Here is a 71427-nt window from a genome sequence, read left to right as displayed (position 1 = left end):
GAACATTCATCTTATCCTCCTCTCTTTCTTTGCCTCATCTTCTTCCTCTCTTCTCTGCTGTGACCGGCCAACATTCAGGACTGCATGTTAAGCAAAGTTTCTTTAACAATTGATACCAGCGAGCGTAAAGCACAGACAAATGGCCCGGGATGTGCACCATCCATCACACCCACAGAAGACTCATTGTTTGCAGATTTTAACCTAGAGGAGTTCCTCCCGTTCTTCTCCTGTGAGACCCACAAATCATGAGCTGACAAGGAGAGCCGAGCCGAGCCGAGCCGAGCTGGTCCAGGACAGTGAGGTTTAAAGAGGAGAGATTCCTCGGTTCTGTCAGATCTCTGCTTGAAACAGGAAGTTTGTTTGGTAATCTGCCTTTTGAATTACCTTAGCAGCTTGCTAATAGCAGTTTGTTTAATTAAGAAAGTTTCCCTTAATCACCCAATTATTTTTTTAATTTCTCTTTATGTAGTACTTTGCACCTGTAGTAAAGTGAAGGCACTTTACCACAACCAAACTGGAAGAGTAAAATGTTCCTTATGTGATCACGGTGCAATATTTACCTGAAAGGAAATGAAGAAACAATAAAAACTTAAGACAGCAAGAGCTTCAAATGCAGCGTGAGTTCAATGTTGGCGGAGCAGCAGCGGTGGCTGCAATTATGATGTAACCAGGTTGGAAATTTCCAGGGGATGGTGAGTCTTCAGGACAGACCGAGAACAGAGAGATCCTGAACGTGGGCCAAAATCTGAAAGGTTTCTCCTCAGAGATCAGAGATGGATGAAGCTGCTGCTGCAGGACGAGGTGAGTTCGGTATGTCTGTTTCACTTTTCTCCATCCAATGACTTCGTTCCCAATTATCTCTATTTTTACGACAAAGGAAGCCTGTTTGATTAAAGACAAAGAAAGTTGTGAGGATAAAGTCATAATTTCTAGGAAAGCTGCTTTAAAACAAGCCCAGCTGGATTCAAACATCATAGAGTCAACAGAGACTGTTGAGCTGTTCACTGTGATCTTGTCTCTGCACACCAAAACCTTCATTGTTTTCGTGAAATGTTACTTCATTCTTGAAATTTTTGACCTTATTTCTTTTTACTAGTACTTTACTTTATCGAGTTCATGCTTCAAGGAACACCAAAATGCATGTCAGTATGTTAAATAGTCTCTGCAATGAACGACTGAAACCCTCTTTCAGATGGCAGGATTGGAGAGCTGCATCCCATCGTTTTTGTGATTTTCCAAAACCCACAATCCAACAACCACACCCACTACACGCTGTGATTGGGCAGGTGTGCGGAGGTGTGAGAGGAGGTTTCATCGCTCTCTTCTTTTCATTCTTCACACAAATACTTTTAGTGGTGAGGCTTCGTTGTCCCCATTTGTACGATTCATCGCATCTCTGTGGCGGTGAGGTTTCGCGTAGGTAAAATGGAAAAAAAAAAAAGAATCATCTGAAAATTGTGTCTCAGGTCTCGAGGGAGAGCGCCTTGAGGAAAGCAGGTGTGAAATCTGTAGCATGATTTCAGCAGACAGAAACAGTGAAACAGGCAGAAACACAAATGAAAACGAGGGTGCATTATGACTTTACCGGAGCCAGAACCTGTTGTTCTACACAATGTTTTATACAGATACATATAATTAATCCATAGAAATAATTTAATCAAAACTGGTTTAACGGTTTAATAAAAATCTCACTTTTCTTTTTGTTGGGCTGACAACATTATTATTATTCAATTAATATTCCTCACATCTTGCAGGAGCCAGACATGCCGACCCAACCTGGCAACAGCTTTAATTTAGCAGCACTTTAAGCAGATGAACTGCAGCTAGTTTGTGGTTTTAGTATACATCCCACTATATATAAAAATGCAGTGATGCAAAATGTATCACCTCTGATGATACTTTGCAACTAGCATCATAAATATCCGTCTCTAAGTGCGTTTAATGACTAATTAGCTTGAAGCAGACTTTATATAAACAAACATCTGAATTAAGTCGCTCAGTGAAAAGCACATTATTTGACTAATAATACAAACCTATGTGTCTCTTGAGTCGCTTGGTCTCGCATATACAGATGAACCAAACATCTATTTGTCCCGTCGGTAACCCCACATAACCTGGAGTCCTCTCCCTCCATCACCTGATGTCAGAACAGAGCTGCTGTAATACTACTAAAGACTTTCTTAAAGAGTGGAGCGGTGGCAGCGGTCTGGTTAATATTCCCAGAGGGACGTCCTTTAAAGATGTGATAAATGATAGAGAACACTGCGTCTGACACCTGCGATTAGCTAACATTCATCAGCAGGAACTAACCACTCCCCTAGAAAGTGCTTCCAGGAAACATAACCCCTCGTTATAATAAATGTACCCATCTCTGATAATAATTCACAAAAAAAAAAGAAAGACAAACGAGAGTATAAATGAGTGGCTGGAAGCAGTGCTGTGAGTCTGCTAACAGGAACAAATGATGAAGTAAAGATTTGTCCTGATGGGGGAGAAATATTAATCTTTTTACAGTCAGACAGCGTGAAATAAAAAATAAAAAAAAGAAGAAAACAAAACAACTTTATAAGAAGAAGAAGGTCAAGTGTTTCTACGGGAAGCTTGCTGGCAGCCATTTTGGTGCCAGTGCTGCACTACAGTGCATAATATGTTCTTCTAAAGACACATGATACATGAAGGTTCCCATTTTCCTAAAACACTGGACATTTTTTTTGTGATTTTAAGGACCGACTGCACCAACCAGTTGCAGACAAAACCACGCTGGTGGAGTCTGGGTGAGCTTCAGTAATGACAAATCACACGAGTTTCACATATCATATTTAAAGCAGCAGACGGATGTAATGAACCTGAGGAGAGAGGGAAAACACAAATACATAACACCCTTAATATTAATGCACATCATCCAAATAATTCCCTGTCAGTGGCAAAAGAGATCCGCCGTTAATGTGAGTTATTCTGTGTGTCAGTTGTCATGAAAAGCTAATCTGTGCAGGGAAGTAACAATGATAGCAACTAGTAAAATGTGTTTTTATCATCACTCTCTGTCTTTTTTTTATTATTTAACTAAAGTCTGTGACTTCAATTATAGAATTAAGCCGCGCCTGCAAGTGTTTTGAAATACGATTGCAGGAGGGAATGCAGAAAAAGTTGCTGTATTAATCCTCTCAAAGAAATCATTTAATTCTGCAGAGATAGTGGAGTTTGGACTTTTGGTTCTAATGAAAATCTCCCGACAGTTTTGATGGACTCATCCTGAGGACTCTCAATCAGAAAGTAAAAGTAGTTGTTTTGATGGATTTATCAGTCACCCGTCTGCAGTAGATGTGCATTTGTTTTGCCAACTCTAAGTGTCAAAGACGTCCTTCAAATCAAAAGGCAGGATGTGTTGTTTGTTCATGCCCTCTAGAACAACATTCAGAAGCATTTTCTGATCTGTCAGCAGGACGACATCATTTGTCTGTACCTTCCAAAACTAATGTGACAGCTCTGTGGTTGGGGTTGGGTTTAGGCACAAATGAACTTGGTTAGGTATGGTTTAAGTTAAATGATTACTTTGTTAAGGTTAGGGTTAAGGTTTGTCATCACACACACACAGACATACAAACAAAGACACTAAAGAAACCAGTGTTGAGCATTGATCTGAAGTGAAGCAGTGTTCAGCTTTAAAATGGCATGTTTTGTTGAGTCTTGCAGGTTGCAAACAGAAAAAATGGATAATAGATAAAATTGCGTAGAGACTGTGTTTGCACGTTTTGCACCGACTGAGAATTAGTCACTGCCATCACTTCACTGACACTCTCACACAAACCCTGCTGTGCTGCTCTGTCAGATATCAGGCAGATTAAATGGATGTTCAGTGTTACTTAAAAGGCAATGATAAGACTAATGGAGGCTGTTTTTACTCTGTCAGGGTTTTTCTCCTCACAGCAGGCAGAATCCAGACCACTTACATCTAAGACCATGATCAGGCTTACAGGGTGTTAAAAGACCCCGTGTTATATTCTGATGATATGTGTTTTGTGTGTGTGAGAGAGATAGAGGGGGAAAGAGAGAGAAGAAAGTGCAACTGAGGCAGTTTTCCTAGGACGAGATGATCATCCAGATGGGAACTAAAGCCAGAGGACATTACACTGCTGGGGAGCATAAGCAGGTGCATTTATCTATATGTGTGAGGACCAATACGTGATGTTTTTGACTATTTTCACAACAGAAAAGTCTCTACCCTTACAGACACTCTCACGTAAATGTCAGCCAGAAGCTGTGATGATTTTTGAGCATCATTTCACAGGTTACAAGCATGTGTCTATACTTGTGTTTTTGTTTTTTTTGGCAAAACATTTAGGTTGTGACAACATATTTCTATATGTTATTTGCAAAAACAAATTGGTGGTGTACATAATGTTAGTTCCCTAGACGTTGTTTGCAAGGACATATTTGGTTGTAATGATAAGTTGATCATGACACCTTGATGCTTGTCAGGACATGTCGTTGTGCAAGGACATTGTCTTGCGGACATGTTGTGAGGACAAACTACTTGCAAGGACATGTTGTCTGCAAGGATAAACTCCTTGTGAGAACATACTGGTTGTGAGGACATGTTGCTTTTGAGACATTTTAGTGGTGAGGACATTGTTTGTGAGCTGCACATATTTCTGCTCACATTGTGAGATCATGTTGCTTTTGAAGACATTCTTTACACATGTTGTAAAGACATTCTTGCTGAGAGGACACATTACCAGGATGGTGTCTGTGAGGACAGGGTCATGCTGACCACGAGGACTTGATGTTTGTGAGGACATTTAGACATTTACTGTAGATTTTTATGACAGGCAATTTTTTTTATACTATAGACAGTTTGACTGCAGGGACATGTTTATGAGGACACGATCCTTGTCAGGACTGGTGGTTGTCTGGACGTGTTGCTTGTTTTGATTGTGAAGATGAAGAAAGAAAGGAAATGTTCTTTGGCAAAACATGTTTGTAAGATGTTTTGGCTATGGGGAGGAATTGCAGCATTTTGGTTGGAAGGAAACCAGGGGTGCAAGGACACGATGGATAAAAATGGCATGATGTTTTCTAAATCATTAGGTTATTAGGTTTTACAGAAACTTGTAGTATGTGCCAGCTGAAGTGCATGTTATCATTAAAGCAAACAGGGGACATTCCAAATAAAAATGAATGTTTTTCCATGTCGAAACTTGCTCTAAATTTCTAGTCAGTATTATGATTTGCAATAAAAAATATATATTTTCTTACGTTTGGACTCCACTGTACATGTTGGTCATAATTACACATTGGATTAAAAGCAGTTTTTATGACCAAACAAAACAAAAGAAGTGCTAGTACAAACTGTAAAGTCATCATATTGAAGTGAATCCTTTTAGAAGTAACACTGATCTATTCTTACCATTTTATTGATGTCGAAAATACAGTAATAAGACAGCAAAAATAAAAGAATTTCTTGCTCAGCCCACAATGTTATTTTCAAAGACTGACGACTTCCATAGATTTTCCCACCAAGTGAAGACGACAGTGTTCATCTCCTCCTCTCTTCCAGGGTATGTGCTTCAAAAGGTCTTTGTGAATTTTAATGTCACAGAGTGCCCCGCTTAACGAGTAGCTGTAATTAGTGTTTGTTAAGACGAATGCAGGCACGTCCTCATTAGCATAGCAGCATTTAATGAGTAGCACCATCACACAGCTCTAATCACCAGGATAAACAAACGAGAGGAGGAAAAATTGTTACAGTCTGATAAATATATAAATATTTCAGAATATAAACCCAAACCAACACCGGCCAAATACCGGAGACATACTCCTCATCCACTGCTTGCTTATTTCTTGTTTCTGCCCTCCTTTTGTTCTATTTTCCTGCCTTCTAGTGATTCACTTCACTTTTCCTTTTCCATGCTTTTTCTGTCTTTCTTTTTTTTTCTTAAGGAAATAGAGTACTTTGGCCACTGTTTCAGGAAAAAGAGATTTTGAGAACGAAATTCAAATATCTTGAGGGAAAAATCTGAAATGTATTAAATAAAGTTAGAATATTGTGAGAAGAAAATAGTTAACGGACCTTGTAGTCACTTTATTAATATTATGCTATGTCTCCAAAGTACTTAAATCTAGTTTAATGATCTCAATATCATATATCATGAAATAAAGAGATCCCTCTGAGAGGAGAGTAACCTGACCTGAACCACATCTCGGAAAGGTCCCTGTTAGTTGTATAAAGCTTCAGGCTCAGGATTATTTTATATAAGAAAATGTTCCCTTTTTTTTCTCTCTGACACTGCGTCAGTCTGTGTTGATCATAAATGGATGAAATAAAGCAAAACCTTGAAAATCCCCAGCGGTTCTGGAAGGCCATTACACTGTGGAAACACTGTGGACTCCTGTACAACTTGCATTAAAGTGTGTCTCATGTCCAGATTGAGATTTGATCAAGCAGGTATATAACTGTGCCTATAAATAAGAAATAAGAACAATACAGCTGCAGTCTTGGGTCACAGTAGCAGGCAGGTTCAATCGGGAAAGGTCTGAAATGTGCAAGTACGGCCCAGGTTAAAGTGTTATTTTAGGTAGACTTCAGTTCCTGCTGTTTGTAGTTTGTTGCGTAAAATAAAATGTTGTCATTGACCTCATCACATCTTAAGACTGAAATGAAAAACCTCGAAGCAAATGACCCTGTATCTCATTTGCTTTATTGTCACTTCCCTTTTTCATGTTTGCTTTACATTCCTCTCCTGCAAGTTTTCATTTTGCTTTCCAATTATAATTTTACAATGCTTTTTAATTGTGCAAACAAATGAACTACACATACAGTTTGATATATATATATATATGTGTGTGTGTGTGTGTGTGTGTGTGTTATAATGCGGTAAAATAGATTTTTAAAGTTCAAAACCTTCATGTCAAGATTCACTTCATGCTTCGTCATCTCACTCATTGTCCTCATAAATAACTTAGCAGATTTAATGGAAACAGTGTGACTTGAAAACATTCATACTGTTACACATTAGCATACTAATTAAAATACCATCATATCCCACAGCATACAGATCCTCACACTTCTCCCACTCACTATCACAGCTCCCTCTGGTCTTTCTTTGACCTCTGACCCCTCTGCGCTGTGATGATGACACTGATTTCATTAATCCTCGGTGCACTCAGATGTAATTAACGAGCTGGGGAAGCGTGCTGGAGGTGAATATCAATCCGTTGAAGTCGTGATGATGTGGGCGGAGGCTCCTCCGTCCTCCCACATGTTCAGATGTGTCCATCAAACAGAGCAGCACCATGGACGTGCAGGATGTTAATATTAACACACCACCGCAGACTCTGTGATGACCTGTCAACAGAATCTGTGCTTATTTCATGATGTGAACTTTAATAATTCATGAGTCTCCACTGTTCCACTTAGGACGACAGAAGAGGTGAAAGTGATTTTATATAGGTTGTTTTAATATATAGGGTTTTATTTAAAAAAATAAAATAAGAAAGAAAGACAGAAACTCAGGCTTTCCTGAAATGAAAGAGTTAAATGTGTAGAAAGGGGGAATAATGATGTGAACTGAGGGAGAAAAAAAGGTTTAGCCGTCAGCTAAATCTGTAACTACAAGGCACAGCAGATCTGTCAGCTTTTTGATTTCTCTTACATGTTGGAGATGTCTTCATCGAGCTAAAGAAAGAGAGATATGTAAAGATGTAAAGAGTTTGGAGTTGTGTGTCTTTTCTTTTTTTAGTATATATATAAGTGTAAGGACGTTAAGGAAGGTTACATTGTGTTTGTATCTGCTCTAACGTAAACTGCAAATGTGAGCACATTTGGCTTCTACTCGAATCATGAGTAAACATCATTACATCATTATTTAAGTTTACAAGCTATATTTTTTGTTCTGGACTGAAACATTTGCTGCATCGCTACATGAGAGTACAGTGAATATTTGTGTGAAGGCTCAATTTATAAACTGTTTGTTAGATAAGAAGAGACTTGAGCATGAAAGATAAAGCAGGTTGTTGTTCAGAGTTTGTGCAGCACTTTGCTGTGTTACTGCTTTATGCCACATGGACTAGGAAATGCCATCAAAATACATAAAATATAAAATGTACATTTCTCCCATTTGGTTTTAGTTTTTTTCTTCTTAATTTCAGCTGGGCTTTAGAGATAATCGACGTGTGAAGCATGAAAAAGAGGATTCTGCAGCTTCTGCAGAGAGACATCGAGGTGAAGTCAGACTTTAGCCTTCAGTTTACAGTCTGTACAGTACTGTCTCACCTTTGAATCATCTCCATGGTGACCTTCGCCAACATGAAAGTGATATCTTGACCCAATGTGAATGCAGCCCGTCTCCATTTGGCCTCCGAGGAAAACGACTGCAGCTTCATCTGACTTCATACAGCTCTCCATGTTGAAAAGATGAATCCTCTGCTTTATCTTTCACTCTTTATTTCCTCTAATTAGCCATTGGCATGGTATTGCTCTCTGTTTCTCTGTGGCCGAGCAGCAGTACATCCTTTTCTTCTGGCACCTTTTGGGAAATTAATTCATTTTTTGCTAAAGTGTCTTAATAATTACAGTGACATCGAGGTTAATTGCCTAATCTCTATTGCCATGGAGGCATCCCGTTGAAATCCCCACACAATCTGTTACAGAAACAGCAGCCAGAAGATCCTCTGTTACCAGAGGGGACGCTCTGACCTAAATAAAGTTTTTTTTTTTTCTTCTTTTAACATCCAGCAGGTAGCGGACGGGGAGCTCAGGTACGCTGTTCACTGTCATTAATTTTCCACTTTGATTTAACGCTTGAAACTTGTTCTGGAGCAGAGGGAGGGAGGCTGTCTGAGGTTTTCTAAAATATGGAGGTCCAGTGTAACAATGTCAGCCAAGGACTCGTGTTAGTACTTTTGAAATAAAAGTGCCACAATTTGTTTCAATCTTAAAGTTCTGAAATTATAACTAAAAGTCACTTTCTGTTAACAAGAGATCTTTCATTTAATTATCAGACTTGTCCTTCACACTTTAAGCACTTTAACAGGCAACTTTATTTTTGTGCAGACACCCGAAAGCAACTACCCCCAAAAGTAGATAGATAGATAGATAGATAGATAGATAGATAGATAGATAGAGTACTTTATTGACGCCCGGAGGGAAATTCTTTTGTTGCTGCAGCATTAGAAGTAACACAGTAACACAGAACACTATATACAGGCCTGTGGTAAAAAATAACAATGAAAAAACCCCAGTATAAATAGAATCAAATAAACTCTGAGGAGAACATATGGTTCTACCTCTAAAAATATATACATAAGAAGAATACACATATGGACTCTTTCTGCTTTTTTGAGTCATTTTAATACCGTTGGGCAAAGGTGTAGGTTTGATTTTACAAGAATTAAGTTCCAAAACAAAGTAATATCATTGTATATTTATGTTTTATACATGTTTAATTTCATGTATATAGATATATAGAGACTTATAAATGGAGAGATATAAAGAGATGTAAAGAAAGATATATTACAATATAAACATATCAAGAGACCCGACAAACGTTTTTTTGGCAGTACCTTTTTTTTTAGCCCTGAGTAGTGTCTACAGGTATTTTAGGCTGCATCCAGCCCCAAAAATCTTCACCAAGAATGTAGGGCAACTTGTATGTAGCCTGAGAGGCAAAGCCCAGGGTTAAAAACTCAATGTTAAATGTCTTACAGGAGCTGAAGCCCCCATATACTGTTAATATAATATTTGATGATATTTTACTATTTACATTAACTTGTGTGCTCATGACACATACATAAGGAGTGCATTTGGCACTAAAACGGTAATAAAACTGCTTTACACTGATACTCTGAAGTCAAGTCATTATCTGAACCTCTGACTCATCACAACCCAAACTGCTGTATCAATTATTTGCAATGAAACACAGATTCGATTGTATCAGAGTTGTATTTAGTTGAGTATTGAGTTGTTTTTCAGCGTTAACAGTGAAGAGGCATTCACAGGACTTACTGATCTACTGATGGATTGTGCTTTCGATGATGTGGGTGACCGGTCTGTGCTTCGTTCTCCTGCTATGCTCTGTTTATGCAGAATTAATTGAATTTAGGGAAGATACTTTGTGTTTGTTTACGATGACCTGCTTTATATTCTTGCTTTATTTGCTTGTCCTCAATTTCCCAAAAATATCTGTTGGCCCAGGAAGAAGAATCACACCTCCTTAATATCCTATTATTGTAAATTAAATGTACATGGTTTTCCCATTTTTCTACACTTTCCCAAAATGTCCTCATCTCCAAAAATATCTTGACTTTGTCAAAATTGTCGGTTCTTTCTTAAACTTTCCTTTCTGTCCACTTTAAATGTGAGCATGTGACAGAATCTGTAATGGAAACGTGCTCTCAAGGTCCTCATTAGATATTCAGATGACAGGTCAATATGTCACACACACGACGTACACACACCCTCCTTACACCCAGGGGGGGCGGGACAAGCCTGTCGCTACAGCGCAAAAGCTCCACTGCTGATGGATGTCGACCTGCATCCAGAGCTGATGGATGTTGGTGTCACAGCGAACAGCAGACCAGGAGTGGAGAGGGGGACGGGGTCATGGTGGACATTGGTTGGTACTCTGTCCATGTACACTGACAAGAGATCCACCCCTCCCTCCCCCCGGGGGCAGTCCAGAGATAATGTCCCCAACCGGAGTGAAAGGTCAGTAATCTGTGATTAATAAGGAGCAGCAAAGGGACAACACCGAGGAGAATAGATACAAAACATACAAACACACACACACTGTACTTGTTGTCTTCATTTATTCCCTTGCCGCAAAACTCTCACAAAATCTCCAAACTTTACACAATGTCTAAACTTCCCCAAAATCTCTTTAATTGGAAAATCTCCTCACTTTTAAAAGTGTTAAAATGCCTCTACTTTCTACAAATGTCACTATTTCTCAAAAATGTTCACATTTTCTACATGTGCACACTTTCCAAAATTGTACAAAAATATCGTAATTTTTCAAAGCCTTCCCTGAGGTTGTGCCGTACCATGCTGTTCATAATATTGTTATAAATCTTCCTAAAGACATGAACACACGTGGCTGAAAGTAAAAGTGATTTTGTCTTTGTAGAGTTTAGACTTCATTGGTAACCTGCAAAAGCTACATCACATGCTCTAATGACTGCATACCCCTCCATCTAGAAACTAAAAATACCACAGTTTTCATTGTATGAAAAAAATTAGAGATTCTTCAGTTTATGATAAAATTATGTAGCTGATGCAACATAATTTGTTGCTGTTGCTTGTTAAGACTGTATGATACATAACGCAGCACTGCTGTTTACGGCTTTCTCTTTATTTCATGCTCAGTGTTGACTTTCATGTGAACACAGTCGCAGAAGCTGGCATGAATCTTCTCAGTCATGTTTTTATTTTCAGAAACAGAACTTATTCATTCTCCCTCCAGCAGTAGCCTTGAGTCATTGACTGCTCTCAATTAGGTTGTACTTGTACTGTAACTGAGTATTTTCAGAGTGAAATATTTATATTTTTACTTCGCTACACTTATCTGTGATTTTTTGTTGTTGTTATTTAACAAATTAAGGGTTATATTTTTGCATGCAAAATATATTATAAGTTCATTAAACATACCCATCAGTATATACAAGTACAGCTGATTGAACAGAAAACTAACTGGATTTTATGGATCTTTTTTCCAATTAACTTTTCATACAAAAATATTTCATGATTTCAGCATCAAAATGTTAGGATATGCTGCTTTCCTTTGAATTATTTTAATATATTTAGTTTATTTTTAATCATTTTCAACTTTAAAGTGCTATTTGTCAGGCAAACAGCATTGACAGCATTTTAACCGGATTAAAATAATCATTCATGAAAATAATCATAGGCTGAATTACAAAAAAAAGTTATATAAAATGATATATTATATATATATATTATATGAGTTACAGGGGACTTTTACTTAAAGGTCTAGTATGTCAGATTTAGAGGGCTCTATTTACAGAATATAGCAGAAATGGAAACACCACCATGTTTCTACAGTAACCCACACTGGCTAGAGAAAGGACGCTAGGAACGAAAGGGTAAGGACAGGGGGTTGCAATCACTAACTACATATCACTAGATGCCACAAATACACTGCCTCTTTGAGTAAGGATCTGAGTCCTTCCTCCACCACAACATGTTAATCAGCTCCTCTCTTCTCTCACCTGCATGTGGACTGCTAGACAGTGAGACGACATTGTTTAGAGGGAAAGGAAGTCAAACTGGAAGTGGAAAGTAAGTGGACATCCCCCAGTGGACATCATGTCCTTGAGGACGGGATGCACAAATGCTGAAACAAGCCGCAGGCAGAAGTTAGTTTGATAATCACCACCTGGACTCATTTTACCCAGCATGCTCTGCATCGTCATTATTTCAAAGCACAGCAGCTTCTGTTGCTTTGATCATAATAAAAGTATTGTAGCACAGTGTGTCCATATGTAGATATTAGTATTCAGAGCAGGAACTCTCACGCAGCTGTCCATCATGTGCCCGCACAAAAACAACTGGTGCTAACAGCTGGAGCGTGATGCCATCACAAGTGAACACCCGGTTACAGTCAAGTGACATTTTGTTTTCCACAGCCAATCAGCCCTTCACATGTCGACACTGCGGCATATTCTGGGTTGTCCAAGTCACATTGTCTACATCTGTGCTGACGGGCCATTTATCTCTGTTTGAAGTGGCGGCGTTCCCTTCAGTGCTCTGACGGCAGGAGGAGAAGGTGAACAAACAGCTTTTCGGTATGGAAACAGCGAACATTCGGCAAAAACGTCTACCATCCTTGGGGGCAAACAGTGCATTTAATTTAGTGTTTAATAGGTTGTCATAACATGGCAGACAGTCTGTGAGAGTGATTGAATAAACCATTATTTCCCGTCCTGCAGTGGTGGTATGTGTGGGTGCATGGTGGGGGCGGTGGGGGTCTCCTGTATAGTGGCGGACTCATGAATGCTAAGTGTGTCTTTGAATATATCAGCAGCATGTCACACCTGCAGGAAAATAAACTGTCACCAGTCTGAATGCATTAAGCTTCAATTGTGTTTCACTGCTTTTCAAACTGAAAGACAAATATGCTGTCTTTGTATTTTAAATTCTGCTCAGTCCTCCAGTCACTCAAACTTATCTATACATGTACCCAACACATCTGTACTGGGATTCTTCTAAGAATTAGATTCACAGTATATAGTCTATATAGTAATCAATTGCCTTGTATTTATTTTTTTAAGGCTTTTATATTTAAAAATGATGAACAAAATGATCACCTTGGAGAGCTCAGATTCAGGTGATATTTGCTGATTTCTCTGCTGTCATTTTTCTTTTGTTACATTTTAAATTGTCCTTACACCACATGCACAGTGTCTTTATTTCTAGGAATGCCTAAAATCCTTTTTAAAATGTTTCGTCATAATCACTCAAAACACTATTATAGAACAATTCAGCAATTCAGTGTTCTGAAAAATACAGACAATGCAAGAAACAAAGTATCTACAAGTCATTTTCCTCGTTGTCCTTGTCTTTTTAGTTGAAAGTATGTCTATGTCTTTAGTGAAACAGCATTGCAGCATTTTTTATTGATATTCATGGTGTGAAAGCATGTTTTTCTTCTCTTTCAAAACTTTACTGGAATAATTTGTATTATTTATTTTATTTAACAATTTCTGCTGCCCTTACATCAGATGACTTTTGAAATTATTTCACTGATTTCCAATCTCAGTATAAAATCAGTGAAAGTTTTGCTTACTTGCGTTCAGTATAAGGTGGTCATAAAACTCAGTCCAAGCTGTCTGAAGTCTGTCTTTTTCTCTTCTTGACGTTTTGATAAAATCAAAGTTTTATAGTATCAGAGAATTTTAGTCTCACATTCAGTCATGTGACCAACAATCAATAGGTGAGCTCTCTCTATCAGGAAGCAGGCATGTTTACTTCTATGTAACCGGTTGCCTTTTCACTCCGCGGAGGCGCAAGGACGTCAAGTCTCGATTCTCTTGTAGAAAAGGAGGAAAAATTGGTGGAGTTGTGGCGCCTCTTTGACGTGTCCTCTCATTCACACCATGACAGAGTGTTCAACAGTTTTTGTTCTTGTAAATTTCCACCAGGTGCAGTAAGGGAAAAGGAAAATCTCAAAATGAATTTAGTTGTAATCTTGTGGATAGGGACCATGCCATATCTTTATTATAAAAAAAAAAACTGACTTTTGAGACATTGTCTTCAGATTGAAAAAGTGAACTCCTGCAGTGAAATATGAATTTGCAAAAACTGTAACTTACAAAAATAATGAAAAATGAATAACACAGAATGCAAATGAAACCAAAACAGGTGAAGAAGAAAAGAAACTTTTCTTAACCTTTGACCTTTGACCTCTGAACTCAGCGATTGGTTTCCTTTAGTTGGTCATCTGTGTTCAGTAAACACTGCACTGCTTGAGAAAAAGAAATCATTTTATTGACGGCTCGAGTCTGACGCCACTCACTTACTCGCTCGTTCTCACCAATTAGCAGTGACCTCGGGGGAACTAACAAGGTCGCCAGTTATGGATTGTTCCCATATTTACTTATATAACCCGATCGTGAGCTCAGAAGATAAATTACTCCACAAACTGTTTCAGACAAGACTGCTGGATATTCATTTATAAGCTTTGATTCATATATTTATAACTGCAGTGAGTTATTAGGCAGCAGCAGAGAACGAGAGGAGGAAACATGGAGGAGAATTTAAAAGTGGAGCAATGAGGGAGGAGGACATGAAGCGACCAGGGACCTTGTGTCACAAACTTAGTCTGTTTCTTTTTCACTTGTCTGGATTCACTGAGCCGAACATCCTGATAACCGCTATCATGAAGTGGATTGTGAACTGGCCCAGTTAGCTCTGAGTGTGTTCAGGTGAAAGAGAGTGACTTCTTAAAAACAAACCCACGCACCTTTTCGCAGCACATTTCAGGACAGAGCAGCAAAAAGCACAGGTGTGACCTGTAGTCAGTTTTTATACAAACGTGGCACAAATTTCAAACAAATTCCGAGATAATCCACAAAAGGAAATGTTAATGAGAGTTTCCAAACACGACGGTCGGTGCATTATGATACTAGATATGCCAACTCCAGCTGGGTGCCATTAAACTACTGCAGAAGAAGAAGAGACAATGAGATGATGTTTACACAAAAGTTTTTTATGCACAAATTTAAAAATGTGTATAAAAACAGTTGGATAGAAACACACTTTACAACATTAATCAGTGTTTCTGTGGGTGCATGTAATGCCTGTATGGCCATTCCCTGCTTTTTCACTGATTTCTGCTGAGTCTGGGTTAACCTGGAAACACACCCTTCTACGTGCCAGCCTCTGATTGGTGCGCTGGGGGGTTTAGAATGGCGCTTTTCTTCCATGACCTAATTAATAAGTGCGGAGCAGGTGTGTGAGACATTGCTGCAAAGAGACAGAGACCGGGAGAACAATAGAAGACACCAGCCGACAGCCTGGTCGGAGTCCTGTATTAGTGGCAAGCAGTCACTTACACTGACAGGTGTTTCTTTTAGTTTGTCCAGTCCATTTATCTCAATGAGGGTAGCTAAAGAACAGAAACAGCTGTCAGTATAATGTAATACAGCTGAACAGCAACTGCAGCCTTCAAAATGATTGAATGAACACCATGAAGAGAGCATATTAGACTGCAGGTGTACCTAATAACCTAGTAGAACTGAAAGTGAAGACTATGATATCACGGTTATATATATTGTAATATCATATATATTGAGATATCATGTAGGGGCTGCAAGAACTGTGATTGGCTAATCGTCTTTTCCTCATATACTGTATAAAATCTGGCTGTCGTATCCGTGACATCACTCACAGGTTTCTGAAGCACTGGGGCCACTATGTTGCTGCTTCTTCCGCCTCCCGGCTAATCTAAATATCAGCGAAGACGTGGAGAATCGGTGGACCTGAGGTGGGCTGAATGAATGACGCCTGTGTACTCTAATAAGCCATCTGTAACGGCATTTACCTGTCAATCAAAGCAGCAGCACTGTTATATTATGCGTCATTTTAAGCGTGCATTCAGACAGGATCAGGGACTCCGGCAACTCATAGCAGGGTTGTCCGGTGGTGGCGGGGGGTGGGTGGAGCTGAGGTTGGTTGCCGTGGGCGTGTCTATATTCACTGAAATGAATTGAAGGACTTCAGTTCCAGCATCGTGGGATGCTGCTTGGTGGTCAGCCTCAAGTGGCCATTTGTGGAACTGCAGTTTTTGGCACGTTCACGTTTGCTTCGTTTTACAGCCACAGAGGTGGCGCTTAACTTAACACAATGTTAAGGAAGTTAAAGACTCTCTTCTTTAATGTGGCTCACGCAAATATAATCAGAATCAGAATATATATGTCGGAAGGTCCAATGGTGCTGCAGGCAGATGTTGGTTTGCAGAGGGAGGGATGGACAGGACAACGATGATAGTACTGTATGGACGGAGTCCAACGGCTAGCAGGTCAACATCTGGGTTACAGAGCACACAAGCTACACAGGCTTTCAAAGAAAAATTATCATTTACACACAGACTTAAAAGTATTTTGTTTTCTGTGTGCAAATATGTGCTACACTCTTTATATTAATGATACTTTGTTTGTTGTGTTGGTATGAATAGTTTTTGCTTTGTATTTGTGATTAAATATGACGGAATGAGTTTGAATGGGTCGGGGTGGGTTGAGAATAGTGCTGTGTAATGAATGTTGCTTTTACATCTGGGATTATAGAGCTGATGGTGAGGACTCTGTGGTGCCTGTTAGTCTTGCATGCATGATGATCTAAGAAAGATTTGTTTTTAACAGACAGTTGCACAAAACACCTGAGTTTCCCTTTAGCAGAAAGAGGAGCTGCTCGGCCACAGAGTCACTGTGCTCAGAAAAGGAAACATTTTTGTTTGTTTCAGTACCCAGGTGTGTGAAGGCCTCCACCTGCTCCACCACCTGCCCTTTTAATTCAAGAGGTTCAAACAGTGGGTGGGCAGTATCACCAGATGTTAGTCTTCTCCCTTGAAGAGCTCTCATCAATGGGAGAGTACACATACTGGTAATATGCTGATGAGCAGGGCCGCTGGTTCCCTCAGCATAATTGCTTTAGGGCTAATGTCAGGTGTGTGTCTGACTGGTGTAGCCTAATCAAACAAACCACTGGGTGATGGGGGGAGCCAGGACACCTAACCATGATGTTTTTTCCTATAGTAGACTGATGATGCACATTACAAATAAGGTTCATAATAAATTCAAATAAATGATCATTATGATCATCATAATTATAATTGTTAACGATGTTCCTGTCTTGCACAGGCCATCTCCTGGGGCCAGTGTGCACGTCAACTTCCAGATTAACCCCCTTCACTTTCTTCAGCAGTGGAATAACACACGCAAGCTCCGGCGTTGGCTTTTGAGACACTGTGGCCTTTATTTAATCACACACTGTAGCCTACACTGTATATTTATTCCTATCCTCCTACCGCTAACTTGCAGCTCACTCTCTCTTTTGTTCACTCACACGTTACGCACAGCTGTATTCCCAAAGGGAATTATGCTACTCTTTTAACATGATGATAATCGGGCCATTTTGGTGCCCCTTCAGCACTTGGTGCCCTACGTGCAGCTTGAAACGTGTGTTATGGTAGCGACGGCACTGCTGACGAGGAACCCACATCAGTCAGGTGGGCCACTGTCATGTCATCTGCATAGTTAATAAGTGTCAGTGTTGCAATTAAAAATACTCACTGTCTAACAGTGAGCATCCAGTATTTTTAATAGTAAACTCCAGGTGAGTGCAAGGTGCTCTAGAAGTCAACCTGGTCAACTATAGAGAAACGAGAAGCCTCTGGGTTTACTTCAGGCACACTGACATCATTGACTCGGAGTGCATTGTGCCTGAGGTTAGCCCTGAGGCTTCTCCTTTTAACAGTTCATGTTGTTTGTGGATGGAAGACAGAATGGGAGATAAGACAGAGTCTTCCAGGACCCTGCTCTTTAAATAAACCGATAAGTTTGGAACAGTGAGCCTGTATTAAATATATTTTTCAATTTTTGGTTGCCTGTGTTGTGTTCCTGATCACGCCTGTACCAGACGATGTTCATGATTACACCTGTAGTGGCTCTACGCACTGCTCTGCAGACAATACATGACAGATGCCGTGACCATTCACATCAAGCAGCACAGAGCAGACCAAGCTGCCTTGAAGTCAGACAGAGAAATAACAGAGTCTGGTCAGAATCCAGATCGTAAAAACAGGCCGTAGGGAAACTATTTAACTATGCAGCCTACTTACTAAGTTAACAAAGCCTGGCAGACAATATGTTTCATTTCTGAGGGGTATGAAGTGTGGAGAACAGACCAAACAGTGTTGTAATCGCGGCGTCACAGAGCTGTGCCTGATGGAACTGAGGAGTAAGATGAAGAACTTGTTTCCAGGCAGCAAATCAGATTTTTGTATTCTTGCAGTAATGTTACTTTTGGTTCACTGGCAGAGCAGACTGAGCCAATCAGCAGCCTGCTACACAACACAGGAGCCACACACGGCAGCTCAACTTGTTGAGTGGAGAAAAGTGCGCTACTCGTGTCAGTTTTTGCAGGATGGATGATAATTAGCTGCTCAGCTGCAGCACGTTAGACAGCATGTAAACACACCTGCAAATGCCACTGCAGTCAGTTTAGACACTGGGGCTGTCCTTAACACTAACAACACGCCATCTGCGCACGGCTTCAAAGCTACAGCAGAACTTTGTCAGTCGTTCCCCTCAGCCGCTGTCACTCAAACGCAGGCAGGAATACACTCCTGCAGTTTGTTGGGATGAAAAATGAGTATTTCCTATGGCCTTTTTTCTACCTTTAAGTAATAAATAATTGACACTACATTTAAAATGACTTAAAACATAATACTGTTAAATATTTGTACCAGCTCGCTACATGCTTTCCTGGTCTATCCGTTTCTGTCTGTGTTTGTCAGACTGATTTCATGTGACTGTAATGTCTTTGTGGCTGTGATTGTCATGTTTTAACAGCTTGCACTGATCGTCTGCTTATCATGCTTTTGTTTTGTATTATTTTCTATTATTTCTTCAGTTCCTGTGTGACTGTCCCTTTTTTGTTCAGCTACTTCATGATTTAGTTGCTTTCTTAGAATTTGACGTGTTTGTTTTATTGTTAATGTTTAAACATTACATTATTTTTGTTAAACATTTGGCCAAGGGACAACCCTTTTGGCTAACACTACCTGTGTTTCCATTAACGTATTTATTACACATTTTGAAGTACCGCATTAGAAAAGGTTGATGGAAATGTTCTTAATGGTATATTATGGAAACACATAATACCTTTTAGGAGTTGGACTCGTGCTCTGGGTGTTGCAGCTGAATGTGCGTTGACACCACAGTATTTCATTTTAAATGCTGGTGTGGCCCAGCCATCATTTATTTGGGGAGTTTGGTTGTTTGGGTGTGTTTGGTTGTTTGGATGCCGACGGCACAATTGATATGCTAAAACAAATGGAGAACAACTCAACTTTTTTTTTTTCTTCATTTGGCCTGGGGAGAACAACAACACGATCTGTCGTGAAGATCCACCATCAAACAGCAGAGTGTAATGAAAATCTTCAGTGTGTGTGGAGGAGAGTTAATGGAGCGTGATATTGGCCCTTTAAAGTTTAGTTCCCTGTAGCGCTGCAGAACGAGTGTCAGACTCTCCGTTGAACACTGACATATTGTGCAGGTGATGTGAGACTACGATTTGTCTTCACTATCAGGATGATGGACAGCTGACTCCTATAACTGTGATGTCACATCACTATAAGCTCACTGAGGAAACAATGTCGGAACCCATCGGCTATTATCTGATGACGTTTTAGCCTTTTGGGGTAACAGCTAATGTTTCTGGGCTTCCTCTGCAGTCCAATTAGCAACTTCGTACGTGAAAATGACGAGAAAGACACATTTCTGCCAATCTCTATAAAGGAATATCTGCAACTTTAAAAAGAAAGCTAAAAAGGGTAAATGTCAGCAGATGATTGCAATTTCAGCCATGTGTTATCTTCATCCTCGTCCTCTTTGGCTCTCTACATGGACAAACAAAGCTGCCCAAACATGATTGGTCAATACTTGACCGAAACCAGAACACTTCTGATGCTAAAATCTTGGTCCCACTATTTCTGTTTAAAGAGATTACTGAGGTAACAGTCACAGGTCCCGATATGATTATATAACGTAACTGATCCATTTAAAATCAAGAAATAAATTGATGCCATTAGTCGGATACACACAGGTTAAGTTAGCTTGTTCTCTTTACTTCCATCATACAATGCAACTGCAATATATATTAGAGTTTTACTCTTACTTTTATTGGATTAAACTGCTAACCATTCAATGAGAAAAATGCTGTGGACCAATCGTACCATTCAGAAATATATACACCATAAAATAATTAAAAGAGGCCTTTATGTGAGGAAAAAACAACAACAAGAGAAACAAACAAACAAAAATATAGTGAAATACATTACAGGCCTTTATTTATTAAATTGTTTCATTAAATAGAGTTGTGGAGTTTTTTACTGAATATTGATTTATTTGGATATATTGTTACTGTACTGTACTGGACATCAAATATAACTCAAAGCACATGAATTCAGACAGATGGAAGTAAAATATTTCAATGTCACACATTCTGTGTTGTTTAACTTTTAACTTGTAATATTTTGATGCTTAGAAGATTAAAATTCACTTCACACTCAGTCAGAGCACACCGTCAGAGTTTAGTGATGGAGACCAGAAGTATTACCTCCTTCTCCCTCCATCTCTATCTCTCTAATAGATTTGTCTCCACTGGGAGTTGGACTCTTCTCTGCTCAGACTGTTGGAGCTGATGGACTGTATCCCTCCATCACCCAACCTCTGACCTCCGCAGCCACCCTGCTCAATCACCACCAGCCCTGGACAGAGGTGCTGGGAGGGGGTGGAGGTTATAAAAGCATTTATCTGTCAGTCAGTGTTCAGGTCTGCAGACGCCAACAGAGAAATAAACTGTCTATCCTGCAGATTTAACATCTGAAATAAGATCTGAATCATTTTTTTTCTTGAAACGTCGCTGACAGCCTTCAGACAGGATGAGTGCATGACATCCACTATAACCGATTACTAGTACAAAGCAGGCCTGTAAATATCTTTAAAGTCTCTTTGAGTGCTCACACTCTATTATTCAGTCATTAACTGTGCAGTATGTCTGTTGGATTCAGGCATTTTTATCATCATTATTTCTGTTTATTTATCTTTAGAGCTGTGTGATATAGCCAAAAAATAAAATTGCATATCAATAATTAAACTTTTAACGATGTACACAGCTTCACATTGTTCAAAAACATAAATTTATCTCACAATATTGTTTTTCAATGTGCTCTAGAAATAAAATGTCTAGACTTTTCAACGTTTTATTAAACTTTGACAGAAACTTTTAGTCAGTAAACGTGTTTGATGCTTGGCTGCTTGAACTTTTAATCAAAGTTTATGAGTTGTTGATTTTAGCCACTGCAGCTGAGATGACTACACAAAACGATGGCACAATATGTGTCACACAGAGACCTGAGAACGCCGACTTATATTACAATATGATATCTAAAGTACTGAACAGATTTATGGGGTGGTGGTTATTTGCTCTTCAGTTTAGGGAGGCTAGATGAAGGTTTGACAGGCAGCTGAAAGGAGATGATGAACAGAGGGTTGGAGGAGGAGGAGGGAAGAGGTGAGAGATGGAGAATTGACAGAGAAAGTGTTGCACAAATAATAATCAGTGAAGGTCAGTCTGAGGCCGAGTAGCTGACAGCGCCTTTTTAAATAATGAAAGAAATGAAAAATTGAAAATGAGCAATTTGATTATCCTCTCGTCAGCGGCCTCAGTGATGCATGGAGGACGGACGGCCTGTTTGCACTTCATTTCATTACAGAGGAGAAAAAAAATGAAGCCAGATAAAGTGAGCAGGTCACCGATTGAATATCGAAAAGATGACAGCACTCGCTGCTCAACTTGGTGACAGGCGGCGTCCTCTCTGGAAGATTGCGGTCTGACCTCAAGGTCGGAAGGAGGTTGTGTTTTTTTTCTGCAGATACTTCAGAGGCGGGGATAAAAAGATGACTGATGATTTAGGAACAATCAGTGGGACAAAAGTCACCATTTATAAAGATAAGAAAAAAAAAATACATATGAAAACACGGACACCCTGCAGTCTGATTGAACAAGGTCAAAACCATTTTTCTCCTTTAATGTGAGTTCTGGTTATTCTTTAAAGTAGAGTGCACCCCAAACAGTTCGGTGGGATAGTTGCTCCAGTATCCTTCTATGTGTCTTCACCAGTGGGTTGTAACCGTGTTAACACCTCGATATTAGCTACATCTGGTGGCACGAATTTGCACGTCGACACTCTGCAGACGTCAGCTTCAGGCAGGATTTCCAGCAGGTGACGTTTCTCTTCTCGACTGCCCATCTTCACTACATCATTAGTGTGACGCCTCAACATAAACAAGTGGATACGTGACAGGAGAGACGGTGATTTAACAGAAACTGTCTGAAGAGGTTCATAGTCAGGGTCCCTTAATTACAACACTTAATTCGTTTTAGGAAATCATCCTGATCACCATTTGCTAGTTTTTGCTGGTAGGGAGGACATTTTTTATCAGTTTGTTACAATGAACGGTTGTGGGTTGTGGAGCCAAAATGCAAACATGAGTCAGGAGACCAAAATCAGTTAGTTGTTGGACTGCTTTCCTGGTTTTGGTCTTTGCCTGCTTCACCATCCTGTCAGCTTTGTTCTTTGACTGCCTATTAAATAAATGCATTTGGTCCCTTCCTTAGGTTATGCTAAAGGTTGGTCAGTAATTTTTTCTCACATAAATTGCTGTTCAACACTCTGAATCGGTTTTTATTGACACAACTACCTATTCTCACCTCCTCGCCTGAATTTAGTCAGTAAACAGCCTCAGCATCAGCCTCCCAGGCATAACACCTTCCTCCCTCACCTCAGAGCTCTGTCGGCAGAGAGGGGACAGTGGTGGATGGATGCTATCACACTTTCTGCAATCTGCCTTGCAGTCATATGTCACCAATAGGTGTAAAGTCATATTATCAGACCGCAGGGTTGGGGTCTGATTGGTTATCAAGCTGCCACAACTCTGTCGACAGCTACATTTGTGGCTGCTGGGATGGATTTTTCTGCTCCGGTTCTTAAATCACGGCCGTCCCTCAGGCAGTAAATGGATGTAGCCGGCTGTTGTTGTTGTTGTTGTTGTGTATGTTGGTTATTGTTATGACACAGTGTTAAACACTTTGGGAGCAGATTTGTATGAGTAATGTGGTGACAGAATTCCCTTAATGGGGGTTTAAGAGTTCTGATATATAAAATACATGCACCTGGGACAAAAGAAATCCTTTTCATGAAAACAAAATACATTTATCAGAATGAAAAAAGGAGAAAAGGGTCAGATATTGTTGAACATTTAGTGAACAAAAGAATATTTTTATTATATTTATTATTTTGTTATCAGTTTTTTTATTTAAGGATATAATTTAGTTGTGAAAACATTACCATTAAATATTTATAAGATATATACGGAAATAATTGAAGGTCTAACACACATACTCCCATGACCTGGTCCTCTTCTCCCTCTTTTGCCAAAAATATTCATCTCTTCTGGCTGAAGTGCCATTTTAATGATGGAATATTTCCAGGATCAGGATCTTCTCTTAATTCACGATGTGTAGGTTGTAGTTATGTACAGGCGGTTATTACATTCCCGACAGATCACCTGCATATTCACAAAACATACCACTGTTTTATTTTAGAACCAACCTACACTGAGTAGCACCAATCATAAAGTATCAAACGTTTCTTATGTTTTGTGACGTACATATTTTAATATATACCACGGCCTAACATGCAAAGTTAGTTAAGACAAATTCAGAACCACGAACAGCAGACATTAAGAAGCTCTTAATGACATGCGCATGCACTCGCTCTTAAGTGCTACTTTGGGAAATGCATGTTAATGTTTTCAAAGTTTGGGATGCAGTGGTGGTGCAAGGATTAAGGTGTCCCCATTTCCCTTGCATCTCCTAAAACCTGTGGCCTGGAAAGTTGAACATTTCATTGAGCGTCCAGAAAAATCCAGCTTATTGGAACAGCTTATTTTGCTGTTCAGACCCTTTCTCAAGTCTGCAGAGGTGTGGCAGATCATGTTTAGATTGACAGCTTTCTCAGGAGTACTGACACATTTAAGCTACATAAACAAATCAATATTAGTACAAGTGTACATTAAATTCAGGACATTCACCACTTTATTCTCAGACAGCCCTTTCCGATGGGGAACTGAAGCTGTTATCTATGTTCTCCTCAAAGCCACCAGACCACTGACAAAAACAATAATTTTGCCAGAATATTTCTACATGTAACTCAGTGAACTGAGGATTTATTTCGACCAGAGTTTGTGACTGTTGAAACAGACAACCAAGACAGGACGGTTCTACGTTTTAATTACCTTGATGAGTTATCAAGGAAATTAGGGTAATCTTAATTTGATAAAAGACAGAAGCATGAATTCAAAGGTGAATGGTTGTTTTTTGTAAGGACATTTAAGAAGAATATTTCCTTTCTTGAAAGTTAGATTTTCCTTATTACACATAGCCAAGTGGGTTTCTATTGGTTGGCTTTGAGATAGATTGAGGCTTTTGAAACATTGAGGCATTTGAAACATTTAAATGGAAACTTCCTTATACTTTTATATGCTTACTAGTAAACATTATATTATTTAGAAGGCTGATTTGAGTTTTTGGGTTTCTAGTGGCTTTAACTAAATCCAATCAATTCTTTTTAATCATTAAAAAATCCCCATCAAACCTCTGCTCAGTTTGTAATTTTCTCATTGAATGAGCTGCTTTACATGTTACCTGCTTAGACTGCACTTTGTAAACACACACACATGAGCGCGCACACACACAGAGCCAGTAACCTTGTACAAAGATTTATTTTTGCAAGCTCAGTGGCCAACGGTGTCAGAGCTAATTGAAGGCGTGAAATATGCTAATGAGTCCATGAGGAGGCTGACAGATACTCGATGTTCATTCCATCATGCAAATGTGGTACAGCTGAATATTTTCCTGCTGTGTTTATGAATCAGCTGATCGATAAGTCATTTGACTTGATGCTGTGCGTGCGTGTGATTGACAGCTCTGTTAAAAGGTGACTTTGGCTTTAATACAAACTGAACTAACTACAGTACAGGTAAAGAGGCTAGCCCCGCCCACCATCTAAAATCACAGGATTGAATCCTGATTGGTCCTGTGGTTTTGACAGATTGTTTGATGGGTATTTAATCTCGCCCATCGGTGGGACTGAAAACAAACTCTGGTTTGGCGCATCCAGGCTGCCATACATGACATGTTCTGTTGTCAGGTGTGGTTTTGTAGTTTCCAGAGCCGATAGAGATAAACTGGACGAGTTTTTCTGAAATTATTATAACATCTTACCAACCTTTATTTAGCTTGAGAGGTGTTTAAAAAAAGTAGCATAACTTTGAGAAACCAGACGTCAGAATAAAGATGATCTTGCTTAGACCAGGCAACTTTTTCAAAGAGTTTTCAAAAAAGTTTTATCGGGCCTGACCACACAAATTAATTATTTAATGGAGTAAAAAGTTGCTGAAACATTAAATCCTCAGTGGTTTGAACATTTCTCAGCTGCATCGGTAATGATGGACCTGCCAGTTTGTTTGTGTTGACAGAAACCACCATTTCAGCTGTTACTTAAATTCTGGCTTTCTTACAAGCTTCAGTGTACACATAATACAGAGAGCTGAGTGTTTCTGATCTGTGCGGACAGACACATTGATCCCACGCAACCTGCAGGGGTTTGGACAGTAAAGGCTCAAACATTGACTGATTAAAAAGTACCTTCAGTTTCCCACCTGTTCAAAGGTTATTTTTTAAGTTGTGTGTACTGTCTCATAGTGCACTGTACATTAACGGATGAGCCTGTTTGAAAATGCTAACTTTGAGTTTCAGCATGCTACCATTTGCTGATTAGCACTAAAAGCTACGTACAGCTGAGGCTGATGGGAATGCAGTGTTATATTTCAGATGATGACATGAATGACAATGCTCTTCATTTTCTGCTTGCTTTATTATTATTATTTCTCTTGATGATATACTTTTATACTATATATAATATAGTATTCATTGGCGTCACCATCTGGTAGGGACAGTGCTTGGACTGACGGAGAGATTTTTCATCCTTTATTAAAGAGAAATTCCAGGCTGAAGAATTAATTATTTTTAAACAATACAACAGTTGTTTTTTTTTTTATATCTAGCTCTTACTTTGCTGTCTTATCCATGTATTGATGCCTCAGCAGCTGTTTCCATCACATCGTATATTAAAACCCTCTGGATAGTTCTGTGATCTGGCGATATCAGCACCAATCGACCCCATCCGCTGGCTGAGACCTGACTTGTTTGTCCCTGAAGAAAGTTCATGAGTTGCTCAGAAGTTTTTTTCAGTAACTTTCCTCATTGTGTCCCTTGTACTTTTATACTACAGCCTTAATGGTTTTAAATTAGTACTTTCTAAAGTAATGTCCTTACATTACATATGGTGTCATGCTTCGTTGCCTATGTTTAACATATTTCCAGTTGTTCATGTTCTGGATTAAAAAATTTGAAAAGAGTAAATGTTTTCTCTCCAGTTCTTTTTCAGTTATTTAATAGAATTCAAACGGATCAAATGAATGTCACAAACTTTGGCGCAACCTAAGTGATTTCCATTTACAAAAGGTGACAGAGCCTTTGTAGTTAGGTTTTCTAAACCGTGGAATAACCTGAAACATCAAACATCAAACCTGCTATTGTTGTTTTGTGGTTTGTTTTATTGTGTTTTATTCTATTGTAAATCACTTTGTAACTGTTTTGAAAGGTGCTATATGAATAAAGTTTATTCTTATTATTATAACTAAAGAAGACATGAAACACCTCACTTGAAACCTGGTAATGAAGAAGTGTAACTGAGTCATTCTTTTGGGAATCTGTGAAAGAAAAAACAGGTGATTCAGAGCCTCACACACAGGAAAAAATAATTCCACCCAATCAAAATTTAATAAAGTCTAATTTAATTATGCTGCTGTGTTTCTTCTTCATGAAAGAGCCTAGAGATTATTGTTATGGGGATAATATGGTTGGTGCTTCTTCAGGAATTAGGTCCCTGTGTGCCCACTGATGATGCAAATCTCGTCTCATAAATCATCGATGTGAGGGGCTTCGAGGTAATTCAGTTTAGAGATAAAAATACCCTCGCTGACTCTTCGCTCCTCTGGAAACACTTCAGAAAAGTTTTTAGCCAGTGGTTGGAGATTCAGAGCATGCTCTGTTCAGACTTGACACCATGAGATGACCTCACCAAACTCACAGTCACAATGTCATCACTGGAGGTGAGTAAATTATAAATCACTTATAAATCACTTTGCTGATTCAAATTGTTTTGTTCGGTTCAATGATTGGTAGACTGTGTAGTTCACTTTCTTTCTAAGCTAAGCATTTGCAATGCACCTCAATAATGGTACGTTCATCAGTGAATGCATCACAGTTCCACAAATCAAATCAAGTATATTGATAGAGCACATTTAAACCAGAGTTTACCAAAGAGCTGTACAATATAATAACATCAATTGGTAACCACAAAAAAGCAGTAGCGATAACATAAGAGTCTTCCACTATGGTTTTTGGGTGACTACTGCAAACTTGTCTGAGGATCTAAGAGATCTGGGGTTGAAAAGAGGGCAGAGGAGCTCAGAGATGCACTGGGTTACTGGAGTACTTTTAAAAGGTTTACCAACCTAGACCTTATTTTCCCATGTTTCCACTTTAAAGTAACTAATGATGGCAACAAGTTTTGAGTTTTGGTTCAGTATTGGATGAGAGTGCTCCATGCTACAGGCACGTGATGGGCTACAACATACAGTAATCTTTGTGGGCAATTGCACACTGTCAGAATATGCTCATTAAAGTGCTGCTGACTGCTTCTGATTATTATTATAACTACCACACAACCCTACAGAGAAATGAAAGGTTTTCTGTTCCTTTCACTTGATCCGCTGTGTCCATATCCAAGTCTTGCTCAAGGAGATACAGAGTGAGACAGAGACAACAAGCAGAGTAGGTGAACCAGTAGAGGCTGTGAAGCTCTGGAGACTGGTAGTGCTTTGTGAACATAAGCCCACAGAGGAGATCTCACAGACCAGGATCAGGCAAAGAGTACAGAACGTTGAATTTCTCTTACATAATCATCATAATCTTGACACTTATAATATAATTGAAGCCAATCAGTGGCACAATTGCTACAAATCCATTATGACCTGTTTCGTAACTGTGGTTGTCTCACTGGACCATATAAAGAAAATGTTTTCCCCATTAGTCACATTGACACAAATGATGCCAGTACAGGTGTGATGCTGTCTGTCTTTGCGGTACCAGTTAGTCTAGCAGCAGCTGCTGGTTCACCACAAAGTTCAGTGCTAATACTGACTGACCTCAGTTCAATAGCAAAGACGTTCAGTCTGCCCAAGCAGTTAATGTTCAGTTCATCACAAAATGAGCTTACACCAGCACTGATCAGTGCAGAACCTGAACTTTAGGAACCTTGTGAGTCCGACGTGAGGTTTTTTATGTGTTTGTCGTATTTTTTGGATTCCTTGTCAGCCAAAACATTGAAACCACATTTTTCAGTCTTGTCAACTTGACTTTCAGCAGACAAGAGAGAGGAAAACCTGTTGGGAAGCAGAGAAGAAGTAAATGTTAGCGGGGGAGGTGGAGGGAGCAGCTTTTCTTACCCGCAGTGAAACATATCGGTTCATCGCTGGTAATGTCTTGTCACCATTAATGTTCGCTGCAGTCTGCTGTCATTTAGCGGCAGGGTGGAGGTTATTGTGGGAGTGTTACCACAATCTACTGGTCCAGAAATAGCCACCAAACAATTGAATCAAAATGAAGTTTTATTCTTTTTTTCCCACTGCTGCTGCTCTCTCTGCCATCGCCCTCCATCCCTTCCTGTTTTGAATCAGTTAACCTTTCTGTTCTGGGCGGCGCGGCGGGGTCCTGCTCCTCAGATTAGCCGCTGACGCATTTATCAAGGGATGACAAATGAGCTGTCCTTCCAGATGCCTGATTACTTGACCTTTATTCCACAAGAGCTGGGCGGTTAGCAGGGAGGGGGGGGGGGGGGTCCTGATGGAGCTAAGTGGTGCCAGTCTCGTATTCGCCAGCCCGTTGTGAAGGGAAACGCCTGGATGCAATGCCTCGATGCTGACGTGAACACGAATTAAGAAAGAAGTTATTAAGATTGGCCACCGTTGCGGCGAAGTAATTGAAATTCTCACATTCCCCAGAAACAGGCAGAGACCCGGCACATCAGTTTCCATTTGAGACAGAGAGGCTGATGAGTATCACACATTAAAACCTGGGGAAGAAAATTGTCCTTTTAGTGGCCTCTGATTCGAGATCATTACATGAGCGGGATTGTATCAGCCCCTGAATGTGGCATTTCTTCTTTTTTCTTCTGCAAGCTCATTTCTGGTTTTGTTGGGCAACAGATTGTCATTTACACCTATAATTGTGTGTTTTTTCTCTGCTGTTTCCCTGTACACACCAAGCAGGCCTGCTGGTTAGAATGGACCCATATTGCAGATAGAGTTTCATTACGAGCTGCTGTTAACGCTGATGCAACCGACATACTGAATCTGAAAAACATGAAGAAACCTCAGCTCTGATGGACCGTCCATCTACGAACATACATTCTTAAATTCTAGTGAAGTTTCCAAATATATCAACTCTGTCAGGCTGAATTTTGCACACTCTCCGTCAGCTTCATGAGATAGACACCTGGAATGATTTTCAATTACCAGGTGTGTCTTGTCAGAAGTATTTAATGGTGCAGTGGTGCAGTTGTGTTGTTTAAAGCTAATGTTGCATTATGGCAAGAAACACTCAGTGAGTAAAGAGAAACAACAGTCCGTCATTACTTTATTATTATTATTTAGATCAGTAAATCAAAATTTCAAGAACTTTGTGCTGTCACAAAACCATCAGCTGCTATGATCAAACTGACTCTGATGAAGACCACCCCAGGAAAGGAAGACCAAGGGTTACCTCTACTGCAGAGAAATTCATTAGTGTCACCAGCCTCACATTGCCAATTAATGGTACTTCAATTTAAACTCAACATAAACTGTTTGATGGAGACTGCATGAATCAGGCCTTCATTCTCAAATTGCTACAAAGAAACCACTCCTGGGGGAGAGCAAGAAGAAGAGAATTTCTTGTGCCACATGAAACAAAGAATGGACATTAGAGCAGTGGTAATCTGTACTTTGGTATGCTGAGTCCAAATTTGCGTTTTTTTGTTTCAAGGTAAAAGTGAATGAATGCTCTCTGCATGTATGGTTCCCATGGTGAAGTATGGAGGAGAAGGTGTAATGGTGTCGGGATGCTGTGCTGGTGACACTCTTGGTGATTTATTCAAAATTCAAGGCACACTTAAGCATTCTGCAGTGATATAACATCCAATTTGGTTTGCATACTGGCACCATCCTTTGTTTCTCAACAAAACACACCTCCAGACTATGTAAGGCTGTGACCGAGAGGGAGAGTGAAGTAGATTGTTTTAGAAGAGTTTTTCAACTGAATCAAGATAAATAAAGAAGACACTCAGTGATCACCCTGGCCTCACGAGAGAGAAACTAAAAAGAAATACTTGTAAGTCTGCCTGTAGAGTACTGCTGTATTTTTTTTTTTTTATTTGTTTGTTAAAATGGACCATATTAGCATTGTTGTTAAATATATAAAATAGATAAACAGACTGTAGAATGCCAGGTGTCCTGGTCCACAATGGTGCGATGCACTTACAATTAGTACTTATATTCAAGTGTTTTCATTTTTCAAATATTGTCCATGCAACTTTTTTTATGTAACAGATTTAGTTATGGGTACATTAAGATTTTTCTTTGTTCCACTCCTGCTAATCATCTCACAACTCCTTGGGGTGACTTAATGACTCTTTGGAGTACTTTTAATTTCGATACCTTAAGTACATTCAGTTGATAATACTTTTGTACTTTTACTTAAATATGATTTAGAGTCCAGGATTTTTATTTAGTGGAATATTTCTGCACTGTTGTAATGGTACTTTTACTTAATTAATTAAAAGATCTTCTGATACGTCCTCCACCACAGCTCACATCCACTCTGTGTCCGAAACATCTCACTTGTTCCTCCTTTTCCTACTGCGCTATCTCTCTATCTCTCTTCTCTCTGAAGCATAAAGTCTACTTGTGAATGTATATTTATGCCCATATTACTGACAACTGACTTCAAATACATTTCTAACAATACATTTGTGTCACAGCAAAACTAGTTTTTCATGTTTGTAGTTGGTGAGAGAGAAGGAGAAGGCAGGAAGATGGCTGTTAAACCTCTGTTCAGTCTCTCTGATCACAAATATAGTTTTATTGCAGCCAAATTCACTATATAGCTGTTCGCATTTACATATTTTTCTGTTTATGTTGTCAGACAACCAAACAAGTATGAAATGTATTGCCAGCCCATAAATACTATGTTGACCAGCAGTCATTACCAAACTGCTGCACAATACAGCTCTGACAGCAGTATAAAAGTATAAAACAGATGCTGTGCTTCTGAAATGTTACCAGTGGACACTGAAAGCCTGATGCTGTTGATACTCAGTGTTACAAGTTTGTTGGTAAACTTCAAATGGAAGAACTTTATCTGTCAATTTACCAGCATACAACATAAAGAAAATCTAACGTTTGACAGAAAAATCTATTTCTTTTCTTTTCCTTTCTTTCAGTTTTTATGACATAATGCATCTTGTATTTAAATGTGGTACCATTCTAAGTTTCTATTCCTTCTGTGAAGTCCACTCACTTCAGGGGTACTTTTTTCATAAAGTCACATTTCTCATCTTGCAATAAAACTTTCCAATTTGTCCGTCGACTAACTTGAGGAGCCGTCTTCACTTTGAGCAGGAGGAGTATTTTTTTAATCCCGTGGGTTCTGGAGAGTGAGGTCAGGACTTCATCAGGGGCCTCCGGGGCCCTCATAGCCCCTCTCTCGTCTGTGCAGCAGATGAGGGGATCAGCAGGGTGTGAAATGGCTATGGTGATTGCTCCGAGGCCACGAGGCCTCCAGCCCATTCACAGCCCTGTCAGCTCTCTAATAGAGCCAGTGGAGATTGGAGACAAAACCACACTTACTGAATCCCCCCACCCATCACACTGTTAAAGGTAGAGTCAACCATAAAGATGGAAAAATGAGCGAAAAGTGTGCACTGAGCTTCTTCGTTGTGTTGCCAACAGTGTTCAAGCTAAGTCAAACTGATATTTAACTTTTCTTCTGCTGCAGAATATCTGCTCGGTCAGTCTCGTCCTGTGTTCTCCTTTGAGAAATACTAATAAAATAATAAGAATTATTAAAACATTTAATCCAAAAGAGAGAATTTCATGATTGTGTCCCCTCTCAACCAGTCAGACTATGGCAAACTTTCCACCTGTGTAGACGGAAAATTTGTTCCCAAACAGCCAATAGAATACTTCAATTTTAAACCACAATTGTATTGGGGCGGTGTTTATCTCAGTTGGTAGAGCAGCCGCCCCATTTGTGAAGGCTCACCCCGAAAATACACAGCATGCGCAACGGCTGCAGAACGGCTTCACTCCGAAACGGCAGCGTACTCCGCCGTCCGCCAAATCACACATGATCCGTTTGTGATGCGCTCAGGTGCGTCTCCGCCGGCCACAGAGCATCGCGAGAACACACAAGATCTCGTGAATTCACGCATAATCATGCAATATTGCTGGCTGTAGTCTCTTTGACTCCTGCAATGGCATTCCACGCCGCATCTTTTTTCTGGTGTCCTTATAAAAAGGATGTGAGGTGTCATAAATGATTACACCTGAAAACCCCTCACCCGTTGACTTCAGGTCGGCCCCGCCCATTATGACGTGTTCTTGTAATGAAACTCGATCCGTGGTGAACACAGAGTAGTTTATTTTGAAAATAAGGCAGGTTTTATTTTGTATTTTGTAGCTGATTTCCTTCCCCACACAATCTACTCTGTGCTGAATTTATGCACCGTGCTCCAGGGTCCGTAAAAAGTAGAAGCTCTGTGTATGTGTTGCGGAGGGCTGCCGGACGCCGCAGTCGTTCCGGAGCCATGACGCAGCGGGGACGGAGACTGTGTGAGCTGACACATTGACTAACATTGGCTGTGCCACGGCGACAGAGCCGTTCCGGGGACCGTTCCGCGTGGAGTGTATTTTAGCGTTAAGTCCTTGCTGCGGAAGCTCAGGGTTCAAATCCAACCTGTGGCTCTTTTAAGTAATCTTAATATATATATATATATAATTGCATCAAGCAGTAACAGCAGCTAGACAAAACAAGAAGCACAGACTTTGAACAACAACCCACATTAGCGTCTGAAAGGATACGCAACCAAACAAACACTCACTTGGGAAAAGAGTGCCGTTAGTGTCAGTCAGTTTGCATGCTAGTTAGCTAATTAGCTCCTCAGCTGTGGCATAAACAGTACCTGCAAATGTCACTTCAGTCCGTTCAGATGCTGGTGTTGTCCCTGTTCTTTAATATCACCACACCAGAGAGGTTTTGCTTTTTTGTTTTCTTTAGTTTTTAATTGCTTGCTATTATGTACATAAGACCCTAAAATACATAAAACAATTTTGTGGATTTGGGTTTCCAGTGGTTTTATTTCTTCGACTTTTTCTGTCTGAGTACTGTAACCCCCTCGCCTCACCCTCTCCTTTGTAGTGTAAAGGAAACTTGCTGGCTGCACGAAAACACCCTATCAAGAGCCAGTGTTGTGGACAATATGGCAGATTCAATGGAAGAGGATCACAGTGTATAAAAGGTTTATTCTAAGGTGAAAAAAGCACAACAGTTCTTATTTGCTGTAAATAGAGCCACTCATAGAAAACAAAAAAAGAATTCACAAAATGTTGAGCTATTCCTTTAAAAGAGACCGTAGAGGATCAAACAGACTGGACATTTCTGTGGACATCTTGTATCCTCTGTGAATAACCAGGCAACTTGATTTAAAAACATAAAAATACTCACTTTGTTTAATTAAATGTGAAGCACTTTGTAAAAAACAGTTCTAAAATGAGTGTCGCTCCAGTTATTTTTTTATTATAGAGATAATTACTATGATTTAAAAGCAGATTTAAGGTGTCCTTCACAGACAGAAAGTGAGCGGTGGACAGTAAAGTGGGCCAGGCAGCTTTTTGATGTGTGGAGTGTAAATATAGCCCTCCACCCTCCATCTAATTGTAGCTGTGTTGTTTTCATATTGTTGAATCCCAGAGATGTATAATTCATCACGCAAATAATCTGGAACAAAACAAACTCTCCTCCGAGCTCCCGAGAGGCCGAGCATCTAATGAGTTCACTCCATAAAATATTCATACCTCTGCAAAATATACTGTCACTTTCACAGCAACACACACACACACACATACACTAGTCCAATATCCCATTAGATATAATAGCAGGTTGTGTGACCATTACTGCCCGTTGATCACTGTCACCCAAAAACACTGCAGACTCTCTCACTGTGTGTTTGTATGTGTGTGTGTGCCTTGCTGTAATAAGGAGACTAGTTACCCATGATGCTCCAGGTGTCGTTCAGTCTTATTTTCTTGTCAGGTGTTTCATGAAGAAGCACAGAGCGGAACTGTGGAAGATTCTGGTAAAAATACACGTGATGATTGGTTTGTTTCAGATTTTTCCTCTGCACTGTTTGATGTGTCCATGTTATAAATATTTATTCCTTGACTTCCTTGATGAAAAAAAAGTAATTAACTAATATTCAGATTCAATGCTTTTGATCAGATCACATGATCTTCCTCAGCAGACACAATTTCCCAGTTTTCATTGGATTGTAGCTTTTAAAATTTCCATTTTTCCTGGACAGAATATAATTATAGTTATTTTAAACAACAGACTTTACACTGACTTGTAATCAGGTGAATGGTGTCCTTGTCATTCCCACTCTGCACCCTTTACGTCTGTTTCTGCACTATGTAACTTTATGCAGCGGGTATGATCAGCCACGAGAAGTACTTAATGCTTCATGGTACATTTGGTGGTTTGGTTTAAGTCACACACAGATTTTAATGACACTGGATAATATTTTATGCAGAAAATGTTCTCTGGCTGCTCTGCATTAACTCCGGATGTGCAGGCAATCATAACATGGCTCAGCAAAGCATGGCAGAGGTGAAGAGACTGAAGAGGACGTGGGTCTTCTTCTTTGAGATAATCTGGGACTGACTTTTAGTCGTTAAAAGGCTGAAAGACAGATGCCGAGCTGGGCTCATTGCTGTTGGACTGTAAGCAATATTACATGGCTGCTATGTCTTGTGTTGTTGCAATACTTTGTGACTTGAAGCTACACATTGCTTCCTACTGAAGAAGCAAATCTTTAAAAGTAGCTCACATATGTAGATTAATCTGTTCTCAAACGTATAGCTGGTCATTATTTTATATAAGGAATCACTAATGGCAGGTTTGGACCCGAAAACACAACCCAGAGACCAAGCATTAAAAGATAAAAATTTGTCTACTTGCTGTCATACACTTCAGGAAACCGGTAGGCAAAAAGACAGTTAAGAGGCAGGGCAGCGATATGGTGACAGTGAGGAATACATTGGGGACAGCAGGTGGACATACGACAGGGTGAGCCAGTGGGTGAGGTAGTCAGGTGATGGGAATTGGCAGGAACAGGGGCAACTGCAGGTCAGGAGGGAGTGGCAGGCAGTTCGTGTTGTATGTAATAATTACATGAATCAAGCTGGTGTTGGGGGGCTATTTTCAGTGGCGGATGAATCCACATTTGCTGCTCTAGTGAGTATTTGGGGCAGCAGGAGGCAGTATGTAAGATTCAGTCAAAATAACCTACAGTGAGTGATAATGAAGCAGGAGCTTTGAGACATTTCCAGAAATGTATTTCCTCTTTTTCTTTTTGCTGCAATTCTGGGTCTCCAGGACAAACCAAAATTAAATCAGACAGAAACAAAAAAAAAAAGTTTTAGAGTGGTAAGTGGTAAGTAGAGTGGTATCACATTCAGAATTTCAGAAACTCAGAACTGAACAGTCCAGATTTGGAGATTTTTGAGTGACAAGGTTTCACCTGGGGTGAGGCTGTCAGCAGGCAGCGGGAAGGACCGGTGCTCCTGGTGGCTTCATCCAATCACATCTGATAATGACCTGGGGATCAAGAGATGAAAGGGGAAAAAATAAAAAAAAGCAGGTTTTTCATTTCGTGCTGAGAGGCCGCCATCCTCCGCCATCCTCCGCCATCCTCCGCCGACTCATTTCTCTTTCAGAGAAGAGAATTAAGTCCAACGTCCTCTTCAGGAAATCATATCTCCTTTTTAATATTCTCCAACGCAGCGTGTCTTCTCAGTGAGCCGAAGTCGAAAGGTCGAGGACCGGCTTCATCGTCGAAAGGAGAGGAGGGATGGAGGGGTTGGCTGATTTTCATTAAGATGGACTCCAGAGCGCTTGTCTTATTAGCGGGTCATTAGGCTCTCCGTGGCCGACAGATTGGCTGAACAGGAAGCAGGGGAGCAGGCAGAAGGTAATTGCACTCAGAGTGACCACACAGGTGCCTGCTCACCCTGAGCTCCTTGATTGGTTAATTAGTGTGTTGTCAATCAGCCCCCTCCAGTAGCCAACTCTCACAGTAGTTAAAAGGTGAGGGTTTCTAATGAAGCCGGAAAACGTCTTCTTTTCCAGCTTATTACATCTCTAATTAAGACAACGACTCAACTAAATAGACTGAAGAGCGTCATGTGCATGTACACAAGTTGCAGGTTTCAGTTTTCAAGTTACAGGATGTTCAAACTGTTAATCAAAAGCTTCAATTCAATTTTATTTATATAGCACCAGATCATAAGAAAAGTTATCTCATGACACTTTCCATACAGAGCATGGTCTAGACCGTACTCTTCATAATATTATTTACAGAGACCCAGTAGTTCCACCATGAGCAAGCTGATGACGGTGGTGAGCAAAAACCTCGAGCAGACCCAAGCTCATTGGTGGATGGTCATCGACTTAATTTATTATTATAGGGATTTATGTATATACATAGAGTATGTTCTGTGTTTTGTTAATATCTTGTGTTAGTTTTATGTTAATATTTATTACATAGTATGGTTACCAGTTACCATTACCAGTTGGTATCTTACATCTAATTACCTGCAGCAGGCAGGTAGTTGCTCTCAGTGTGGCTGGTGCTGCTTTCTTAAATGGTGCTTTTAGCCCAGTACCATGCCTCAGTTTCTATTTTCAAAATGACTCTCAGTCTCACTTAAAGCCTCTGAAATGTGGCTTGAAATGGTGAAAATGCACATATGATATTGAAGTTGAGCATCTCATTAAGCGAAAAGAAATTAGGCTCATGGTGTGACATGCTCAAAGTAGGCACCAGAATGGAGACATGGTCACATAAAAACGGGAGCTGAATTCAAGTTTCTCCAGTTCTGGCAGGTTCCGGGTCAGGATTAGGGAATATCTTTTCCAAGTACTGTATAGCCCTACAATGACGTTCACTAAGAGTCCTCCTCATGAAATTCTTCCCTGTGTTCTTTAGTGAAAGAAAAAAAAAGACCAATATACAGTAAGATATAGTACAGTAAGAACTGTCTGTCCTCAAGTCAAAGACTGGAATTCTTTGTGATTGCTTCTCACTGTTTTGTTCACTTTCTGTCTATCCAGTGAAGGAATAAAGAACGCTGTAGTAGACTGCCCTTAATAATACAAACACTAAACGTTTTACCACCGCCACTGCAGTTCCTGAGGCAGCCAGTGTTCCTGCTCTCAGACCAAAACCTGTTTGTTCCCTCCAAACGATTAACAGCAGCTGAGCGACATAATGAATGAAAGCCATAATTACTGTGTAATTACTCCACCATTGTCGTGTTTTCAGCGGAGAGCGTTCTGCTGTTAATAGCATCAAAACTTCAAAGGTGATAAGCTGTTGCCATGCATTAGTATTCACGAGGACGGAGACGGCAGTGAGCTGAGGCGTTCACACACAGCAACCACTTGTTTGTTTTCGGCAAGAGAGTGTTTTGTTACGATGTCTGACTGCAGGTCTGCACAGAAACATGTTTATTTGAACACTCGTTTCTGTCACACAGCCAAGTCTAAAACCACAGAAACAGAAACAGTTTGCCTTGTGGGGACCTTGCTGTTTGTCCCCATACTTCAGGGGAGTCCCCATAATGTCAGCATGTGAACAGACTTATGTCCCCACATTGTACAGACACACCTCTTAGTCGTCCTACTCATGTTGCAGCATCTTCTGCCTGCAAACTTTAGAGTGAAACAATTAACATCGTGGATTTTCAGTCAATAATCTCAACTTCTCTTTCATGGATCATGTGACAGATAGATGCTAGCTTCATAGGACAGAGGTCTAATTGATTTCAGTCAGGCTGGAGGTTCGTTTGAGTTTTTAATCTTGAATTCAGGTTGCTGAATTTAACCAATTGGAGCAACCTGACTTTGAAATTTTAGATGTGAATTTGACAGGTTGGGTTGCTATTCCAAGCATCTTGGATGCCGTCACTTGTGAAATGAAGCATGAGATGGACAGGCAGATTGTTGCGGTGTCAGCACTAATGCAGATGTTGGACCCTGGACCGTTAATGTGAAGAGGGAGCTGAGCTAGAAGACAAATCTTTCAATTTACCAGTCGATCTTTGTTCCAACCCTCACCTATATTAATGAGCTTTGGATAGTCACAGAAAGAATGAGATTGTGGATACAAGTGGTCAAAATAAGTTCCCTCTGTAGGATGGCTGGGCTTATACTTATGGTAAGAAGCTCGGGCATCCTTAGGGAGCTCAGAGTAGAGCGACTGCTCCTTCGCGTCTAAAGGTGGGTATCTGACTTGGATGCCTCCTGGGCACTGCTCTTTAGGGGGTTTCTGTGCATATACAACTGGGAGGAGACCCCGCAGCATACACAGTATTCGCCAGAGGAATTACATGTCCCATCTGGCCTGGAACACTATCCTCCTCCAAGAGGAGCTAGAAAACATTACTGGGGACAGGGACATCTAAACTGCTGTCACCATAAATCAATCCCAGATAAGTGGATGAAAATGGATGGATGGTATCTGACTTTTTGAATTCACTCTTTTGTATTTGTTGTTTTTGTTGTAATTAAAATTTCATCACTAAGTATTAGTTCCTAAATTTCATAAGTGGGTATTCAATCATACAGGCCTTTCTTACAATTAATATGGATTTGGCACGCCTTGTTATTTTACACTAGTTGCATGCAGCAAGTTTCCATAAATCTCCGGAATGCAACTTATTAGGTACTCCTAACTTAAATAATGCTGTATAATTCAACAGCTCCACAAGAAAATCATGACCATTTTGGCGGTTGCAGTTTGTAGGGCTTTTGAACTGTATCATTATGCAGAGTAGTGTTTCTGTTATTTAGCTTTTGATTGAATGAATGGATGTAAGAGAAAAAACAATATGCAGAATCAAATAGTTTCAGAGGCACTTGGATCTCCTAAGAATTCATAAAACATAAAACAAAGGCTGAGCAATGTGAACCGAGTCAACTGCTGACTTGCCCAGCTAGTTTTGAGCTACCTCTGTTCCAGCGCTGCCTGCTGCATTAATGTGTGTGTATGTGTGTGTGTGTGTGCAGAGGAAATGTGTTTATTTATGTGCTGGACACTGTTAATTACCCACATGCATCTGTAATTATCTCCAACTTCAAACACATTTTAACCCCCAGAGACCCAGTGAGTCTGTGTGTGGCAGAGCCCGACGACGAGCTCAGGATGCCCAAAATATCTACTGCTAATTAAAAGAAGATGATGAGTCATCAGGAAAATATTCAAATATTCACAATATTCACACAAGACTGTGAAAACTGGACCTACAGAGATACTGGAACACCAACAGCAGCTACAGATTCTAATTGAATCAAAGCCATACAAACGTGACTCACGGGCAGAAACGGCTTCAAAACTGTCAGTGTCCCAGAGATAAAGAATTTATGGCTGTAGCTGAAAAAGGTGCCATTCAACATGACAGCTTTTATAAAGAAGAATGGGTTAATGCAAACAAGAACTAATGGCTAATTCAGCTTTTCATGGTGCTGGTGTAGCCAATATTTTGATTTGGATGGTTTTTTTTTTTTTTTTTTTAAGTTTTATAATAAATTATGCAATGTAATACAGGGAGTGAAAATAGTCTGCGTTCTTTGGTTTTCCTTTAAAAGTAAGTTGTTGTTTGTCTCTTTTTTTTGTTTTTGGTTACATTAAGTTTCATCAGCTGCAACACACATTTACACTCATTACACTCATGTTAACTCATATACAGACATCTGGGTGAAAAACAAGAAGCAGCCAACAAAAGTAAAGGGATTTAAGAAAATGTAAAATAATTCTGCACACACACACACACACACACACACACACACACGCACACACACATAGAATGTCATAACATATCAACTGTTATGTTCATCATCTTGTGAGAGCAATTCATTTCATACACAATAAAATTGCTCTTTTAGATGCCGGTTTGCCAAATGTAAATGAATACAGGATAAAAACAGAGCTTGTGTGCCCACAACTAACTAAATGATTCTGTCAAGACATGTGGGTGGAGGTGCAGGTATCAGTGTCTGCCTCCAAAAATCCCAAATTTAGATCACTTTGTAGAGATGTTTTCACTTTTAAAGGATTTTTTTTTCTTTTGATCGATGACAACATAAGGCCACAATAATCTATTCAATATGAAATGATAAAAAACAAAGACTTCCATGAGGGTGACATTAAGAACATTGTCGTTTGAATGGTTTGATTGGTCTTTACTTACCAGGAAATGAAATGGTTGAATATCATTCCTCATCTCTCCTCTTTTCCTGTCATCTTGTTAGTGTTTGCCATCAGACAAAAGGCTACATGTCTAAAAGATGTATAAGATCATGTTAATGCAATCTTGAATTGATAAGAATCTGGGTTTTTATTGTGCTAATGAGCTGAAACTGCTGTTAGACTGCGGTGTTTCGATGTTATGTATCAGCAGCTGCTTCAGACAGAACAACAGCCCCACCTTGGGGTCACTTGATGATGTGCAGGAAAGTTAGTGAATTCCTACATTAGTGTGGTTGTTGTGTTCAGTTATATTTAATGTGTTGTATATATGTAATGGATTTGTTTTAGGACTTATTTTATTTCAGGTTTATTTCCACCCGTCTTTACATCATCCATGATCCATCACCTGGATTCATGTTAATTGTTTCATGTCTGGGAATTAACTGTATTATCAGTTGGTACTTCTTGTTTTTTTTTCATCTTATTATAGAGCACCACGGGTCAGAATTGTGTCTATGCACATGGCATGTCTAAAAGCTATGTTGCAGCATTGTCATAAAAATGTGAAAAAAATAAAAATACCAATGCATTACAATCATAGAAAATGAAACTATTTTTTAAAAAAAAACCTATAATAAAAATCTAAAAAAATAAAAACAGAAGAATACAAAGAAGTTTCTTTTTTTTTCTTTAAAAAAGGAAAAGAAAAAAAACATTTAGGATTTATAAAAAAAAAAAAAAGTATGAAAACAGAATAATAAAACAAGGACACATTCAATCAGTGATTCAATAACATATTTTAATTTTTCAGTGTTTTAGTATAAAAATCCCACCGGCCTGCTGTCGGCTGGTTTCCGCTCCCATTGGCTATAACTGTGGTTTTTCCCAGAGAATCATCTAAAGTACCAAATCTATTTACACACAACATCCACATCCAGAGGGGCCAAACAAAACAGGAAGTCTACCCATCGCTACCCTGCCATTAAAAAGAAAAAGAAAAAAAATCAAATAAAAACATCAAACACTATCACCTCACCTCTCAGATTTAATGCTATTAGTTCATGAAAATAAAAAAAAACTAAATAAAAAAAAAACTCACAAAACAGAAGAGGAAGGGCCTCTAACATGTGGCTCCTCGTGTGCCCGTAGTATTTTCTTACAATACTCTTTCTATAAAGTAATGCATATACATTTTCTGCTTTACAATAAATTAGTACAGGCACATTCTCTTCTCTCCTACAGCTGACTGTAGTTCAGTTTAGGTGGAAAAGATGATTCTGTGACGTTTTACAGAAGACATGAACTCACCACGGCACACAAACAAAAAAGGCAGAATATCTGAAAAACGACTGAACTGTAAAAAACAAAAAACAAAAAAACAAACAAACACATTAGTGGGAAACTTGTGGGCAGCAGATTTTTTGGTTTTGGTGTGAATGATGCACTTTAGGCATTTTATACTTTTGAGAGCATCTATATAGATTTTATATAAATATGTACAAACAAAAAAAAAAGTAGTCCAGTAAAAACATTCAGGTAAAAAAAAAAAAAAAAGATGCACACAGACACAAAAAAATTAATGCCAAAGACGAGAGAACTTGAAGCTTGAGAACTCAATAACTTACAAAAACCGTAAAAAAGGAGCTGAAATAAAAATGTTCATTACAGTATGCATGTTTGTTTTTTTTCTCTCTCTGTAGAGATAGCACCAGCAGAAAGACCGACACCATCAGTGTCGGCGACAACGTGGATCATCACCTCCGACTGTATAAATATCTGAACACCGTGTACCAAAAAGAACTGAGGGAGTGAATAAATTAGTGTCAGGCCTTTTACAGGATATTTACATGAGCTGCTGCAGTCACACGCACACTGGTGGACATTTTTTTGTGGCAGTGAAACTGTTGCAGCAGTCTTGCAGCACATTTAAGGAGGTCAGAGGTCAAGCTCTGACACATTCAACAGGTATAGACCTGTGATTTTTCGGTCCTCACAGCCCAGGTTTGATTTTTTTTTTTTTTTTTTTTGCACCCGCTAACCGAGTCGTTTTCTTTGCATAGCTCTTTGACAAAACAAGATGGCCTTCACAAGCTACAGTATTTCCGACGTGGAGGGGGGGGGTGCAGAAGTTTGGGGAGACATGAAAACGATCCAGTTTGCAGGAAATGGTAAACATGACAAATGTGTGTTTGTTGTGCGTACGAAGCAGAAACGAAGCGTCTCTGTTGTGACGGTGTTCAAAACAAAAAAGCTGAAAGGACAACGAAGAAATGGATGATGGGAGGATTTCAGAAGAGGTGTGGGTGTGGAGAATGGGATGGGGGGGGTGTTTTGTCCGTGACGGCGAGGCCGGCGCTCTGCTCCAGCTCGCCGTTGACACGGTTCAGGTGGTTCATGGCTCTGTCGAAGGCGAGCCGCACAGCTTTTCGGATCCAGGAGGAGCGAGCCTCCGTCAGCTTGATTTTGTCGAGCGTCTGGTTGACCCCGAAGGGAGCCATCTTGGATCTAGGAAGCCATTGCCTGAGGAGAGAGGTCAGTATGTGAATGGACGAAGGTAGACGAACTGTCCCTCCCACCTGGACTGAAGCCTGCTGTGATGCTACATTCATAGCACGTACATGCACAGTCCAGATTCATAACAACGTTAAAAAGGAAATGTAGAACTCCTCTGTTCAAACTCACTCGTAGCACCTCGCTCTGAATTCAAGGTGGCGATTTCATTGGCTAGATAGAATCACATGGGTAGTATGACTCTCACACGATTGGTTGGTACCTTCCAATGCTTGCTCAGTGCAGTGCTTGGATAGGGAAAAGTAATGTTACGGCATGAAATAGACTCGCCTGTCAAAAAAAAAAAAAAAAAATTCTACAATTAATCTCGGGTCCGGATGATATGGCGATCCGGTCCGGATCCGGACCCCGGTCCGCGGGTTGGGAACCCCGGGGATAGAGGAAAAGACATGTCAGAGCAGGACATGTGACACTGTGTGTTTATATTTAACTAGTCGAGGTGTTTGTACTGTGGTTTATCAAGTTCCCCATTCTGCATCACAGTGAGGACTGATAGAAACGCACATTCAATGTTTCTTCTATTAACAACGAGCTTCTGAAAATGGACACTTCTGTAATAAAACATACGGCTAGTAGCTGTAGAGACTCACCAACTACAGTCAGCTGACGGCAGCAATGAGTGTGCATTAAATGCACATTACTTTATCCAATCAGAGTCTGTGCTCCTCTGATCGACCAAATATTACACCATGACTCGTACTGTTACTACTTCAAAAGCTGCTGAGTACCACAAGATCGATCTTCAGTCCCTTTCTGGCCAGTCTACACACTGATGCTGATGATACGTTTGTCTTTTCCCAGATGAGTGTGGTTCGAAGAAAAACACTGAGGTGATTATCTTAGAATGAAAAACACAACCCCGCCTAAGAGTCAGGCCAGATGTTTGGGTGTTTTCTGGGATCTAAATGTGATCAAGCCTCTCCAAAATGCAGCTGCCAGAGATTTAACAGTCAAATAAATATTACTACACAGACGCTTTTTTTTTTCTTTTTTTTTTTTAGACAGAATAGTTTTTACTTTTTTTTTTATTTGTCCCTCACCAGCTGCGCTTGCTGTCGAAGAAGTGGACGAGGAAGAGTTTCTCTGCGGACCTGAACTGCATCCGCTCTCCTGCTCTGAGAACGTCCACCGGCGGCAGGGGAAGCTCCACCCCGTTGTGATGAGACACCGTCCTCCGGACTCTGGGCTCCATGATCTGAAAAGGCCAAAAATGACAGAGAGGAGACGGAGGCTGAGCGAAGCGGCCCTCTCACAATGACAGTGTGGAGAATAATCCTGGTGGCAGCGGCCGCACAGAAGAAGCCCGCACTCAAGAGACACAAGCATGCAAGGCTGAGTCGAGCCAGAAACGCTCTGAGCGAAGCGGCCGACTCCACACACACAGTAAGCAGTCCATGATCGGCCAGCTGGAAGCTCCTGCATGGCTGTGAGCACAAATCACGAGCTACAGCACGCACAATGGCAGAAGGGCAGATGGGTAATGAGATACAGAGGGGACCAACACTCACTCACCAGGGCGGGGTAGGAGGGATATCCACTACATTTAGCCCAAACTAGTTTAAGAGGCTCCAGAACAAGTGGAGAAGCAGCGGTGGGCTTCCACACCTCTACAGGAACAACAACAAGCAAGTTATGAAGAATTCAGAGCAACAGACAGACAGTCTCAACACACAGCCATGCACACGAGAGCAGGGCTCACGTTAGTCCTATATGTCCCGTCATTTTGACAGATTATCACTCTAACATTAAGCAATTCACATGCAACACTGCCAGGAGCCGCCCCCCACCCCATCCCTGATGAGTTGGAAGGAAGTGCGCATATTAATTAGCTAATGTCTTTTGATTTCATGTGTACGACCTTGTTGCTTCACTGGCTTCAGCGTCACATTGGTCGACTACATCACCGCACAGACGAGCAAAACGTCACGGCGGAGCGGCATCTGAAGTTTCTTTGGAAAGTCCAATCGTTATGATGTGGTCGATTAACGAGGTGAAAAAAGAGGAACAGGATGGAGGACAAGCGAGTGATACTGATAACGTTCATCAGCCATCGGCGGCTAATGTTACTGAGGAAGCACGAACGAGCGAGGAGATAAAAATCATCCATCCGCGTCATGAAAAGTGGCCGCACAGTCAGCGCCTCCGTTCTGTAAATGCATAATCTGTAAGTTCTGTCTATTAAAGGTTATTGTGAGTCGTTTCTGTAAAATAAATGCGATGACATAGACTATATGTCTCAATATCATTAGGAAATTAGAATGGCAGGTGATAACAGATTATGACAGACTGTCAAAATGACGGATATGAGTGAGTGTAACGCGCCCCCTGCATGAGAGAGGACACACACACACACACACACACACACACACTTAAATATTGCCTAAACAGTGACTGGACAAAATTCACTGAACCCACAGAGAAAATAACTGACTTCACTTCCACCTTGCTCATCATGGGTTTCCTGTTTGTTCATTTACCACTTCCTTCATGACTTAAACCTGCATGTTTGAGTCTCTGCTGACTTCATCCAGGACCCTGGATCTCAGTTTGTGAACCAGTGAGGTAGGGAGTCCATTAGTGTGCAGAGGTGTGAGGAGCTGCTGGTTCAGTAAGATCCCATTTCAAGATTGTCTTTTAAAAAAAGGCTTTTACATCCAACATACAGGTGGAACAGTAGAAGACGTAAAGTAAGGGACAAAGAAACCAAAAACGGTGTGTGGCAGCACATAAACAGAGTTAGTAATAATACAGAGACGGAATTTATACAAAATTTAGTAAATGTCTTTGGAACAGAGACAGAAGAGCTGACCAATCAAAGCTTGCCATGCAAATTCATGCAAATTCACCAGATGAGACGGACTGCTGCTTACCTGAAGAAATCTTGGTGGCTTCGGTGAACTCTCCGTTCTCGATGCAGGTCATCAGAGTGCTTTTGTCGTCCACCGTGCTCCGTCGAGCAGCCGCCAGCCGCCCTTTACCGTTTCTAGGCAGGATGACGGTGCTGAAAGAGCGGGGTGAGGAAAATGTTTAGAAACAGTCAGTGCTATGTCATTATTCCTGAAATGAAGTGGAACTTTTGTGTTAATAGTCGACTATGGTTTCCTCGTGAACTCACCTCGTGCCGCAGAGGACGCTTCCGCTGGAGGAGATGCTCGACTCTGAGGCGCAGCGCCTGCGAGGCTCCAGCAAGCGGGGAGACGGCGTAATTTCCTCCTCCTCCACCACGAAGCCGTTCGCTATTCCTAAAGCAGAATGACACAGGAAACTTGAGTACACCGGCGCAAAAATGAGTTGGTTGGATGCGATTTTATCTCAGAATTGAAACACGTTCTCGTACCTGTACCGAGGCGTTTAATTGGCGACTCCTCGTCCTCCTCCTCGCCGTCTGCGCTGCTGCTGCGTGTTCTTTTCTTCGGCAGGAGGAGCGTCTCCAGTCGAGGGATCACCACTGACAGGAAGGTTTTAGCACCTAGGGGTGGCGGTGACGCAGAGGATGCCTCTTGGGTCTTGGGTGGTTTCTGAGGGCTGGTGCTCTTGGACTTGCGGAGGAGGTTGTTGGTCCGTCGGTTGCAGGTGCCAGAGGCTTCGGTGTGGGAGTCGCCGTTGAGGAGCAGTGGGTCTGTGATGTGCCCATTCGGGGTGTCTGGGGACACTGAGGTAGACGTGTCTGTGTCGCCATCGAGCTCCATGGGAGTGTGGTCCACGCTGGGTTTGATGGCCTTCAGAGGAGGGGGTTCTGAATTGCTGGGTGAGGTGTTGAGCTGTGACAGTGAGGTTAACAACTCTAACGTTGGCGGAGGTAAAGACTTGTCCTCCTGTTTCATACAGGGCTCTGCCAGGGGTTCAGGTAGTGGTTTCTCCTCTGATTCGGGGAGGGTCGGGTCAGGCTCCGAGGTGGTGGATAGCGTCGTTGGGAGGGACTTCTTCAGGCTCATTTCGCTGCGGACCTCCATGATCGTCTTCTTCAGCAGTTTGAGCCTCTTGCTGCGGGACGGGCTGTGCTTCATGGCCGTGCTCAGGTCCAGCTTCTCCAGCAGCTCCTTCAGCTGATCCTCCAGAGGGGTGAGCCGACGGTAGGCTGGGCTCAGCAGGCGGTCCACTGAGAGAGAGAGCGAGTCACATGACATCAGTCTAGCACTTCCCTTTTAAACTGACATTTCACCTGCTTTCATCTTATACACTCATTTCAGTAATGAACCTGATCATGTTTGGAGATTTTACTGGGGGAATGACAAATCGATTACCATAGATAAGATTTCGGTTTATTTTGCTTTGACTTACCTTCTTCCCAGGAGAACGGGGGCGGCGTCTCCAGTTTTGGGGCTTCGGGCAGATGCAACCCGCTGGCAAAGTCAAACCCGATTCTGTCCGCCTCTCTGCGGGCCCTGCGGAGGATGACTCCTCCGTGGTCCTGCATGCGCTGAGCTGCCCTGTAGAAGAACGTGTCCTTGGCGTTGTACGACATGCAGTTGTCGATGATGAGGTTGAAGTCATCCTCAAAGTCCTCCAGGCTCTTGTACTCGTGAGCGTCGATCCGTTTCCTCATGGTGGAGAAGTCCATGGGGTTCTTGATGTGGTCCAGGTAGTCAGGAACCTGCAAGACCACGATGAGACATGTAAGGCGGTATCAACAGCATGCAGGATTTCTTAGCGCTTTCACAAACTGAAGTCTGAAAAAATGTCAACTTTATTTTCAAGTAAACCTAACTGACCTTACCAGCATTGCCAACACTTCCTCTGGAATTAAAAGATTCAGAAAAATAAAGGAAGTGATGTGTGTCGAAACAAGGTATATCTGCAGCTTACAGATTAAAATGAACCCTGCAGAAACTTTTCCTGGACTTAAATGGATGTTGTAACCTTGATTGTTGACCGTTACAGAACCAAGACAGTGCTACTGTGTTATTCATGGAAAGTAGTAATTGTTTTTTTTTTGTTTTTTGCAGACCTCCTTGATGCTGACGGGCTGAGCGAAGATGCTGTACTGGTCCTTCTCCTGCAGCTGACTGAGCACAGCTCTCAGCAGGATGTTGAAGGGGGTCAACTGGACCTCCAGCACCGACTGTTGCTGCTTCATCTGACGAGAAAAAAACCCATAAAACTGATACTTATAACAGCTTCATAAAGAGTAAATAACGTTAATAACTTTGAGAAACAAAAGCAGTAAATGTCAAAATGACTCTACCTCCTCTCTCTTCAGCTTCTCTCTCTTCCTGATGAGCTCCAGCAGCAGGCGAGCTCGCTCCAGGTCGTGGCGGAGGCGGTGCCACTCCTTCAGCTGCTCCTTCAGTGCCTGGTTTGTCTCCATACGGTCCTGCACAAGACACGCAAACCTCATTTTTAGCAAGAACATTAAAGGAAAATATGTGTCTGTCGGATGCCAATGAGTGTCAGCAGCACTGACCATCTGCTTGGCTTTGGGTGGCTGAGGGTTGGCCTGTAGCCGGCGGATCAGCGGCACGTTGTTCCTCGACTGCCTCTTCTGCACCCAGTAGCTCAGCACCCGCTCGACGAACACACGCTTCCTCTGAACCGCCACCTGGTTCAGGATGGTGTCGAAACTGACCCATGGGGAAACAGACAAAGACACTAATCAACACACACTCATGGTTTGTTTCATTCAGTATTCAGAGCGATAACCTGAGCAGAGACAACCTCTTCATGGCTAAAATATGCTGTGATCAGGAATCTCTCTGATCATTGGCAGCTCGTGCTTCAGACTTCTTTCTAGTAACCTCAATGTGTATAATCCTATTATTACTGAATATGATGTATATTAGTTAAAGAATAAGGATCTGTGAAGACCATCAGTGTGCACTGAACCGCAGCAACACTGGATCAAGACGCTGGGAAAAGAACATGAGGGCTGATTAATAATTAATATGAGAGATGCATTCTGGGAGTCCCGGTTGCTTGCCTACCTTGAAGCGGTGATACTGGGCCCAGAGTTGGTGGGGGTCTCGGGTTCAGGTTCAGGTTCGGGCTCCGTTCTCTTACTCTTCTTCTTCTGCCAGCCCTTGGCCCTGGCCTTCCCCCTCTTGTCGTTCCTCTTGTGACAGGCTCCATTTTTCGGGTGCGGCTCTTCGTAGATGTTGAGCGGCCGGCGGTCGCAGCCTTCAGGCGTGTGGCTGCAGCAGTAGGCGGTCTTTTTCACAGAGAAGGTGGCGGCGCCGGACGACGTCACCTCTTTCACAGGCTCCATCTTCATGTACAGGCCGGCCTTTTGGGCGCAGCTGACGTGGAAGGCGGTGTAACAGTTGATCTTATCGCACTGGATGCAAGCTCCCGTGCCCTTCTCTTTACACAGGTAACAGGTGAGCTTCCAGCGGGCTGGTGGGATATTGCGGACGCCATCGATGGGCTCAATGAAAACCGTGTCAGAGAAGCCGACCTCGGGCACCCACAGAGCGCACGCTACATGACCCCAGCGGTCGTCGTCTGTCTTCTTCAGGGCACCGCCTCGGTTGGGACAGAAGACGCACTCAGCGGGCCGCGACGGGCACTGCAGGCAGTGTCTGCACAGCCACTGTCCTTCTGGGATGTACGGCACGCCGTAGCACTCCTGGTGCACGGCGATGTTGCAGGAGTCACAGAAGAGGATGACGTTGCTGTCTGCTCCGTCTCCGTCCATGCAGATGCAGCAGACCGCGTCCTCGTCCACCAGCGACTGCAGGTCGCTCTGGCCCTGCGTGGCTGAGAATGACTCTTTCTCGAAGCGGTCCATGAGGAACTCAAACAGGTTGTGCGACACTTGGCTGATGCCCTCGCTCTTCCTCTTCTCGTTGATTAATTCCAACCAGGCATAGTCCTCCTCGTCCATGTCGTACTCCACCTCCTCGTCAAGCTCCTCCGCCGTCCTCTCAGTGTATTTGTAATACACTGCCGGCCTCTTAGGCACCACCGGCAGATTGTATTCAACCGTTCTAACCTTTGGCTCCAACAGCCCACTTGCACTTCCATGCGTGCCGATTGCGCCGTGCGAGGCCGTGAGCGCTGCATTCTTCTTCTGCTGGTTGTTTTTGAGGCGCACAGAGCGCACCAGGACCTGCTGGGGCTTCTCGTTGTTCTCCTTGTTGCTGTTACACTCCATGATCTCCTGAGCTGTGGGGTCATCGTCGGTGATGACGTCTAGCTTGTCGTAGATGCTGAGGCGGTGCACGCGGCCGTCCACCTCCAGCTCCACTATCCTCTGAGCCTGTGCATATGTCAGCGTCTCCCGGTTAGGCGACGGCTTGATGGGAGAGGAGTCTCTCTTCAGCACTGCCGGGCGGTGAGGTCGAGCTTTTTTCTTCATTTCGAAAGCAGTAAAGACACTGAAAACAAACAGACGAAAAATCTGTTAATGACTCACTGGTCTGATGACAATTATTCATGTCATTAACTCACACTGTGACACAACAACCAGCATACAGAGCAGTGTGTGTGTTGGATCTAACATAACCTGCACTAATGATTAACCCTCAATGCTGCCTTAAAAGAACAATGTGGGGCAGTTAATGTGTTGACACAAGAATCTCTGCACGTAAAATTATTCAACTTTTAGTTTGATACTAGTTCTGTGGGCCCCTTGAAATAAGTTGATGATTTCTCTGAGCTGCCAACGACATTTCTACATGTACACGAGTGACTGTTACGCTGCAACCCTCTTTTCATTGAAAAGCATCAACTAACCAAGACTACCACCAGGAGTGTTAGGCGGCTAAGCATGCAGTATGCACCTGAAGACAACATAACGGAAACCATCGATTTATTCAGCGCGGTCCACTACAACACTAAGTCTGCCGAACTCGGAATCTTTAGCCAAAACTTCTTCCAACTATTTATGTTTTTCTCAAGAAACAACAACAACACGCCAAACACGAGCGTCAGAGAGAGACGATGAGATTTAAAATGAACAAAGAAGGAGTTCAACAGGACCTGGATATGACTGAGCTTTCGATGTGAACTTTACAATTGACATTTTTCAATACGAGACACTTCAGACAGATTCCAGCCCATATTTTATAAGAGATTAAGATTTGACACTCAGAACCAAAACATGCCAAAGTATCAACACATAAAATCTATAGACATCCGAGGAACTGAAAACATGACTTACATTTTTAACCAATTATCAAATGAGCTGTCTTTTTTTCTGATCCAGCTCTACATAAAAGAGGACATGTTTTTATACATGTGCTTATTGTAGAAATGTTTGCACTGCTGCACGCTACATCAACTCTCCTACCACAGTCAGTCTTGTATCTACAGCATATAATGACAGTGTGTGTGTGTGTGTGTGTGTGTGTGTGTGTGTGTGTGTTTGCTGTCCGGGTCTTGCTTGAGTAAAACAGATATATGTTTGTCAGTATCCTCCTGTACATTTGTTCTCTGCTCTGTGTGGGTACGTCAACAGTGACTGAGAACCAGAATTGAGTCCCGTGACTGTTTACTGTGACAGCTGCGTGGAGCCAGTGACCAACACATACGGTCATCTCTCATATTCGACAGAGAAACACCTCAATAAATGATCCGCAAACTAAAGAAAGGATGGAGTTTTGTTTGGAAAAATTGTTGATGTAACTGATTAATAAATCATCCCAGCTTTGTGTGTGTGTGTTTGTGTGTGTGTGTGTGTCCCCTCCTGTAACATCACCTCTGCACTGCTGAGATCTGCTGAAAGCAGATTCCTTTCAACAGCATGTAACCACAATTGAGCCCAATTGTACGGGCAACACACACACACACGGGACAGGAAGTTGAGCTGGCAGCTTTAAATGCTGAGGCCCCACTGTCTGTTTGTGCAGCTTTAGTATCCGAGATCAACATGCCTGTTTCAGGAGGGGGGGGGGGCGGAAACAGACCCGCACAGACACTGTTAACTGGATGAATGAAAGAAATGTGACCTCCACGCCGAACACAGCGCTCCTGTGGTCGGCTCAGCGAGCCTGGCTGAAGCCGCCGAGGGCTGCTTGTTGTTAAATATGATCGGCTAACAGCAGCAGCAGCAGCTCCAGCTCATTCAGTGTGTGTGTGTGTGTGTGTTCAACACAACTAGCGTTAGCTTCGCTCGTCCGAACCACAACGTAGATTTGCGTGATTAAAACCACCCGTATTCATAACTACAGGCCAAGCAACTGTTTGTTCTGAGAAAACACGGCCCGCTGGTGTCCTCCCGTCGGGCAGAGGCCTGTGTGTCCGCCGGTTAAACGTATTAGGACACTCCGTCCACAAACCGGGCTAACGCTAGCCCGCTAGCATTACACCAACCTGAGGGGGGAGGAAATATGGCGACCAACACAACAAGAAAGTGCCTCGATAGGAAAAGGTGGCTTTTCCCCGCGACGGCGCGGATTGCTTTTGGATTTAAACCCGTCCACACTGTAGGGGGTTGATGTTAAAAGGCGAGGGCAGAGTGAGGCCGAAACTTACCTCTGTATTTTCACGAATTCAGCTTATAAAAACAGCAGCAATGGCGGAGCGGCCTGCAGAGCGAAGCGACAGTTAAATCCACATCCAGTCCGCTCATCCAACGGCGGCCGCGGCTCGCGCTCAACCGACGACAATTTGAAAGTAACCGGCAGGTATCCAGGGCGGCGGAGCCGGCTCCAGGTGTTTTATATACTGAGACCAGGACAGAGACTGATCGACACAAATGTTTAGAAGCACTTGGAAGTGGCAGAGCTCAGCAGCTGCCCGAGCTTCTCTTCCCCCAACAACAATGCGGTTGTGTGAAGCTTTACGGCGTGACGTCAACGCGTACAAAAGGAAAACCAGGAAGTTCCTACGGCCGGACATTTACAGTACAAGTACTGTTAAAAACACAACACGTGTGTTTTTCAGAAAAGTCTGTCCAAGTAACAACAGGGACATGTGGACAGGTAAATGAACGGGGAGTGATACATGTGGATTTATTCTAGTGTGTGTGTGTGTTCATATGCTTAGTAATAAAGGAGTGCTTGTGTTTAGTGTGTGTGCTGCTACATGCTTGTACTTCAGTCATTAATCAGATGTTTAATCAAAAAAGAAAATCATCATTAAACTGGCAATGTGTATTATTCAAAACCCGTAAAGACATTGTATAGTTTTGTGGAAGTTAGTTTTGAGAGGATAAACAAACTGTTAACTGGTTTTAAATTAAAGTGACCTTTAGTGTGTCAGTTTTAGAGGGATGTATTTACAGAATGTGGCACAAATTGAATAGAATTTGCAGAACCGTTTTAATTGGTTTATCATCTGACATTAAGAACTACATTTGACTTCATTCAAGAGTCTTCTTCCTCAGGAATCCCCCATGTTGAACTGCCATGTTTTTACAGACAAACTAAACAGATAGGCCCAAATGTTTAGCACATTTCACTGTTACTGTAGTTTTGCACCACCTGTAATCAAAGGAAAACTACTAACCAGCCCCCCAGTGATGCCACTAAATTTTATATATAATATATATATATATATTTATATATATATTTTTATATATACCCTATTTTATTTATATATATATATACACATACACATACACACACACACCATATATATACCAGATTGAATGAGTCACCTTGAAGCTCATTAGAGACAACCTCTTGCACAGTTTGACATCCATAAAAAAATGCTAACAATATTGGGTCAAGAAATTACATTTATTTTTAAAATATGAAATGTTTACAATTAGTCAGCCTGATGCATGGCAGGTTTGTGACAAAGTACTCCATGTAAAATCAGGCAAAACAATAAAAAGCTTTTCCATTTGGAAAAGTATCCAGTAGAGTGATAGGTCACGAGCATGTTTATACTAGCTCAGCACAAAGACTTGAGGCAGGAGGAAACTGGGCTGGGCTAAGCAAGTCTTTGTCCTATATCTGTAAATCAATATCCATCTTCTTATCAGACAAAAAAAAAAAAGTTTCCCCAACATGTTCCAAAATGTCAGACTGCTCCTTTAATAGAAACTCCATCCTCCATCTCCTCATGTCTTCCTCCACCAATCAGCAGCAAGCAGACCAGGTCAGGTCAGGTCAGGTGGACTCAGCCGGTGGCTCTGTCTCATCTTGACTTGTGCTGGGACAGTTAGACACAGCGTCCTCTCTGGACAGCAGGTTGTTTTTGCGGAGGTGGCAGGCCTGCTGATATGGAGGACATATTGGCGGCTGGGTGGGGGGAGTGTACTGATACTCTTTACCGGCTTCCAGCTGAAGAAAGACAACAGTAAGAAAAACATCCATCATGTTGAAACAAGAATTTCATCCTTGATTTACTTTACCTTACCTTGACCTTAATCTGCATCAAGGTGTTTGATGTCCATTCATTTGTAAAACTAAACCTATTAAAATATACACAGACATGCAAGAAGTAAATAGACGCCTTCATTCAAATTCAAAAGGTGTCTATTTACTTCTTGCATGTCTGTGTATATGTACATATATGACCTAACCCATAATTCACTTCATTAATTACAAATATTTGGCAAATCCATTACAGTACATCAATGTTGGGTCATGATTTTTGTTTGATGGGTTTATCTGTAAATTGTGTTTTTTAAGGTCCCTTACATTTTTCAGTGACATGAAAACTCAACTTTACTGAACAATTAAGGGCTATCTAAGGTGGTATTATTAAGGGTTTATCGTTATTATCGTCATCATTATTATTCATTTCGTTTGATTACATTTTACTTACTTGTTTTTTCTTATTACTTCCTAGATAACCATTTCTCTTGTATCTTTCTTTATCATCTTTTACATTATTTTGAATTGAACAAATTGTAGGAGTTTATGGAAATACATTTCATTACAATTGTACCTTTATGATCATGTGACAATTAAATTAAAGATACCCACAGCACCGATACAAACAAAAAAATGGAGTGACAACTGTTAAAATAATAAAAAAGAACCATGTTTCTGTTACACAGACCAGCAGGACGGGCCGGTGTCTCCTCACCTGCAGAGGGTAAGTTCTGTCTGAATCGAAGGCACTGAGATCCCCACACGCCAGGAAGGGAACAATGACACGGTTCGGACCCTCTAACTGGTTAAAGTCCACATCTGAAAGACAGAGACCAGAACCCAGACTGAGAACAGACAAAACCAGGACTAGGACATGCAGCAAAACTAAAGACTGATCCATAGTGGAGTTATGCTACTGAAACTACTGATACAATTATTCAAATTAAACAGAGACAGAGAACAGAGCTTGGATTCAAATATGCAAATGACATAACACATGTTGTAGTGTGCTGTAAGTTAAGTTTTTCCTGACATAGACCACATATGGAAAAAGGCTCTTAGTTACCATAGGAGTGATCCAGCAGAGGGTTGGACATGTTGGGGACGTAACCTTCAGGAGGAGAGTAATTCTGACATACCACGAAGGCCTCTGTGCACGCACAGGTAGAGAGATACCGAATGTTATAGCAGAGTTCATACAAACACCACAGGCTCAAACGTGGATTAAATTATCTGAATCAGCACACAGTTTCATTTGTTTTTACTTTGAGTTAAGATTATTTCATCTAACATTCTGCATGTTGCCTATTTTACTTTTTTAAAATTTTGTATAAAGCACAGACTTATTTCTGTTACTGGACGGTCGCTCATAGCACAGAAGTCTCAGACGTATAAACAGTTATGTCTAGATGGTAACCCTGTTTAAGATTTGTACGTTTTGTTCCCGCACATGGGAGAAGTTTGTCTTCAGGGCATATATATATATATATATATATCATAAACTAGGAAATAAAGAAGCACATTTGGTTTCACATGGGACATGTGTCATCCATTCATCCACCAAAACCCTCTTCCTGTGTGGTTTTATTCTCATACGACTGTACTTCAAATTCAGGACAAGGATATTTTAAAGTGGAAATAACAAACACGATTCTCACAAGAGTTTCAAAAATCTAGACACAAGCTCTAAACATAACTACACGAGCTGGAGGCAGAGTTTGTTGTCAAGCTGTGTAAATGGTCAGCAGGGGGCAGTGGCTCACCGATGCTGGAGTTCCTGCTGCTGCGAGGTTTGGCGCAGGTCACGCCACTGAAGAAGATCTTCAGCTGAGAGTACAGCAGTGTCACATCTTTACCTCTGAAGATCTGTGACACACACGGGACAGGACGGGGTTAATGCAGTCTGGTCTGAAAGTGACCACGACATGCACCACTTCATGCAGCTATGTACACTGTGGTGATTAATAGGATGTGTTCCAGAGGACTCACCTTGGCCACAAACGTCCCTCCAGGTTTCAGGACATGAGTGGTGATGTTCAGAGCCTGTGAGACAGACAGCTGTCAGCACGACATCACAGACCGACAGGTGAATAAAACACACTTCTGTACTTACAGCCAATAGGAGCTGAGCCTGGATGTACTCATCCACATCATGGAGCCCAGTTACTATGGAAACAGAATAAGAAAATAATAACTCCTCACAGCTGAACGAAAAGATTAAGACAGCAGCTGAGAGACTTCAGAGCAGGTGAGGACAGACGGGAAATATCTTACCATCTGGAGCTCCGTCACACACCACCAGGTCAGCCGGCTGACCCTCAAAGTGGCGGATTATCTCCTGAGCCGTTGACACCTGAGAGGAAGAAGAAGACGCAGGTCACCATGTGGAGTCAGCACACTCCACAAACACTGATGAGAGCCTGGACATGCTGGTTCTCCACGGAACATTTGTCGTCCTGCTCTATACAGAAGTAGTAAAGTTGTACATGTCCTCACCTTGGTGATGTCCCCCTGGATCTGAGTGACTCCCGGCAGAGGAGCCATGGCCTGCAGGTCCACGGCCACGATTTTCACCTCCTCACCCCCCTCGGCCTTCTCACTCTTTTCCTCCACTCCCCTGAGGGCAAAAAAACCCAAAAAACAATTAATTAAAGGATGCAACAGTAATGCAGAGCTGTACGTCACAAGAAAATCATTTCTTTAACTCAGGGTTTAAAAAAAAAAAAGAAAAACCTGAGTTTCCGACTGAGGACCTGACTCCAGCTGCCAGGAGCTGCACATAGATCCACTGCTCTGTTCACACCTGGGAGAAACAAAGACAAATCAGACATTCATTAAAAGACAGCATAAACAAACCTCTGAGAGCCCGAAGAGGTCAGAGATGCCAGAACCTGAACCAGAATCCAGACAATTAAATGACTGTTTGGTTGTTTGTTTGCTCACTAAAAGAGTGGGAGGAAGAAGAGATTAATCTGTTCGTCTAAAGCACTCCACACTGACGCTGAGGAGCAGGAAGGTGGGTGTAAGGTAGGTGTGAGACCTGTTAGGTGTCAGGGGCCACATTGTCTCATACTCCACCCATGGACAGAAGGTCTGAACAGAGACATGCTTCAGGCGTCTCTCACCTGTGAACAGGTTGAACTCGTGGTCGAGCTGCAGCAGCTTGAAAGCGCTCCTCGCTCTCCAGCCCTCCTCTTTGGCTAGACGGTAGTAAATGTCCCTCTTATCTTTGGAGGAGCGACCCATCCTGACCTCTGACCTCTGATGGAAAACACACACACACAAACATCATTAACATGCTTTTGTCTTTATGTATTTAACATGACTGAATTCAATTATTGCCCCAACCGGATTACACTGTGATAAACGACTGTGTACTGCACACTGTAATCTAGCCGAATTGAAGATCGGCTCCCAGTGAATCGAGAAATACATTTGTTTGTGAATGAATGATGAACACTGATCCCGAGCTGCAGACTGGTTAACAGGTCCTCACTTTTTAAAGGGAGTTTGGTGTCAGCTGCATAAGAAACGACACATTGAACGGCTGTCTGCGCGTACTGTCGACTGCGAGGTCAGTGTATGTGTCCGGGTTAAACATATACACACTTATAATAAACAATCCCTGTGAAATGAGGTGATTTAAAGCGTTTCTGCGACACTTACAGTCTGTTTACTGTTCACGTGTGACTCCGGTGTTGACGACGGAAGGACCCTGACCGACAGCTGTCTCCAAAGCGCCTGTTCAATTTACGTTGCCCAAACCCAGCATCCCTGTTACATTCATTATCTATATTATCTTAATACTTAGACTTTAATGACCACGAACCTCATCAGTGAATATATATTTCAAACTGCGTTGATGTTTTTTAGTCGTATTTTTTTTACGTAATTGCGCACGTTATAAACATCATTAACCCAGAAAAGAGCAATAAAAAGCAATAAATAAATACAAATAATAGTACATATTTACCAATAACGCTATTTTGAATCATTTGAAATTTTCATTTTGTTTTGTTTCCTTTTTGTAGTTTATAGTGTTTCCATGCTTCTGTCTTCTCAACATCGACCACAGGGCGTCGCTGCAGACACATAAAACTGTTTCCAGACAATGTCACTGAAACAATACACAACTTTTAAAGAATCTTTATACTGCGACTGTACTCAAAGTGCATTCATATTGAAAATGGGATTTTATTTTAAGACGATCTGATATCTGGATCCCAGTTATTTGTTTTAAACCAGAAGAAAGTAATCATTTCTTTTTAAGGGTTGAATGAGTTCATTCTCAAAAGTGCTCTCTGAGGATTTATTTGCCTGTTTTGTGCAGTTTATATTTCACCAAGGCCTATTATATGAAAAGATTATCTTCAATTTGACAATGAGTACTTTTAAAATTAACTCAGTAAAAAACATTTCTTCCCTGATAAAAGACTGTGGGCCTTTTAATAAACCCTTCAAATGAGAAATAAATCAGTAATATTAAACTAGTAAATAGTAATATTAAATTAGTAAATAGTCACAACTTACTTCAAAGTTCAAACTTAAAATAATGTATAATCAATGTATTAAGTTGAGAAAAATGAAGAGCGTGAAAGGAGCGAACACGTCACACAAAATCAGTTTTTATACAAAAGGTTTAATTTGAAACAAAAATATATATATTATCGTGAAAAAATAGTTTTCCCCATCAGAATTTCATATTTAGAACCAAAAACTGCAACAAATGAGATGAGAAAATCATAACCTGAAGACTCAAATCTGAATTATATTCCTTACCCACAAAAAAAAAAACATTTTATAAAAGTTAGACATGAGACAATTTAAATAACCACAGGATGAGGAATGTCTCATAAATAAAACAGAAACATTTACAAAATATATACATGTAAAAAAACAAACAGATATTTATTGAAAATATAAAACAGAATATTTGCATTGACTGTGCGTTTTAAACTCAGAGACAGAGACAGAGGACAGATGTGGAGCCTCAGCAGCTTTTTGAGAACTGGCTGAATGCAAAATGTTTTTTTTTTTTGTTTGTTTTTTAGAAAAACATATCTCAACATCATTGTGATATCGACATCTAAACATTTCAAACCAGTTCTGCATGAAGGAGGAAACAAAACTACCAATTATGTTGATGAACCTCAACTATAAAAAGCTCAAGTTTAGCCTCTTTTTAAACCAGGAGCTGACCTGTAGAGGGTCGGGACATCAGCTGCACCAGCAAGGAGAGAGAACATCATATATTTCCTGATTTAAAATCATTTGTTCGTGGTAGCCTGTATGTGCATTTTAGTCGAAAAAGAAAACCCCTCACCTGTTTGTATAAAAACAGAAGGAGACGTTTGTTACATGACGAAAACGTTTATACTCAGCAGAGTCTCAAAAGTCACGTTTTGGTATCAGAACTGAGACTCAAGTCTGGTGTCCTGAACCAGTTCCAGCTCTTTGTAGAGGTGTGTGTGTGTGTCTAATCTAAAAAAACAGTTCTTCCTTTCTTTCACATCTGGAGTCAGATAAAATAATAAATTGTATGGAACACGTTAAATTTGCTTGAAGTTGATAGAAATCTGAACCTCATGTTCATTTTAAACATGACTTATGAGTAATGCAAAGTCTTTTAACATTTAAGTTTTAAACATCACTCTTGCTCTTGTTTTTCACAAGGTCATTCAGAAAGTAATATTTTGTGTCACATCTACAGATATATAACAGCAGCAGTTATGTCCTTAAAGGTTCAAATGCTTCGTCATGTCAACCAAAAAAGACAAATCTTCCAGCCATACAGTATCTAACAATCCTAGCAGACCATAAATAAAATATAAAAATGAAGCTTTGGGCCGCATGAAATCTGACCGTGGACCGTGATTAGCTCCTGGGCCGGACTTTGGACACCCCTGCTGTAACTCTTTGGGTTTTGGACTGCTGGTCAAAGTGACAGAGCAAGAAGCTGTTGGACAGGAGTAAATCTGAGATGACTCATTGTAGGCGAGAGTTTCATGAAATAAAAAAGGTGCCTAAACTAAAGGAACCTCATAAGAACGGTCCACACCTCCAGACCAGACTCCTGATCTGCAGGTGGTTACTGTGGTGACGTTCGATCCACAGCAGCTCTCTAACTCAAGGCACTCTGAATCAGGAACACCAGACTGAGAGCCCCACAGGTTTTGAGCCTCGAGAAGAGCTACTCCACCATCTGAGGACAGGAGGGGGCGCTGTGGAGCAGCACAGAGTCCACTGCATCCTGAACGCTGACCACCACTCACTCCAACACTTCTGAGTGACAACGCCACGATCAGAAGGAAACTCAAGTCAAACACCACCAGAGCGCAGCTGTCAATTAAGTCCATGCACTCTGACGGCCTCCCTTTGACCAATCAGAGGCTCTGCTGGATGGAGGAGGAAGACGAGGAGGAAGAGGAGGAGGAGTCAGTTGTGAGGGCATGGAGCGTGATGCCACTGTTGTCTGACTGCTGTCCATCGCTGCCCAGCGATGTCACCCAGGGGTGGAGGAGGATCTGCTCCAGGGTTGGCCGGTCAGATGGCTGCTGGCTCAGACACCAGCCAATCAGCTGCTCGCACTCTGTGACAGAAACACGAGAAGGTGAAGAAGAAGAACAAACTGATAGAAACGTCTTGTTAGAACAACAGAGGTTGTTTTTGTCTTTCAGGCAGCTCTTCCTAAACTTAAACCTAAAGCCTGCTCCCGAGTTCAAAGCAGACCGAACGTCAAACCCTGACTCACCTGAGGAGATTTTTCGCCTGAAGTAGACATGTCCTCTCAGGATCTCTTCGTCCTGCTCAAAGGGGATGTCCCCACACACCATGTCATACAGCAACACACCGAGGGACCACACGGTGGCCGAGCGACCGTGGTAGCGGCGGAATCTGATCCACTCCGGAGGACTGTACACCCGCGTACCTGGAGGGAGGAAGAAGGGGGCATTAGGTATTTTATAGGTTCAACCGTATACTATATCAAAACAGAATTACCAAAAAGGTACAGTATATTAGAGCTGTGGTGGATGGAGATCACCAGCATCAGCAGGAAGTGATGACAGATCATCATCGTGCTGCTGGTCACAAGAGGAGCAGCTGATGTTTCTGGACAGAACAAAGACGCTGCTGATCTGTCCTCACCAGACATGACAGGGCTGATGCATTACAGGAAGGAGGTCACATGTGTCCTGCCTTCTGGTTTCACAGTGAAGTAAACACACAGGCGGATGTTGACCACCTCTCTCTCTCACACACACACACACACACACACACACACACACACACACACCTCTGTTTCTTGTTGATATGATTCCCGGGACCATGATTAAAAATGTATCTAGCACTTATTGTTATTGCACCATTGGTTTTGACCTTGGCGCCCAACATTTTAACCACAGTGCCCCAATCTTTGTTTTTTTAAATGTATTACAGTCGTCCCTCGCTATATCGCGGTTCACTTTTCGCGGACTCGCGGATTTTTTTCAGTGTAATTTTGCATGCTTTTTTTTTTTAACAGTATGAACGCGCATTGTGTTCTGCGTCTGAAATTGGCTAAGGGAGAACCGCACTGTGTTCGTCGTCCTGTTAGGGAGTACTGTACAAAATGCGTGTAAAGGTATATAAAGTGTGTGGTTAGGGGTTTTACGGCCTTAAACATGTAAGAATTGTAAAAACTTACTTCGCGATTTGTTTATTGGGGGGAGGTTTAGAAGGAGAAAAGCGAAGGGGGACCACTGTAGTATATTATTAATTATTGATTAGCAAATAATAATAATAATAGATAACTACAAGAGCACACACCAGGAAACAAGGACCTGCAAACAGGAGTATTTTTGTTGTTGTCATGGTGACTGCCTGAAGTGACATTTATGACTCAATCACTGCGTCCAAACTTCTTTAATTTATTTCAGTTTCCTCCTTCCTCTCCTCTGTCAATTGCCCCCCACCACTGGATGATCACACTCACCGTCAAACTCCGTGTAGGCGGTGTCTTTGAGGAGGGCTCCTGAGCCGAAGTCAATGAGTTTGATCTGTCCGGTCTTCAGGTCCACCAGTAGGTTCTCGTCCTTGATGTCTCGGTGGATGACGCCGCAGGTGTAGCAGTGACGCACGGCCTCAAGTACCTGCAGGAAGAAGCCGCGCGCCACCACCTCGCCCAGTGCGCCACGCTCTGTGATGTAATCAAACAGGTCCTGCCCCGGCTCGGGACGCTCCATCACCATCAGCCAGCCGTCCGCATGCTCCCACCAGTCCAACAGGCGCACCACTCCGGCAAACGCTCCGCCCACCTTCTTCATCAGCACGATCTCCAGAGGAACCGCTGCGCCGCACTGAGAGAGCATCAAAGACGACACTTAGAGATTCTTTTCTTTGTCACACATGATCATAATCTGAACAGATTTAGGTTTTAGACTGTTAATCACACCAATGATTACATTTAAAGATGCACATAAATAGTAGGATTTAACTACTTTGTCAGGTCCAATGAAAAATCTCAATGAGACTGACCTCTTAATTAAATGATTAATAAACTAATAAATCTGTGGGTGAAAATGAAGGTAAATCTCACCAGAGAGCCCCACTCAGTCACTCTGTCCCTGCACACATGCTTCACGGCCACCTGCATGTAAACAAACATCATCAACATCCATGTAGTTATACATATAACCTAACTAGTTATGGTAGAATACATTCAGTCTCTGTATAAACACACAGAATAAATCTGACTGTTAACATTAACATGAAGCTTTTTGTTTGCTTCACCCAATGAATGTTTTTCTTTGTTTAGAAGTAAAAAGTATTTTCCCCCCAAAAATGTTGGTGACGCCAAATTATTAAATGTGAAACCAGTTCCTGCTCCCAAAGAGTAAAACGCAAAACAGCGAGATCATTCCTCAGAATAAGCCAAGAGGAAATCTTCATAGACCACATTTCTTTGTGAAAACAAAAGACCACATGCCAGACAGAACTGTGCTGCATCAAGCTACACAGCTGACTGTCTAACAGGAAGTCAAGAGAATAGACTTTACCTTCAAATTAAAAGCACAAAATCTAAACGTATTCTCTGGTTACCTTTGGGTACATCAGCTGTGAGAATCTGATGAACCTTTTCAGCCAACATGAAATGTTAATCAAAATCTAAATGTGGCAGTTTGAAATATTGTAATATAAATCAAATATAGAGTTACATTAAGAATAAGCTCATTATAGACAAATATATTTATAACGGTGGAACTAATGATTCAACAGCTTTAATATAAATATTACCAGTAACAATGTAATGAGACGGTCAGCTGCTGTTTTTTAAGTCAATAATTAACTTTTGCACTTTAAAAGTCCCTCACATTTTATGGAAATTTTAAATCTGATCGTCTACAATTCAATAACTGCTCTTCAACCTGCTAAGGAAAGAGCTCTGACATACCTAATAACTCCGTGGTTAAGATCAAGCATGACCTCTAAAAAGTCTTTTTGAAGACTTCAAATCAAATCAATTTTATTTGTATAGCCCACAGTCACAAAGTACATTTGCCTCGGAGGGCTTTACAATCTGTACAGGGAGTGACACCCTCTGTCCTTAGACCCTCGGTTTGAGTGAGGAAAAACACAAAAAACCCTTTTAATAGGGAAAAGAGGTGGAAGAAACCTCAGGAAGAGCCACAGAGGAGGGATCCCTCTCCCAGGACGGACAGACATGCAATAGGTGTCACATGTACAGACCAAATTAACACAAACATACTGTACAATTCACTGCGACTTTTATTTTTAAAAAGGCAGAAACCGGAAGCACAGCCACACTCGTGTGCAGCTTGACGCCGCAGCCGCAGCCATGTGGTGGGACCAAAACAAAGCGGCTCCGCGCTCTTACCGGCAGCCCGTCGGCCCGGCGAACAGCCGAGTACACTGTGCCGAATCCTCCGCTGCCGAGTACCGAACCGAGCCGGTACAGCTTCTCAAACGGCTGCTTGACTGAAAGACACAGACACAAATCATCATAATCTATCCAACAAGAGCAGGACGGGGTACATTACGTGGTGTTGCGCCAAAAATGTGTAACCCCCCCCTCACCCCGTCTCTGTGCCCATGTGTCCTCGGACTGTCCTCGACATAATATTGTCATTTTACAGCGTCAGTCTTACTTAATATAACAGTTTAAAAGAAAAGAAAAAAACAGCATTAATATACACAGAAAATATAGAAATCACTAAAAACAGCTAAATGTCTTCTTGTGTCAGCAGTTTAGAAAATGGTGGACCGTGGACAGCATCATCATCTCCTTCAATATCAACTCTTTCTTTAAAAAGTAAAAAGAAACCCGCTTGAACAAAAGGTGATGCTGTTTTTATGACGGGATAACTACTCATTATGGCACAACACCTGGCTTTCAAAATGGCCCCAGACAGTGTTGTTTAAAGGTCATACAGAGGCAGTCATCCACTAATGGATGAGCGGGTTGAATTAGAGTGAATTTAAATAACGTCACTATAAATACACAACTTTATTCGGCCGTGGCCCTTCCAGTTTGATAATTTGACTACATGTGGGGTTTCAGGTGATTATAATTGAGAAGCAGACATCGAATAATGAGTGCGACACGGCCACTGGTTACGTTTCTCCTCTTCACTTGCCGGTACACGTGTTACGCAGTATTATGTGACCCGTCACATTCTGTGCCCTCATTAGACATATCCGCTTTGGTAAAATGCACGTGAGGTTTTGGATAGGCGGGTCACAGGATGTAACGGGTCACCAAACACAGTGTAACACCGGCATGTTGTCGTTCCCATCGTTACCTTGCTGCAGCTGGAGCTTCGCCGGCAGATCCATGCTGGACGAGATGTGAGAGAAGGAGCCCAGCTTGGAGAGCAGCATGCTGCTCGTGACGTCTCACTAAAGATGAACAACAACAAAAAAAACACCTGGAAGATATTCACGTAATAAATCCCAGATAACAACAGAGTCCTCGGCCCTTTTCACGGGTGAAATAAGACGGTATCACGGTGAAACGCCATCGTTAGTCCGGTCATCAACACTGAAGAGGAGTCAGCGAGTCCCAGCATCCACACAGCCGCGCGCTACACTCTGCCGCTCACTCCGCGGGTGCCAATATTTACAAAGATCAGATAAGATCCTTCCGCCTAGCCGCCTCTTAGCATTAAATAACACTACAGAACCTGTCGCGTCATACCCAAACTATCAGACTGGATAAATAGCGGTGTGTCGGGTCGAATCAGGTGACCGTAAATTTTAAGTCAGTGACGTGAAAAAGCAATGAAACCAATGAAAATGCCCGCGGACTACTTTTACATAGTAGGATAAGCGAAGGGATTCAGAAAGGGTCATTCCAGCGGTGCTTTGGCTCATCAGAGAGAAAACAATAATATCACCTCTAAATCTTATCTATAAGTAACAATAAAACACAGTAAAAAATAATAAAACAACAATGGAAATACAATAAAAATGTTAAGAATATTACATAACATAATTACGTAAATTATTATTCTTAAGGCTTGCAGTTCAGCCACAGCTGACTCAGTCTGAAATCACATTAATCTAAACCACAGGTATCTAAACTTCTTTTCAAGATGGCCAGATTTGACATCTGACAAGTTACATACAAATGCACAAATTGATACAAATCTTAACCTCATGTTCATTGCAAAGTCTGTCAACATTTAAGTTTAAAATATATCACTCTTGCTCTTGTCTTTCACAAAATCATTCAGAAAGTAATATTTTGTGTCACATCCACAGGACAGGTACATACGGGTACACCAGCAGTTATGTCCTTAGAGGTTAACTTTTGCACATTCAAATGCTTTGTTATGTCAACCAAAAAATTTAAATCTGCCAGCCACACAGTATCTGACAACAGTAGCCATAAATAATATATCATAAAAACCAAGCTATGGGCCACATGAAATCTGACCACAGGCCGTGATTGGTCCCTGGGCCAACTTTGGACATGCCTGATGTAAGCAGTTCACCTCTTGGCAGCACTTTGCTTTCATTTAATGTATATTATTGTTTTCATTATTTGTTTTAGGTTTTTTGGACTTTGGAGTACTTTGGAGTATAAAAATAAAATAGCAAAAAAAAGTAGTAATACCACAATATAAAGGTGACTGGTTATTTGGGGCCCTGAAATAAGTAAATAAGTAAACAAAAAATGTACTTTTTATTCAGTACATGAGTAATCTTCCATGCGCAGTGAGTACATATGTATTAAAACACAGTCTGGGTGTTTGATTGTTTGTTCACTGAAAAGAAGTGATTTAACTGTTTAGATGTTTCAATGTAGATTTTTTTTAAATCACATAATATCAATATTTTATATTTATGTCCTTACATACAGAACAAATGATTGTTTTGCACACTGACCAACTGTATATTAGCTCATTATGATAACTGATTTCTTGGCTAATTTGGGACAGTGTTGTAAAAACGTTATTCTCCGAAATAACGTCTTTTTTACTGCTTGGTGTAAACAAAACCATGCAATATCACAGTGCATTTGTCTGTGCAGTCTTATAATTTCATCCCCAGGCATTATTTCCTCTTCTTGTGTTATTATAACAAAGTGGAGCAGAGCTACACCTGCACTGCTCTCCCTGCTCACAAACTGGCGGAGCCGGTGAGATTGTTTTGATTGAGGAGGCAGCGACCGGATCACATGACTTACTGTATTACTGCCCCATTGAGTGCAGATCTAGGTCAGCTCCTCCTCCATCACTGTAAGTAAATGTAAAGAGGCAGATTGACAGGAGACAGATTTAAAGACATAAACAGAGGACTGATGGAGTGAAAACATCTTCAAAGTAAGAGTTTACATCCAGTCAGAGACAAGAGGTTGATTATCCCAGAAATGACATCACTGTCAACGTCACAGAGCTATCTCTGTGACATACATTTCAACCGAATGGTTTCACAACAAACTAAAACCGGTCTGGCACTTCAGCATACAACAGCCGCTGCACTATTGCTGGATATTGTGAGCCAGTTGGCCCAAAAAAATGCTGTCACATGGGAATATTAATCAAACATTAAAGCATGTTTAATTCAACCCCTTCTCAAAACTGTAAATCAAGGTAATAGGTAAGTTAGGAAATGGTTAGACCGTTCACAGCAGCAGATATCACAAACTCTGTGTTCTCCCTGTGCCCTTTTGTCCACAACATGAATGCCAGGTCATTTGTTCTCTTCTATGTTTAGCTGTGTCTATTTTGGAAGCTGTGAAACAACTGAACCTCCATGAAGAGCGAAGCTGCTTCGTACTGACTCTCTTCTCTCCAGTTCCACGTCAAGACTTTTGGAAACATTTAAACCTCTCATGTCATTTTCATGGAGGATATTTTCTTGAGTTAGTTTCTTGAGTCACTGTCAGAAAATAGAAATGTCAGTGCACAGCAGTGGGTCTGAGGACAGCAGCAGCTGTGACGGTGCAGGCAAAAAATATCTGCCATGTTGTGCCTCGGGACTCGTCTCAGCTAAATTAACTATCGTGGTCGGAGACACACATTTCTCAGAGGAGAAGATGTTACTTGTTCAGAGCTGTGACTATTTCCGAGCTCTGTATCGCTCTGGGATGAAGGAGTGTTGGCAGAAAGAAATCCATATCAAGTCTCTGCGTGCGCGAGGCTTCCTTATTGCCTTGACAGTTTTACGAGGTGAAATGCCCATCCTGGATGGTGACGACATTGTTGAGGCCATCGAGTGTGCTGCTTTCTTGCAGGTGGCGCCACTTACTAAACATCTCATCAATGTCATCGACTCTGAGAACTGTTTGTTGATGTATCACACTGCTGCAACCTTCGGACTTATGGACCTTTACCACTCTGCTGCACTGTTTATTCGAAACATGTACGCCGACCTGGAGGCAGAGGTCAAGAAAACCTTTCCATCAGAGTTGATCTCCTATGTGGAGTCTTTGACCCCAAGTGTTTTCGTGGCTGTGGGGGCCCATGTGACCTGTGGCGTGGATGACACTGTACACGCTGCCTCCAGGACAGTCTGTTACCTGGATGAAAGTGGCAATAATTGGAAAGTTTTAACAGATCTTCCTTTACAGGCTAGCACATCCATGGCTGGAGTGACTGTTTTAGACAACAAACTCTACATAGTCGGAGGAGTTCATGGACTTCATAAACAAGTCGTGGACTCTAGTTTCTGCTACAGCGTTGAAAACAACAGCTGGAGCACCATCTCCAGTCCAGCCCAGCTGCGGTACAATTTCAGCCTTGTGGGTGTAGATGGTCATCTTTACGCCATCGGAGGAGAATACCAGCGAACAGTGATGTCTTCTGTGGAAACATATGACATAACATCCGGAAGGTGGGGATTTGCTGCTCACTTACCTCGACCGGTAGCAGGAGTGGCATGCACCAAAACCATGAGTAGAATATTTGTGTGTCTGTGGAAGCCGATGGAGACCACAGAGATCTATGAGTACGTCCCAAAGAAGGACGAGTGGCAGCTTATTAGTACGCTGATCAGGCACCAGAGCTATGGCCACTGCATGGTTGGCCACAGGGACAACCTGTATGTCATGCGAAACGGGCCGTCAGATGACTTCCTGAGATGCCTGATGGACTGCTATAATCTGAGCTCGGGCCAGTGGTCGTCTCTGCCTGGACACTTCGCCAACAGCAAAGGTTCACTGTTCACAGCAGTGGTGAGAGGCGACTCTGTGTTAACGCTCAACAGGAGCATGACTCTGGAGTATGCCATTGATGGTAAAACCTGGAAGCCCAAACGGCAAATGAAGGGTTTCCCCAGAAGTGGATCTGTGTGGACATTTCTGCTCCAGCTGCCAGATACTCTCATACTGCAGTAATTGGTTAATATGCTCTGATTGATTGGATGGTCAGCATCTTTTTACACTCAGACATTTTCTTTTCTACACATTTGTGCGTTAATAAATGTAAAGGATAACTCCTGTTTATTACAACTTTGGTTTTTGTTGTTCTGTCCATTTGTTGATATCTCCAAAAAGAAGTCAAAAGAGGTCTTGTGTCAAAGTCTGTTTCCCCTGTGAATACTATTTATTATACTGCTTCCATTTCTGGTTGGGGTTAGAGTAAGGTTGGTTTTAAATGGGTGTAAAGGGAAACATAAATCAATGTGGAAACAGACTTTGACAGAGCAGAGGTCTCATCTACTCATGACCGTTGACTGTGGACAGCTCACAAATCTAATAAGCATGCAGTGCAGTCTAGGTATTCCCAGGATACATGTGAAGCAGCGTCAGTCCATTACCACTGCCCTCACCACTGTCAATATCACAATAAACAGATCCTGGAATTGGTTACTTATGTAGTTACAGCTGGGAAGTGGTAGATGATTACACATAGGTCTTGGGATGGAGGCATTTACACCTTTTCAAAATCTGGCTAGACTGCATCTCAGATCACTTCCTGAGGTGGTTTAAATCACATTTCAAGCCACAGTCAGTGTTTCTTGGATGATCATCTCCTTTACACTTTGATATCAGATTTCAATCTGATCTGCCAAAGATACAGTGTAAATGGGGTCAGGTAAGAAACAAGAGAAGTCAGATGCTCGTCGTAACCCTCCAGAGTTATTTGGAAAAGAGAACAAGGGATATTGTGTAAGCAAGATTTGAAGCTAAGCACATTCATTCCTCTGAAGGACTTTTAAGTCCTACTTACTGGCATTTCTTGTGTGTGTGACAACTGTGTTATGTGACTGATTTACCTTGTTGTGATGTTATATATACATAAGACTTCCGTAATAAATTAAAGTTTAACTAAGATAATAATTGCACAAACATGTGCACATTATCTTGTGTTAGGACCTCAGAGGCTCTGTTTGTCTCTGAAATATTCCTGTTTTCTGATGCAGTATAGGTTTATATCAAAAATGGTTTGATGATCCATGATAATTTTTCATCCAATTGATTTAAAGTTGTGATTTATATAATAGAAATTAGTCATTTGGAGAAAAGAGAGGAAATTTAGGGAAAGAGAAAAATCTGAATTTAAGATATTATGTGTATGACTATATGCCCTCCATCATGATCAGGATGTGATTTATAAATGGAAATGGAAATCTGATTCATCTCATATAGTCAGTGTGTCTCTCACTGCTGCTGGTTCAATGTGAACTCCAGTGTTTGTCCTCACACAGAGCTTCTGTTTCCTGCAGCAGCCTCTGTTTCCTCTTGGCACTGAGAGATGATGACGATGGAGGTGAATGGCAGGCAGAGCCAGGCACCACGGGCGTCTGGGCACGACGCCAGCAGCAGGCAGCGATGCTAAATCTGACCCAGAATAAAGAGAGAGGCTGGGGTCAGGCCGGGACACGGCACTTGGGCTGACGCCCTCTACAACCTCCAGCTTGAGCCTGGGAGTGAAGCCAGGAGGCAGAGCTTTGACTCAGTGATGGATGAGCATCTATCTGTGGACATCAATCAGTTTATCAGACCACACAGTCTTAGTGTCTACTGTTTCTATTTCTGTCCTTCATAGATAAAATTAACTTTCAAATGATGTTCATTTGTCAAACCTGCATATTTTTGAACGGAAACCTGACCTATCCAAAGTAAAGGACTATTTTTTCTCTTTCTATTAGCTCCA

General features: G+C 41.4%; 4 protein-coding genes across 7 annotated transcripts; 1 reads left to right on the top strand and 3 right to left on the bottom strand.

Moving 5' to 3' along the window:
- Window positions 1–41829: 41829 nt before the first annotated feature.
- Window positions 41830–53325, bottom strand: LOC104932993 (bromodomain-containing protein 1). Of its 2 annotated transcripts, XM_019261565.2 has the most exons (12): window positions 53034–53324; window positions 49544–50935; window positions 49027–49183; window positions 48808–48936; window positions 48571–48699; window positions 47904–48216; window positions 46960–47721; window positions 46738–46864; window positions 46493–46623; window positions 45135–45229; window positions 44663–44817; window positions 41830–43571 (listed from the first exon to the last, which is right to left on the bottom strand). In XM_019261565.2, exons 2-12 carry the CDS (start codon window positions 50914–50916, stop codon window positions 43340–43342), a joined length of 3603 nt encoding a protein of 1200 aa, XP_019117110.1. In that variant the 5' UTR covers window positions 50917–50935; window positions 53034–53324; the 3' UTR covers window positions 41830–43339. The 2 variants fall into 2 exon arrangements, with proteins under 2 accessions (XP_019117110.1, XP_010746643.2); XM_010748341.3 differs by lacking the exon at window positions 45135–45229 and having other exon boundaries at window positions 43411–43571; window positions 53034–53325.
- Window positions 53326–54228: 903 nt separating this feature from the next.
- Window positions 54229–58604, bottom strand: ftsj1 (FtsJ RNA 2'-O-methyltransferase 1). Of its 3 annotated transcripts, none has more exons than XM_027272581.1 (11): window positions 58493–58604; window positions 57952–58080; window positions 57560–57629; window positions 57323–57443; window positions 57101–57179; window positions 56940–56992; window positions 56816–56869; window positions 56590–56692; window positions 55893–55976; window positions 55542–55645; window positions 54229–54790 (listed from the first exon to the last, which is right to left on the bottom strand). In XM_027272581.1, the coding sequence occupies exons 2-11, from the start codon at window positions 58070–58072 to the stop codon at window positions 54617–54619; spliced, it is 963 nt and encodes a 320-aa protein (XP_027128382.1). In that variant the 5' UTR covers window positions 58073–58080; window positions 58493–58604; the 3' UTR covers window positions 54229–54616. The 3 variants fall into 3 exon arrangements, with proteins under 3 accessions (XP_027128382.1, XP_027128381.1, XP_027128383.1); XM_027272580.1 differs by having other exon boundaries at window positions 57952–58086; window positions 58493–58593; XM_027272582.1 differs by lacking the exon at window positions 58493–58604 and adding an exon at window positions 58323–58416 and having other exon boundaries at window positions 57952–58087.
- Window positions 58605–60827: 2223 nt separating this feature from the next.
- Window positions 60828–65967, bottom strand: LOC104932991 (serine/threonine-protein kinase pim-3). Its single transcript, XM_027272579.1, has 6 exons — window positions 65626–65967; window positions 64701–64801; window positions 63402–63452; window positions 62799–63162; window positions 61578–61754; window positions 60828–61415 (listed from the first exon to the last, which is right to left on the bottom strand). Exons 1-6 carry the CDS (start codon window positions 65702–65704, stop codon window positions 61210–61212), a joined length of 978 nt encoding a protein of 325 aa, XP_027128380.1. The 5' UTR covers window positions 65705–65967; the 3' UTR covers window positions 60828–61209.
- Window positions 65968–68070: 2103 nt separating this feature from the next.
- Window positions 68071–69725, top strand: kbtbd13b (kelch repeat and BTB domain containing 13b). Its single transcript, XM_010748346.3, has one exon. It carries the CDS (start codon window positions 68226–68228, stop codon window positions 69663–69665), a length of 1440 nt encoding a protein of 479 aa, XP_010746648.2. The 5' UTR covers window positions 68071–68225; the 3' UTR covers window positions 69666–69725.
- The last annotated feature ends 1702 nt before the right edge of the window (window positions 69726–71427 follow it).

The sequence above is a fragment of the Larimichthys crocea genome, chromosome XXI (genome assembly GCF_000972845.2).
Source record: "Larimichthys crocea isolate SSNF chromosome XXI, L_crocea_2.0, whole genome shotgun sequence".
NCBI classification, from domain to species: domain Eukaryota; kingdom Metazoa; phylum Chordata; class Actinopteri; family Sciaenidae; genus Larimichthys; species Larimichthys crocea.
This window is presented reverse-complemented; position numbering and strand designations above follow the sequence as displayed.

Bases quoted from the DNA above. Each gene is read 5' to 3' on its own strand.
- LOC104932993 (XM_019261565.2), bottom strand. From the start codon at position 50,916: ATGAAGAAAAAAGCTCGACCTCACCGCCCGGCAGTGCTGAAGAGAGAC. The intron at 48,937-49,026 runs GTCAGTGCTGCT...TGTCTTGTGCAG, and splicing joins CACCCAAAGCCAAGCAGATG to GACCGTATGGAGACAAACCA. The intron at 48,217-48,570 runs GTCTGCAAAAAA...GTGGTCTTGCAG, and splicing joins AGCCCGTCAGCATCAAGGAG to GTTCCTGACTACCTGGACCA.
- ftsj1 (XM_027272581.1), bottom strand. From the start codon at position 58,072: ATGGGTCGCTCCTCCAAAGATAAGAGGGACATTTACTACCGTCTAGCC. The intron at 57,630-57,951 runs GTGAGAGACGCC...TGTTTCTCCCAG, and splicing joins CGAGTTCAACCTGTTCACAG to GTGTGAACAGAGCAGTGGAT. The intron at 55,646-55,892 runs GTAACTAAGAGC...TCTGTCTTTCAG, and splicing joins TCTGCTGGATCACTCCTATG to ATGTGGACTTTAACCAGTTA.
- LOC104932991 (XM_027272579.1), bottom strand. From the start codon at position 65,704: ATGCTGCTCTCCAAGCTGGGCTCCTTCTCTCACATCTCGTCCAGCATG. The intron at 64,802-65,625 runs GTAACGATGGGA...TGTGTCTTTCAG, and splicing joins GAAGCTCCAGCTGCAGCAAG to TCAAGCAGCCGTTTGAGAAG. The intron at 63,453-64,700 runs GTAAGAGCGCGG...GTTTACATGCAG, and splicing joins GCCGGGCCGACGGGCTGCCG to GTGGCCGTGAAGCATGTGTG.
- kbtbd13b (XM_010748346.3), top strand. From the start codon at position 68,226: ATGTCAGTGCACAGCAGTGGGTCTGAGGACAGCAGCAGCTGTGACGGT.